Source organism: Ipomoea triloba, chromosome 2 (assembly GCF_003576645.1).
Source record: "Ipomoea triloba cultivar NCNSP0323 chromosome 2, ASM357664v1".
NCBI classification, from domain to species: Eukaryota; Viridiplantae; Streptophyta; class Magnoliopsida; order Solanales; family Convolvulaceae; genus Ipomoea; species Ipomoea triloba.
In genome coordinates this window covers 4732702-4802101 of record NC_044917.1, presented here as the reverse complement: position 1 = coordinate 4802101, position 69400 = coordinate 4732702, and the positions used below count along the sequence as shown (strand labels likewise).

Genomic DNA, 69400 nt, shown 5'->3' with positions numbered 1-69400 from the left:
ATTTACTAAAATGTGGTTTCTTTCAAGACTTTTTCAGATTTGGTTTTCATATTCTCAATGCCCAGGTTGCCTTTGCATCTCAAGAATGTGGTGTCATGTGATAATAATGCAACTTTATGTCTCATTTAAGTACAACATTCATGTGCTGAAAGCGGGTGGTGGCAGGGTGAGTTAAATCATTGTGGAGTTGTTAACGGGAGCCTCTCTGTTTTCCCTGTGTTGCATCCCATGCCGCATTGCTTAAATGCAGCATGATACTGTATTTTGGTAACTTCAGGTTGCACTCTGGGCATGCGGTTGCACGTCACATTTTGGGTACCCGAAAAGCATATTTTGGTAAAATATTGAATGAAGCCACATTTTATCAAAGTTTTTTAATTTGACATATTTTGGGAAAGTGCTCATCAGATGGTTTGTTGAGTACATTAGTTCTATTCTTCAAATTTCATTACCAAAAGTCCAAAACACACTCTTTGTGGACCCCTGCATTGTTGAGAGAAGTGTTGAGATTCCATTGTTTTCCTTAATTGGTATAGTACGTGTTTTTCATCTACATCTTTCACCTGCTGGAAACTTACCTGCTGGCAAATGTATTCTTAAACATAAATTGGGAAGAGGTATTTGTAGCTGAACTCTGCACTTTACGTTTGAAATAATACCACTATGGATAGCTTAACAAGTGTTGATTTGACTGAACCAGGACTTACCTAAGGACACAACTGGGAACATTGATAAGATCAAAGATTTTATTGAAGATAACTACGAGATATGCAAATGGATTGGCCTGTTAGCAGTGACTGTCCCGGTATCTCTCTCCCTGAAACACACAGACACATCACCACGAGTCACACCCATGTTTTAGCTTCTGTTAGTGTCTGTTGATTGATAATTAATACTGTGTATCAATTCTCATATATTATCAGGAAGTAGAAAGGTTATAACAATATTAATATCTGTACTGCCTTGATTGTTTAAGAAAGAAAGAATGAAACTGGTACTAAATATAGTATATTGAAAACACAAAAAGAAATAAAGTTATCCCTACTTTCATATCAACTTCTTTATCTTGTCACTTACATATTCACATGGAGTACACACAGAGCTTCCCCTTTGAGAATTCATTTATAGAAGCCTGTTTCTTGTCATGTCTGTCAATTTCCTCAATGCCTAAAAAATAATGTCTATTGAATTACAACTTCATTATTTTCCACATGCAGGCAGTGTGCGCATCGCTGGCACTGATTTTGAAAGCCCTTGAACCCGGATACCTTGAGGGCCGTCAAGATTATGCTCTGGATGTAGCCCCACTCTTGGAAAATTATGTTGCTCAACCTTCTCATGTTATTGATATCGACCCTGCCTCTGGATCCAAGCAAGCATGACTCTTTAATATCTGGATTAACAGCAAGGTAAATTTAGTAAGAATATATTTGATTTATCACGTTTATGGACTTATATACATACTATGCGACTTACACACTTATCACTAGTATTTTAAAAACTCGCTCCAGGCATGCTCAACGCATCTCTTGCTAATTTTTCACCCTTTTCATGCCCTTCTATATCTGCATCTAAATATCCATTTAATAACGTCTGCTCTCGAGCTGGCAGCTTATCGTCTTCTTACTGTCATTTCTTCAACACAAAACTGAAGAATCTTACCACAAACTTTTGCATTGCATGAATTTGCATCTAGGTAGTCAGTTTGATGATTCAATTGTTTAATACAATGCCTTTTGTGGGATGATCATCAGGAACTGCAGAGACGTGAAAACAAAAAAAGGATGTCCAGTTTCTATGGCGTACTATGTATTAGCTTAAGTTGGTAATGTTCAATTAATGCAAATACATTGGCGTAATATATATCTGTTTTTCATCTTGTATTTGTAAACCTTTGCTTGTGCTTCCATTATAGAGGAAGTCGCATTTGTATGTACTTTTCACCACGTTGTAATCTATTATGAAATTCTAATTTCTTATGTCCATTGACCATTATTAACCTTAATTGTGTAACATGCATCATTTAACTGATATATATCATCATTTTGTTTTAACTGTTATATAATACTCCTTATCATCATATTGCTTGAGTTAAAACTCGCCCCGAATCATTATGATGCAGTTGAAGATTGGTGCTGCCCTTTATGAAACGACAAGCTTTTCACCATTGTCTTGATATAGCTTTAAATCTGAAATTGGAACCCATAATGACCACTTTACATTATTGTAGTGTATGTTACCTGGAAAGCTTACTGGGAAGTATTATAATGATTGTTTCTGCTCAAAGGTGAATGGAAGTGAAAGGTTTTGTCCAGAGCCCTGAGGTGTGGTTGGTTGATTAAACTACCAGAGAATAACGAGACGTGATTATGGGAAAAGGGCTTTAAAATCAGTGTTTGTCTGCACAAAATACTGAGATTTGATTCCGCTGCTTTTTTGACTAAGTTTCTTACGTGTCTAAGTGTGGTGGGCTGAGTTTAATTATGTTTGCTAATCTAATCTGCTTTTGTGAACACTTCATATCAATTAATATGATAGTAGGAAGTTAAACGTAATTAGGGAACCTTAATCAACGGTGCAGTGCTGCCACTCTACCTTTATGATTTTGTCATTATATTAATCTCCCCTCCGACATTAATTAAGCATATTATTATTCTACCAGCATCGAGGTTGCTCTTACACTGCCGCCGGTGAAACTCGGTCCTTTGTCTTTCTTCTCAAACTTCATCCCTTTGACCAACTTAGCTGCGCAGTTCAGAGAAATATTTTCTTGATAACGAATAGAATTGCCATGTTGAGAGATGCTAAAAGAGTCAGATGTTGGGGAAAAAAAAAACTAATGGCAATGCAAAGAAATTAGAATTTAGAAATTCAAATTGTTGTTAAGATAAAAATGATGGTACAATTAAGGAGATGATTATTGATGACTACAATGGTAGATATGTTGCAAGTGGTCACATGGCATGCTACACTTGCTGACAGAGAAGACTTCCCATTCGTGATACTTTTTTTTTTTTTTGAGAACATCCCATTCGTGATACTAAAATACAAAGTATCAGATTATATATCTGTTTTATTGTAGCCTTTTACTATTTTTTCTTATTATCAATTCTTTATTTTATTTTTATTTTTTTTGGAAAGTTTTCCAATAGTAAATTTCCGTACAATTATTTATGATTTGTCATCAAATGAAAATATAGATTGAATTCAGACGGCTTATATTTAGCCTCAAATCTGTCACAAATGACAAAACTGCAAAGTAATTGATGCATTTCTCATAAAGTTTATTTCGAATCTTATAAATTATTTTAAATTACAAATTAACCATAAATTTTGTTTGGTAAAAATTATTAATTTATTTTATTCTCGAATGTTATTTTTTATATTTATATCTTTTATATTTATAATGTATGATTAAATGTGACTATTGAAATAATGCAAAATAATTTCAACATATAATCGAATTGAGGTCGACCATAACCCTAATCCAATCCCAAATGAGTTGGATTGAGGCCACCATTATGCACAATTCATGTTCAATCACATGCATTTTCATGAAGATTTTTTTAAGGAAAAAAAACCTTTAGTTTTAATTATTTTGAAAGGAATTTATGAGGATTTATAGGATATGGTGCGAATGTGAGACATGTCTTTGCCTCAACGTCCAACGCACCAAACATATCCGGCCATCAATTATTTAAGCATTCCAAATAATTCCAATTCTCAATTATTTTTTTTAAAGTAAATAATTATTTTGTGTCTACATCTATGTTCTATTCCAAAGATTATTTGCTTTTGGATCTTTTCACGTTGTATATTTACTCCTTTTTTTTCTTCTTTTTGACAAAATGTTGACATCTCTGATTTGAAATGCGCCATTCATGCAATCATGCCTTAATTTTTGCGGGAAAAAATGCCTCATTTTACTGTTGCCTTTTTTAAATTGGCACACATGGTGCGTTTCTGCATTAATTCTATTTTGGTGAAAGATGCAGAGTAGCAGGACAGCCTCCCTCCCCAAACAATTAAAGAAGAAGAAAAGAACTCCGAAATGAATAGTTATATGGGTAAAATATAACTCTTTTATTCGAAGATCATAACTTCTGTCAACTAGGAATAACAATGTGCAACGGGGACGGGGACGGGAAAAATTTTCGGGGATCGGGGACAGGGATGTGAAATTTTTTCAATTCCCCGCCGGGGACGGGGACGGGATACCCCGCCCCGCCCCATCCCCGAATAATATATATAATTAAGAATTATATATATATATATATATTAACTTTGTAAAATTAAAATTATACTAATTTAAAATGTTGACTAAGAATTGACCGGGGACGAGGATTCCCCGCGGGGATGGAGATGGGGATGGGGACTATTTTCCATTCCCAGCCGGGGACGGGGAGTATACTCCCCGCCCCGTTGCCGTCCCTACTGTCAACACATTCAATGTCAAATATGTCGCATAAAGTCTTTATACTACAATTAATCTCTCAAGAGCGGAATTTATCCAATACACGTTCTCATGTTCTGGTGGGTTTCCCTCGCCACCCATGAAAGAAGAAAAGTGTGCTCAAATAAGTCTTGTTTGGTAGCAAAACATTAGAAGAATGTTTTATTATACTGCGGAATCACCTAACAAAGATGAATGTAGTGTTGGTTGGGAAAATTAGAGCACATGGTCCTAGGTCAACAATCATTTCTCAACTAAAATCTCAAAAGAGAAAGAAAAAAAAAGGAGCATTTTAAGTGATTTTTTTTTCTTTCTACTCTTTATTACAATTGTTGAGCATGAAAGTGCAATTTTAATCATTCAAAGGTTGAATGTTATCAAATCAACTGTTCAATCAACTCGATTCGAATTCTCTTTATTTTTGATGGCATCTATTCATTTATTACAATTAGGAATTAAAACAACTAAGCATTAACCATTAAAGAATCAAAATTACATTTTTATAGAAAGATTTAGAATCACTACAAATACCATCTTCCCAATTAATTTTTGGTGATCTCAAAACTTGCAAAAAACATGGAAGTATACAAATAAGTCAACAAAAACAGGCCTGGCCATTCACACCAATCTACAATTATACAAACACAACCAAATAAAAATGCACAGCCAAACAAGCATAACGGTATAGAATTATTGATTGCCTTTAAATGACCCGGATGCCCTCGGGCATCGACAGTTGAGCATTGAGATTGAGCCCAAGACCAAGGGGTCGCGGATTTAACGCCTTAACTGTAGGTGGGGTCCAACGAAAAAATAAAAAATAAAAAAAGTAGTGGCACTATCGTGAATAAAATAAGTCCCAAAGGGCCACATGGTCACAAAAGTAGTATCAAGCTTTTCTCTGTTTTCTATTATATAATGGTATCGGAAGCCTCGGTCTTCGTAGGCTCTGTTCCGACTCATTAACACTTACTGTCGGCACAAACAGAGCTTTTCCCCCTCTCTCTCCTCTTTCGCCTATACATACACTGCATATATACGTATATACCGGTTCTCTATAACCTACATTTCCCACCAAACATCATGGGAGGTCGGCATTTCCGTTTTGCCGCCACCTGCTTTTTCGCGGCGGTTTTGGTGGCCTCCTCCGCTTTCTTGGCCGCCGCCGGCCCTCTCCGACGCGTGGAGGACCCACATTGGTATCCCGCCGCCGCCACTTGGTACGGCAGCCCCGAAGGTGACGGAAGTGATGGTAAATTCCTCAACCTTAGTTCTCTTTTGAATAGTATTGACTCTATTACAGAGTGCAGTATCTGTAGTAAATATTGTTTTCACTGAGACTGGAATCAATAAATCAAGAGAGTCATTGTGTGCCACTATCCTACAAAGTTATAATTAATACATTGGAGTGTATTTTTTTACTGTGTGGGGTAAAATTGTGATGTGGAATGTGGTTAATTTGGAGCAGGAGGCGCGTGCGGGTATGGGACAATGGTGGATGTGAAGCCGTTCAGGGCGAGGGTGGGGGCGGTGAGCCCGGTGCTGTTCAAGGGCGGCGAAGGCTGCGGCGCGTGCTACAAGGTCAAGTGTCTGGACAGGTCCATATGCTCGAGAAGGGCAGTGACGGTAATTATCACTGACGAGTGTCCTGGGTGCGCCAATGACAGAGTGCATTTCGACCTCAGCGGCGCCGCTTTCGGCCGCATGGCCGTCACCGGCTACGGCGGCAGCCTCCGTAACCGCGGTGAACTCCCCGTCATTTACCGCCGGTGGGTACTCTCTTAGTCAATGGTCCTTCTTATTCCTGTTCACTCTGTACACTTACTTTTTTATCTGTCCTCTCTTTTTCCTGTCTTGTCCGGGTCTTGTGTGTACATATAGTAACTTAGTTAATTAACCTAGTGGTAAAAATAAAATTCTGTTTTTTTAAGGTTTTCTGAAGCTTCGGAACACTCTTTTTCACTGAAAACGACATATTTAACAGTTCAACACTACTGTGCTAGTAATTTTTAGCTCAATTACTTTTTACTTAACCCACAATTATGCCCGCATTGAATTTTTACTTTTTGGCTTTTACCCATTTTAGTTCAGCAACTTCGTTGGTCAAAATAATTTTTTTTTTTTTTTTTTTTTGCTGTTTCTTGGTTTGCTTAAAAGTAGCTGTGTTGTGACCGTTGACCACCTTTTTAACTCAGTATTTCATGGGAACTTGGGAATTGGGAGTGGTATTATATTTCTCTAGTAATAAATGTTACGAATTTTTATATTAATTGTCTACTTATAATAAATTGGGGTATGTAGGACACCGTGCAAGTATCCTGGAAAGGATATTGCCTTCCGTGTGAACGAGGGCTCGACAGATTTCTGGCTTTCACTCTTGGTGGAATTTGAGGATGGAGATGGCGATGTTGGATCCATGCACATCAGACAGGTAAAAAAAAAAATGTTGACTTTTTGTTTGGGGGTGTTTGTAGGGGAAATCAAGAAATGGTCGGAGTTAATACGTGCAGAAATCCGAAAATTTGGGGAGGTTAATGAAAGTTTAGAAGGAATATAACCCGACAAGTGGCAACATAAAAAGATTCAATTGCCCTACTTTGATACTTAAAGAATATTGCAATTTTTCTTTTAATAGAAGATGCAAAGAACCGTTCAAAAGCACGCACTTTTCTCCGCTCCTTTTTATCTCACTTTATCTTTCCAACCAATTGATTACTGTGTCGTGTGTTACTGTACAATGTTGTGATTCAATTCAACGTAGTGTTGATTGGTTTTTTGTTGTGGGGAACTTTTGGCAGGCGATGTCTAATGAGTGGCTGGAGATGAACCATATATGGGGAGCCAACTGGGTGATTAATGGACAAGGAGGAGGGGCTTTACAGGGACCATTCTCAGTAAAGCTAACCACACTCTCAACCGGAAGGCTCTTGTCTGCAAGAGATGTGATTCCCAGGAACTGGTCTCCAAAGGCCACTTACACTTCTCGCCTTAACTTCCACATATGATCCAAAGTGTTTTGTTTGATTTGATTTGTGTTGTTTTTGAAGGAAGGGTGGCCATTGGAGAGCATTAAAGAAGAATCCAATGCCCTCCCTTTTTTTTAGTGGTTAATGTATGTTTTAATTTATAGTAGCCCTCTCCAAAGGAGAGTGAGCGCTCTGATCATCATCATGTGTTATTACCAGCTATAGTACGTACAGTTACAGTTGTTTGTTGGGTGAGAGTTAAGTTTGTGGGTCCTCTTGTTTTTGGACTAATTAATGAATGTTATCCACTGTTTCCCTTGTTCTTTGTTATATATACCAACGGAAACAAGCAGTGTATTGTTGTGGGTCCTTGTCTTGTTTTTACCTTTCTTTACTACACTCGTGTATCACGTAATCATGGGTAATTTTTTAGAGTGCCAAAAGAAATTTGCAATCACTATTCTGATTAGTTCAAACTAAGAAAGTCAATAGACCGTTTATGCTAAAAGTGTACTTATAACATTGAAATTATCAAGTTAGTCTGACTAACTTGTTTGGAATTTGACTGTATGAACTTGATTTAATCTTGAATAGCAGGGAGTAATAAGAAAGAGGGGAGGGGACAGAGATGACAGAAGCTATGAATGGTGGTAGTGGTGAGTGAGTTCATCTGGTCACATGCACAAGTGTTTGTAGTTTATTAAACTTTTGAGTAGTGCTGCTAAAAAGAAAATGGTTTGCCCCACCGCACGTTGTAGCGGTCCCAACGGCGGCACATAATATAATATCGTATCTTTTGGCTTTGGCAACGTAACTACACACTGTTCTCTCCATGTGAGTTGCCATGTGTGCAAATCTTCCACGAATAATGGGGAGGATATAATTCAATTCCCTCTCGTGAACCCTCTCTAGCACTATAGTGATCGAGGAGCTGAGGTGCCTTTAATTTTCTGGGATAAGACATAAACAACTGGAGATCGCGATTGGATCAAATCTTTTGTCGTCATTACACTAAACAAGAACTTAGCTTGTTGCAGGACAGCAGATCAGAAACAAATTAAAACTCTTCTTATCTTATTTCTCCACCTGGTTGTAATGTAATGCTAGGAGCTAATTAACATGAATGAAGTGAAAATCATCTAGAAAGATCAGAAAAAACTCAACGCTCTGATCTGCATCCCTAAGATGCATGCGAGGTTGAATCAGTGTCAACTTTCTTTTCTTTTTCACCTTCACTTGAAACAGAAGCAGGTATTTCCGTTTTAGGTGGTTCAACGGGCTTGTCATCAGTTGGTGTGACAACCTTGTTGTCGTCCTTCTTATTCGCCTCATTTGTAGCTTTTCCATTATCCTTGGCTGCTTCATTATCTAATTTTGAATCCTTTGTTGTTTCCTGCTTATTGGTGTCGTCTTTTTTCCCATCCTTTTGGTCCTTGGCAGGAGGGGGAGGAGGAGGTATCATATGGGGTGGGGGCTTTACCTTGAGCTTCTGAAAAATTTGACGCATTGTTGAAAGATCAGCTGGCTTCCCAGGCTTTGGACCTTGAACCACAGTGATTCCAGGTTTCTTTTCTTCTTCCTTCTTTCGTCCCCTTTTCTCTATGTTAGCTACCTCGCGAGGTACTAGCTCTGCGATCGCCTTCCAGTATTGTTTATCAGCTTCTTTATGGAATTTCTCTTGGTTCGCCAGATACAGCTGCACTACGTACAAATTCAAATGTAACTTAAATCAATAACTTAAAAGTAAGAATAGGACTTTATATCCCCGAATGATTTACGTACCTTTTCACTTTCTCGATTGTGTGCTTTGGTGGTCTCATAATTTTGCTTCCTTTTCTCGTAAAATGTTCGGATGTATTCATTAGCTTCATGGATGATCTGATTCCGCATTTCCTTTTCCTTCTTTTCCTTCTCCTCAAGAAATATTGCATTTTGACTGCAAATTATAACCACATTCACTTCTTATTCATCCATGAATGCCAGCTTTCTCAATGCCCAAAAAAACTCACCCTAGTGGCAACTTGTTTACTTAGTAACCACAAAATTATAAGTTTGAGTTGAGCATGTGCTACTTATTGGCATTTTTAGATTGAATGCATCAGCTAACTGATTTATCTCATTGTCTTTTACTGATTAGAATCAGGTAGATTAAATCTTTTTAAAAAAATGTAAACAATTTTCAGAAAACTAAGCTCACCGGCGCCACTCACGAAATGCGGCTCCTTCCTCCTTCATCTGGCTAGGGTCAGGAAGCAGGGGACCATTTCCGCCGCCGTCGCCGGCGGAGCTGAAGAGGCCCTCAGAATCAGCTCCGATATCGTAAGGCTTGGAATGGATATTGGACGCATGAGAATCCTGCGGCGGCGAGGCTTCGAATGGCGACGGCGAGTACTCCTGATTCACAGAACCTACGAAGCCGTAACTCTCAGGCGACTGCAGGCTATCGCCGCCGAAGTAATCGTTGGGCGGCGGCGGCGGATTAGGCATACCGCCGTCGTCTTCCTCCGCCGCTGGCGGAACGCCGAAGTCGTAGCGCTGCGATGGATCATAGCCAATGTAAGCGTCGTCGTCGAAGGGGCCGCGTGAAGTTGGGTGGACCCCGTCGCCTTCCACCGTCCCGTAGCTCTCATCGAACGACTCCATTCCGTCTCCCTCTACCACTCATGCCTCGTCTGAATGGATTTGAATGATGAATACATGAAACATTATTGCCGAGATCCTAAAAAACGTATGATGAATCGAAGAAAACTCGATCCGTTTTCGCAGTTCAATTTTGTTGAACAAGAAAGATGTCAGCACGCACTCTCAGATTACTTCTTATCCACGTGTTAATCTTTCAATGAATTGCCATATGGTTGACCAAAACTTGTCTTTACGTGAGGAAAATGCTAGGTGTCAATTTACACAAGGTATAAATAAAATAATTTTTTGGATTATAATACGTAGCTATAATATCTGGTATAATCAAACATGTAATTTAAATTGTATCCATTTTAAATTGCATGTATCTTGTGTTATTTGATTAATTCGTGAATTACCAAATTACAAATAATAGTGAATTTAATGAAAGGTCGTCATTATATATTAGACATATTATATTATAAAATAAGGAAAATAGTCAATTGAATAGATTATTAAATTAAGAGAATCCAATTAAACCACTAAACTAAAAATAATAATAATAATAATAATTGAATCATATCATTGAGCGTTGTAAAATCATGTAATGCATACCAAATAACTAGTTGTTTCATATAAATTATAATAAACGTACCATCTAATATGGGATATTATATGAAAAAAAATAAAACCAATTGAAGTTGAAAAACAAAATAAAGGTCTATGTTGGCTTATAACTTCATAAATCAAAGGTTAGCCAACATAAGCCGTTAAAGATAAACCTATAAATTGTTAGACAAAAGGTAAATCAACAATAAGGTGAATTCTCTATCATATTCAAAATTGCAAACTCTTTCCCACTCCCTTTCTTGAGGGTATTTATATGGGTCAAAAATATTTATGGCCCTCAACTACAATAAGAAAAAGGTCGATATAAATATGTTAATTAGTTGCTACTTAGAGCATCCTTATCAGTATTGGTTTTTTGGTAGTTTTTATCAGGTCATATAGGAAAGAGAGTGGGGGAGGAATGAACATAAATGATTCACGCGCCAACTAGGCGCGCAGCAAGTGCGCGAAACGCGCACTTGCGAATTAATTTCTTATTTCTCTGTCTTCTAAGCATCGAGGGCCCACAAATAACCTTTATTTGCATAAGTTAAAAACTTGAAAAGAACCCCTTCCCACATCAGTTAAAAACACATTCATAATTCTTTGATCTGTAAAAACCAAATAATATCCACAGATGTGGATGCTCTTAAATAGGTCAACAAATATGGTTGTCTTGCAGCACAAGTGGGCTGGCACAATTGTGCATTGGAATTCATAGGTCTCATTTACTTGTTCCAAAAACCACACTTTGCAAGCCAATCAATTTTTTCTCTCTCCTCATTTCTCTTTCTTCTGAGTGTACATTTATGATTCCAAAAATTTTTAATAAGCCACTGCTAAAGAAGGGAAAAGAAAAATTTAAAGATACATGTAAAAACATATGTTAATTATGGACTAGTTTAGAGTTGGCTCAATCTTAAAGTAGCCCATGAGTGTTTCTATAAATATGTATAAATTATATTTTTACATGTTAAAATTGAAACTTTTTAAAGTACAAAGAATTAATTGCATTCCCATTGAGCATTTTTGCCCTTTATCCCCTCACCTCCTCCCAAAAAAAAAATAAAAAAAATAATAATAACAATAATAATATAAGACTATACAAGCGGAAGGCGGTGTGAAGCCGTGAAGGCGGTATGAAATCTACGAAAGGAGGAGCAGCGTTGTGAAGCTGTGAAGGCAGTGCTTCTTCCCTTGGATTTGAACTTGAAGGACTGATTCTGAGGTTAACTCTCTTTCATTTCGTTCTCTTTTTCTTTGAATTCCTATTTCAATTTCTCAGAAATGGTTTTCATAAAAACTCCCGATAATGGAACCCTAGCTCTAGACATAAACCCCTCCACAACCACCCTTCAATCACTCACCCTCAAAATCCACGAAACTCACCACATACCCCTCCCCACTCAACGCCTCTTCCTCGGCTGCCGCCGCCTCATCGACGGCGCCGTCCCCATCCCCATCTCCCATCTCGGCGTTTCCCCCAATTCCACGCTAACCCTACATATCCCTCTGCTTGGCGGGATGCAGGCACCTGTGCCGCCCAAGACCAGGCTCGATTTTCTTAATACCAAACCGCCTGCCAATTATGTTGCCGGGCTTGGCCGTGGTGCCACTGGTTTCACCACCAGGTCTGATATTGGGCCGGCTAGAGCTGCCCCAGATCTTCCCGATAGATCGGCCATTGGTGGTGCTGCAGCCACCGGGGTTGGTCGTGGCCGGGGGAAAGGAGGCGGTGAAGAAGATGAAGAGGATGAGAATGATGACAAGGGATATGATGAGAATCAGAAGTTTGATGAGTTTGAAGGAAATGATGTTGGGTTGTTTGCATCAGCAGAATATGATGAGGATGACAAGGAAGCCGATGCGATTTGGGAGGCTATTGATAAGAGAATGGATTCGAGGAGGAAAGATAGGAGAGAAGCTAGGCTTAAGCAGGAAATTGAAAAGTATCGTGCTTCGAATCCTAAGATTACTGAACAGTTTGCAGATTTAAAGAGAAAGCTGCACACATTGTCGAATCAGGAATGGGAGAGTATACCTGAAATTGGAGATTATTCGTTGAGGAATAAGAAGAAAAGATTTGAGAGTTTTGTGCCGGTTCCTGATACCCTTTTGGAGAAGGCAAAGCAAGAGAAAGAGCATGTCTCGGCTTTGGATCCAAAGAGTAGGGCAGTGGGTGGGACTGAAACGCCATGGTCTCAAACCCCAGTTGCAGACTTGACTGCTATGGGGGAAGGGAGGGGTACTGTGTTGTCGGTGAGGTTGGATCGAATTTTGGACTCAGTTACTGGGCAGACAGTGGTGGATCCGAAGGGTTACTTGACTGACTTAAAGAGTATGAAAATCACTAGTGATGCTGAGATTTCAGATATAAAGAAGGCTCGATTGTTGCTTAAATCTGTTACTCAGACAAATCCTAAGCACCCACCAGGTTGGATTGCAGCTGCGAGATTGGAGGAGGTTGCTGGTAAGCTGCAGGCTGCGAGGCAATTAATTAAAAAAGGATGTGAAGAGTGCCCTAAGAGTGAGGACGTATGGTTGGAAGCATGCCGGCTGGCAAGTCCTAGTGAGGCAAAGGCAGTTATTGCAAGTGGTGTCAAGGTGAATCCAACCTCAGTGAAGTTGTGGCTGCAGGCTGCAAAGTTAGAGGAAGATGACGTGAATAAAAGTCGTGTTTTGAGGAAAGGGTTAGAGCATATCCCTGATTCAGTGAGGCTTTGGAAAGCTGTTGTGGAGTTGGCCAACGAGGAGGATGCTAGGCTTTTACTTCAGAGGGCCGTTGAATGCTGTCCATTGCATGTGGAGTTATGGCTTGCTCTTGCTAAGTTGGAGACTTATGAAAATGCTAAGAAGGTACTTAATAAGGCAAGAGAGAAACTTTCTAAGGAACCTGCTATTTGGATCACTGCAGCAAGGTTGGAAGAAGCTAATGGGAATACCGCTACTGTTGCAAAAATTATAGAAAGAGGTATTAGGGCCTTGCAGAGAGAAGGTTTGGAAATTGATCGTGAAGCTTGGATGAAGGAAGCTGAGGCTTGTGAAAGAGCTGGTTCTGTTCTGACCTGCCAGGCTATAATTAGTAATACTGTTGGCCTTGGAGTGGAAGAAGAAGATAGGAAAAGGACCTGGGTTGCTGATGCTGAAGAGTGCAAAAAGAGGGGTTCCATTGAGACAGCAAGGCAAATATACTCTCATGCCCTTACCGTTTTCAGAACAAAGAAGAGCATCTGGCTTAAAGCAGCACAACTGGAGAAAAGCCATGGCACCAGGGAAAGTCTCGACGCTCTGCTTCGTAAAGCAGTTACTTATATTCCAAATGCTGAGGTTCTATGGTTAATGGGTGCCAAAGAGAAGTGGCTTGCTGGTGATGTACCTGCAGCTAGGGCAATTCTTGAGGAAGCATTTGCTGCAATACCTGATTCTGAAGAGATTTGGCTTGCTGCATTTAAGCTTGAGTTTGAGAACAAGGAGACAGAGAGAGCTAGAAAACTGCTTGCTAAGGCTCGGGATAGGATACCTCATGCCCAGCGTGTTTGGATGAAATCTGCCATAGTTGAGAGAGAACTAGGAAATGTTGAGGAAGAGAAAATGCTGCTTGATGAAGGGCTGAAAAGATTCCCTGCTTTCTTCAAACTCTGGTTGATGCTTGGCCAACTTGAAGAACGACTTGGCAATTTGGAGCAGGCAAAGAGTACATACGAGTCAGGTTTGAAGCACTGCCCTGACTGCATTCCATTGTGGCTATCCCTTGCAAAATTGGAGGAGAGGATGAATGGGCTGAGTAAAGCTCGAGCAGTTCTTACGATGGCCAGGAAAAAGAACCCAAAGAATCCTGAACTCTGGCTTGCTGCAGTGCGGGCTGAGGCTCGGCATGGCTACAAGAAGGAAGCTGATGTTTTGATGGCAAAGGCATTACAAGAGTGCCCAACCAGTGGTATACTATTGGCTGCTTCAATTGAGATGGCACCTCGTCCACAGCGAAGATCCACAAGTGCAGATGCTTATAAAAAGTGCAACCAGGATCCCTATGTCCTTGCTGCCATTGCAAAGTTATTCTGGAATGACAGGAAGGTTGACAAAGCTAGGAGTTGGTTCAACAGAGCTGTCACTCTTGCACCAGATATTGGTGATTTCTGGGCTTTGTTTTACAGATTCGAGGAGCAGTTTGGTTCCGAAGATGAACGGAACGATGTATTAAGGAAATGTGTTGCAGCGGAGCCAAAACATGGTGAAAGATGGCAAGCAATAGCTAAGTCTGTGGAGAACTCTCACAAGCCAACAGATGAAATCCTGCGCCAAGTGGTAGCTGCTCTAAAGAAGGAAGAGAATGCTGCTGAGATGAATGAACCATAGTCTACTGTAACTTTGATAGTTTTTCTGTGATCTATTATCTAGTTGACATTTAAATAGCAAGGACAAGTGGTTTACGAGTTTTTCTTCAGGTATTAAATTTTGCTCATCAATCTATATCTTCATGTGCGAAAGATTGGACCTTTGCCTTTGCTTTATATTCTATGAGCAGTGTGGCAGTGTGGATGAATTGCATTGGACTACTTTCAATTTCTTGTACTTCTTTTATCTTGATGTTTCATTGAAATTTTGTGGTTACTAAACCAACAGACCCGACCAAGTTGACTAGGATTGCCCAAGTGTAATTAATTTTGTTGATAGGATATTATTTTGATTTGTATCTGCTGATGCTACACAAAATATACCAGGCATGCAACTATCTGAAGTAGACAAACTCATAGCCTTCCACACAAACTAGGAAAGCTAGAAACTCTCTTAAAACTCCTGAAAAATTGCATACAAGGGACCTTACAGTATTAGGCTAGACTTATAACTCAGCTATTTCTCAGTTTTCCTTGCTAATTTTTCACAGATATTGGTTGTTGAGCTTCTAGATTTCTGAAGAGTTGTGCATAATTACAATGATACAAGAGTGCAATGTGATCTGTAGTTTCTGAAATATGGGTGTCTTGGCTAGCTCATATCCTGCTCTGGGTAGCATTTAAGCCAATCCAACAAGTTTCTCGCTCACCTCCCATAGTTTTCTTGCTTTCTCTGCATCGCTAGCTTCTTTAGAGAGCCTGTTCTCGAACGAGGAAGAGTTAGAGTTCCAGCTCCAGTAGACGCCCGATTTTGATAAACTTGGATCACTTACTACCTGAAATCAATATAGGTGAATTAGTTTCTCATAAGAAGCAGAAGACGAAAAATACATTGTGATTTGACTGATTTTTTTACTAACCTGTGCTAGTCTTTTTCCAGCCTCTTCTTCTGATACATATCCTTTTGTGATGTATTTCTGGAAGGGAGGGAAGAGGAGCCTGAACAAGGGAATGTGTTCCCTAAACAGGCCGGTTTCAGCAATGCACCCGGGGTAGAGGGAAGCAAAGGCGACGCCCGTCTCCTCGTGGTAACGCCTGTGGAATTCTTGCATGGTAAGCATGTTGCAGACTTTGCTATCTTTGTAGGCCTTTGCGCCATCAAATTCTCCCCCGTCTATCATGGGTGAACTTTGGGTTCCATTCAACCCGCCTTTTAGTCCCCTTAGATCTCCGAGATTTGCTTTTGGTGGCACGTTTCCAGCCAACGTGTTTGTGTTTCCTGTTTGAAAATTGATGTCAAGTTCTGAATTTGAATCCCTTTCATTGCAGACTATGGCATTGAGACTTATATACATCAAGTCTGATAATCAGAAAAATGATGAGAGTAGATTAGTACCTGTGATGGAGCCAACAATAATGAGCCGCTTTTGTGGATAATCCGATTGCTTCAGATCATCCAGCAACAACCTCGAAAGCAGGAAATGCCCGAGGTGGTTAGTCCCAACGCTAAGCTCAAACCCTTCAGCAGTGAATGTCGGCTCTTTGGCAGTGGGAAAGTAGACCGCAGCATTACAGACCAGCACATCAAGCGGCCTCTCAGAACGCCTGAAGGTGTCTACAAATTGGCGAACACTGTCAAGCGAAGCAAGGTCGAGGTGCATAACCGTGTAGTTCTCTTTTGGCATCCCGGCTTTTTTAGCAGCCGTCTCAGCCTTTAGAAAATTCCTGCACGCCATGATCACATGCCACTTCCCCGTTTCAGCAAGCGCCTTCGCAGTCGCTAGTCCTAAACCCGAGGAGGCTCCCGTGATGATCACACAGCCTTTCCTCAACGTCTTCTTCTCTTCTGGCTTAGACTGGACTGGAGTAGTTACAGCAGTTTGTGCTCTTACAGGTCCAACTACTAACTTCCTTCCCCATTCCTACAATGTTATGATTTTCCACTTTAGTATGCAATCTCTATAATTTCTTAACACAAATTTTCCAACTCTTATCATCATATATATCATATGTTGACAGATGCCCCTATCATCTAAATGAAGCCAAAATCTGGTTTTTATTATATTATCAATGATTAACATTACCAACATAGATTCTTGGAACTAATTTATGACTTCAGCAGCTCTTTCTCCTTCTGAAATAGACTAATTCATTGGATTTACCCACACCCAGAATGTAATTTACACTAGTTTATGCAACAGAACAAGATAATTTTTTTTAAACCCCAAATTTATCAGTAAATGCCAATTGCAATGATCAAACTGTAAGTTTCTCTAGTAAGCAGTAATTATACTATGCAGATTGATATTGACAGAAGCCATGTCAAGAACTTTACCTTGTTGCAAGCAGAATGGCTGAATTGAGCTTTAGGGTTGCATGGCAATGCAACTCCATAAAAGGTTGTCTCCTTCAAAGATTTACCCTGTGTAAAAATTAGTCCAAAAATCTAAGCTTTATCAAGAATTCAAGAAATGGTTAGTGAGAATTAGAGCTTAGAAACTGCAGAATACCTCTTTGTGAATGGAGAGAGCAGAGGGGAGAAAAGAAGCAGATTGGAGTGCCATTATTAGAGCTTTACTACACCAAAGAAATCTTCTGTAAATGTCTGGAAATGGGGAAAAATCCTTTTAGGATGTCTGTGTGTCACCAGTTTTAGCCAGTTCTGAATAATTGTTGGGATAGGAACAGGGTGGAGGATGTGGGGTAGGGTAGGGATAAGATGGTCATCTACTAGTAATGGAATGTCATCTTTCTCATCCAATCAAATCTTGAGTTTTGGATTCTCTTTGATATTTTTAGGGGTTGGCTGAAATAGTGTATACAATTGTAGCTGTGATCTGGGCCCTGGGCCTGGAGGATCAGATTCAGGCCCATACTAGAGCCCATTCCCAGACCCACATGTTAAGCCCAGAAAGCAACTAATTTATCATTATTAACCAAGATTTTTATAATTAAAAAAAAATACAATATGCCCCAAATAAATTAATATTGCAATGTTATCAAGTAGTCATTATTTATTTATTATTTTTATATATTTAAAATTTGTTTCAATTGAATCTCTTTAACCAAGCTTGATAATGAACACTCAACTAATGAGATGTGGACATAACTGCTTTCTAGTTCTTGGATGGTTCTGCTATATGCACAACTCTCCTCATTTTCTGTGCATTAAATCAAAAGAAAGATAGTCTACAAATAAATAGATTTGCATTTAAATCTTGTTATTCTCATATATATATACCCTAAAGAAGAAGGAGATGAACATATATACTATCCTAATTAATATAATTTCCTAACATTCCGGATTACTTTTGAATTTGTTAACGTTAAAATTTAGTTCATGAAATTTATTATATCCGAGGTTTTTTAATTTTTTAAAAAATTAGTGTCATATTATAAACAAAGTCAACATTTATATATTTCTGCGTGATCATTGCAATTATTATAATTCATGATAAATTTGACTTTCTACTAATTTTTATTATTTGTTTTCAAAAATAAAAAATAAAAATTCAAAAGGCAGCCGCCGGCCCGCCACACCATGGCATCAATGTTGAGCATGCTTTAGGTCTAACGATAAGACCAGTTACCGTAATCCAGGGATTATGATTCAACCACAACATTAAGATATTTAGCATTTATTTATTTATTTTGGGGACAGAGAAAAATCACTGTCACTATTTAAAGATGTGCACGATATACTCTACTATTGAATATTAACTTGTAAACCATACAGGAGATGTGTAAATTGCACTAGAAAACGGTTGAGATATTTGAATAGGACAAGACAAACAATGTAATAGGTCTATTCCCGAAAATGGTATTTCATTCCCAATCTATTTCATAAACCAAACACGTTGTTAATTACTTGATTCTCGGTTATTATTGCGACATTAGGTTTAATTGTTATAACAATGATTTAAAAAATGAGGTTTTTACTTTAATTTAAGTGTTGATAATATAAGCACATAATGTCATTTTCAGTATCACAGACTGCACTGATCCATATTGTGACGTTCCAATTAAGAAATTAAGATGATCTAATAGGCCGGTGAGTGGCCCCACCTTTTGCCTAACCAAAATGTTATCTCCATTATTATACTTAATTTGAGAGGATTAAAATAATTAATAAACAAGAAAGGTGTGCTACTTATGGGATAACTACACCACTTGCTACTTTGTTTATGCTGCAGAATTTAGTACTGAAAGTCACTAAGCTTTGCTTTGGAGTGATGCTAAGAGATTTCCTAAACAACAACCATTTCCAAGAAGATAAGCGTTATAAGATTCCTCCCAAAATATAATGTTCATCATTTCCTGCTGAAATACTTTGGGAAATGCAACATTCTAGGGATGTAAAATAGTCTTTAAAGGTAAAATATTCTCACTTACGGTTGTTTTAAAGTTTCAGTGAAGAATAAATAATTAAACATATTTTAGTGATGTCAAGTTTCTTAAAAGACTTATACATTGGTGTTTACAACTAAACAAATAAATTCAAACTCGGATGAACCTTGTAGATATATTTCAATTGACCTTTAAAAGTATCAACTTATTGAATTAAACAACCACTTAATTTGTTCCTTAACCTTTTTATTTAGTCATTCTTGAACACCCTTTTGTAAGACAACATTTTCTACTTTATGGGCATGTTTATTTTGGGAAGTTCTAAATACGTTTCTTGCACATAATCTATAATACACAAACTTTTAAAGGTGAATGTCACTTCTATTTAATTCTTTATATATACACACACGCTCTTTTACATTTTCTTGTATTCTTTTTTTTTTTTTTAGTGATGAGAGAAATTTATAATTACTATCCGAAGATGTGTATGTGATAAAACCTTACATTGTAACTCTAATCGACAAATGATCTCAAAGAGAAAAACATCATATGTTATTTATACTTGATCAATTCAAATCAATAAGTCAATAGGTCAGTGTTATATTTTTTTATTTTACATTTCCATACCACCTAGCATTTAATCTAAGCATGCCAAAAAAACACACACACACAAAATTATTACTTAAAAACCATATAATTGCAGAAAACCAGAGAAACATTACAATACACTGTGATCCCAGAAACCATACCAGAATGTACAGGAAAAAAGAAAGAAAGAAAAAGAAAAAAGAAAAAAAGTAGTGGTGATGTAGGAATCGATTGAGAAGAAGATCATAAAAGCGTCTCCCTCTAAGCTGATCCTAAGCTTCTGATATAGTAGTGTGATCACAACTGCTAAGTCTTCATAAACACCTAATGAAATGAAGAACTGAACTGTGTAGTAATGATATGATGATGCGACAAAAGTGAAAAACATGAAGCATGAAATGAAATGAAATTAGCCATTGCGAAAAGCCTTTAATAGGCAGCTTTTTTGCAGATGGCATGAGGATTGAGGAATGAGGAATGCAAATAAAGGCTAAAAGTGTAACCCTAAATCTAAGACCCCTCACCTCATGCTCGGGAGATTGTGAGAGGAGATAAATTGTAGGATGTGTTTCAGTCAAACAAGATTTGAGTGTGTTTTTTGTTTCAAGACTGAGATCCTGGCTATTGAGGATTTTAAGTCTGGATATTTGATGGTCATTACACTCGCACTCGATCAGAGATTCAGAGCTATGCATGAGGACACTAAGTGTATATGTGATGATGATGTGAAGCTGAGAGATGAATCACAGGTTGTTCCATGAAAAACACACAACCAGTGAGATTTGAGAAGAAATATAGGGTGAACCTAATTTAGTCTTGATCATTGGGAAAGAAAGGTCTCATGGGGCATGAAGATGGGGAAGATGTGTGGTCTTGTTGATTGGGATCGGAAAATGGAAGATTAGAGGGCAACATGAGACTATTAGTAGCGTCTAAATCATCCCATACCGGACTGGTAGGACCCCAACCCGCCGGCATTGCATTCAACCAAGCTTCCGCCATTTCATTCCACACCAATTCCGACGAAGCGCTCTCCACGTTTTCCTGAACCTCATCGCTTCCGGTGACCTCGCTCGACTCCTCCTCTTGAGTCGCCGGCAATTTCTTCGCATCATCTTCTCCCTTCGAAGCTAATCTCTTGCTGGGCGTGGTGGGAGACGAAGAGGACGAGCTGGGCGCCGTGGAGGCTCCTCCACCTCCCCTGTCTTTGCCGAGGAAGAGCTGGGGGAAATTGAGGCGAGCATTCTCGCCTCGCAGCTTATAGGCCTCTCGGTCGTAGGCCATGGCGGCGTCCTCCGCCGTGTCGAAGGTGCCGAGCCAGAGACGTGTACGGTTTCTAGGGAGACGAATCTCCGCCACCCATTTCCCCCAATGTCTCTGCCGCACTCCCCTGTAGAGCTTTGTAGTATTCAGGGGCTGAACCGGCGGGCGGTGGCCGAACCGGCTCATAATCATCCTCCCTCTCGGGCTCAAATTCAAACTGTCGTTCCAATACTGCATCAGCTGCTGATTGTGCTGCGACGGCGCCAAATTCCCGGCGAAATATGGCGGGTAAGCGAAATTCTGTTGCGGCTGTTGAGGAGAGAATGAGATCATTTGTTGCTGATGAGTATGATGATGATACTGCGGGTGTAACAGAGGAACGGTTGATCCTAATTGTTGGGTTCCATCGAAGGCGAAAGGAAAAACAGGGCCCGAATTGGAATATGAAGATGACAGAGGAGGAGGAACCATGGATGATGATGACGAGGAGGATTGATGGTCTGGACTTCTGATCTTCTTGAGTGGCCTATCGGACATGGAAGCTTCTTCTAAAACTGGCCTCCATTGTTGCCTCTCAAACTCCCTGCCTTCATCCGCCTCTTCCTCCATAGCCTTCTTCGCCTTTCCCCTGTCCCTCGCTGCAGCCATTCGCCGCTCGCTCTCTTCAATTCCACCAACTCTCTTCACACAATTTTTCCCGGAAAACCAAAAATTGAAGGGAAAAAAGATCTTAATTTGGTTTTAAAAAATCTCAAGTCAAGATCTTGGCGTGTCAATCAGAAACAGAGAAAGAAAAGGTAATTGAAATCAAGAATCTAAGAGAGAGCTGAGAGATAATATTGAGGAGCTGAGAGCGAGCGGCGTGGAAGGTATCCAGTAGAGAACAAAATCCAATTTGGTGTTTGTTTGTAGATGGAGAGGGAAAGAAAGCTGCAGAAGAAGAAACAGGGGACTCTGTTGTTTAGTGTGATAAGAAATAGGGAGAGTAACAAGCTAAAGAGGCTATATAAGGGTGAAAAAGTTTTTCAACTATTCCATAGTCCATAGTTCATACCAATTAACAATATCTCACCTACTTTTTTTTTTTTTTTTTTTTTTTTAAAATATCTAATCTTGTCCTGATCTCATTATGAGAGGGGATAAGTTTATTCTCAAATGAATATAATTTCATTTCAGCTTAACCAAAAGTATTTCCAGTTTTAGAAATGCAACTATCTTAAAATTTATAGTGTAACGTTCTAATGTACAACAAATTAAGTTTAGATAAAAGAAATCATTTTGATTTTTACTTTTTAAATAGAAATACTTCTTCAAATTATATATTTTAATATAATTTGATCTATTAAAATTAAATATTTTAAGATACCATGCCACACCATTTTATTTTTGGATTACATACCTACACTCTAAAAAGTTAGATTAATCTAGTAGAGTCGATTTTGGGCAACTCTTCAAAGGGTGTTGGTGTGATGTTGTATACAATTAACAATACTATAAAGTGCATTAGTAAACACTATAGAGTTCATTATTCATAAATTCATAATACTAAGCTAAAATGTTAAACACAAAGTTAAACCATAAATATTAAATATTTAAAAATAAAAAGTGAATCCTTTCAAAATAAATAAAAAGTGAACCCCTAAACTAAACTTTAAAAAAATTACACTCTACTATTATTGCGTGTACCTTTTAGTATTATTAGATGTTTTATAAAGGTAAATCATAATTTCTAAATTATAAAATAAACTTCTAAATCAAATAAAAAAAATAAACTCTAAAGACTGAACAATACAATAAAAACTAAATCATAAACTCACAAGGATAAATCATTCCATTGTGCTTTTACTTGCATTCTATAATGTTACTAAGCGCACTTTATAGTGTTACTAATTGTATTTTAAAATTTAAATTATTTAAAAATTATCACTTCATTCATTTATTTTCTCGTTACTTTAAAACTATTAAATTGTTAAATTTTACTAAATAGATAACTCTAATTAATTTATATAGTTTTTTTTTTCGCACATTTTCCTATTTGATAAAAATCTTCGTATGGGAAGGCAGAAAAAGATTTAGAAGCATCTGAAATGTCCTTGCGGTTGGTGGGTTCTTCTGCTTTATTGGTCCCACACGGCTTCTTTCTATGTTTCCGTAGCTTAGCTTCCACTCTAACCTTCCATGTGTATTGCTCTCCATTCTTCTTTTTCCTTGTGATTTTTGTGCATTTTTTTTCTTTCTTTTTTAGGTTGAAATATTACTCTCTCTGTCTCATTTTAAATGTCCTATTTACTATTCATTAGTCAAATTAAGTTTTTTTTTTATTTTTTTAGTAATTTTTTTATTATTTTTAAATTTAATTTTTTGTGTTTAATAGTACTTTTAATATAGTTTCTAAATATATAAATTTTATATATTAATGCTAAACTTTATATTATGAAAAATTGAATTAAAAATAACTTTAGTCAATACTCGTTAAACGAACCAGACAACCAAAATGTGCCAGAGGTAGTATTGTATTTATAGTCAAACTATACATTGAAGATAAAATTTAATCTTGGTAGTTACGTTTAATTAATTAAATATATTGATGTCCCATTATTAATTTATTATACACATTTCTTTGTTCGGAATTATGGTAATATATTGACATCATTTTTTTTTATACATTTTGAATTATTTTTAAATTTTATTTGGAGAGTTACAAGAAACTTTTTATTTCATTTTTATTTATAAAATTTAAATTTAAAATTTTGCTAAGACAATATCTCTTTACTTTTTTACTGCACCTCACATGATAAAACAATTAATTTACGATGACTCAAAATGAATAATCAAAGTAAATATAGCTTTAATTTTTGGATATAAAGTTAAAGAAGTTGTTGCTATGTTTTGTTTCACTTTTATTTTTTTAAGAAGAAAAATTAAAATCACTATTTGATGCTATGCACTTGATAAATTCTGTTCTTGTAATAACATGCAAATCACACAGGAGTGACTAATCACACTAGAAAGACTCTATGTGACAATTTTAATTGAAAAGATATTGGTAATAATTAAACATGTGAACTTCTAATATAATAATGATGCTCCATTCGCTCAACTACCTTTTCTGAGCATGTGTTGTTTTATTTTTTTATTCTCCAAACGGATGCCTAGATTCTCTGAATTCCTTCTCCAATGTATGCTTACAAACGGTTGATGATAATATCTTTGGGCGAAAACAACGGGTACAAAAGCTTAGTATAAATTTATCAAGGATATCTCCCTTTTCATCTTACGACTAATTATTATGATACTGAAATTTCTACATTTGATTGTTTTTTTTTTTCTTTTGAATTGAATGATAATATCCTTACGATTGTTTATTATGATTTTCATTTAATTAATTTCATTTTTCTGAAACAATTTGGCAAATTTTCTTTATTAATCATTTATGTATATGTAATTATCATGTTATGTGTTTGTAATTACATACCTTCAATTTGTTTACAGTTACAAAAATAGTTAACTGCAGATACAAAATGTGTAGAATGCAAGTACAGAATCTGAAAATTATTTTTGGACCAGGGTCTATGATGCAAGGTACACCATTGTCTATGCCTGTAGCCATAGTGTAGGACTTTCACCCAATGTGGTGAGATCATTGTGGACACCATACATTGATTTTCTTAACTAATGGGTCATGAGTGTATTTCACATTTAATGGGTAAAAGAACAACTCCCTCCATTAATATAAAAATAGGCTCCAATTAAAATTAAAGTTTAATAATAACATTATGAGTGACTCTTTTGCGATATCGTCTCACGAATCTTTATCCGTGAGACGGGTCAAGTTAATATGCGATTGGAATATTTATATTCAAAATGTAATACTAATCTGAAATACAGTGTTTTGTTACTTATAAGAAAAAAATATAATACTTTTAAGCAAAAAAAAAAAGTAATAATTTTAAATTAAAATATAAAAATATTACATTTTCTTCAAAAGTATTACAATTTTCCTTTAAAGTAACAAACATTTTATTATCGATTAGTATTACATCTTTTAGTATAAGTATTACATTTTTATCTTGACCTGACATCTCACAAACAATGATTCATAAGACAGTTCTACGCAAGTTTTTAATTTACCTAACTTTATAACCTCAATTAATGTTGTCAAAATTTTTATGTCTATTGTTGACTTTCTAATGTTCATATAATATGGTACTATTATTATTACAAACAATTTAAATACATTATTAATATAATTGAATTTTGAAATAGTTAGGTATATCATAGTGTACCTAATAAATGTTGGTCATGGAGTATATTGAGGGTAAAAGAATACTCTGTAGCATGTTTGATTCATTGAAAAATATTTGTCTTTTTGAATTTTTTTTTCTTAAATTTGAAGAAAAACATATTTTACCTTTGATTGATACAATATTTATTATAATAAAAAAATAAATTCTTTAGATTTGAAGAAATGAAGTCATTACTCTTTTTTGGTCCTTTTGGTATATAAATTTCTATATTATCTTTGTATATTGTTATCATGTAAATACATTTAAATATTAATTATTTTTAACAGTTTATTTTCCACAAACTACAATTAATATTTCAAATAATTTCTTTTCAATTAAATTTAAATTCAAATCCTTTTCAATAAAATTTTCCACGAACCAAGTCGTAAATATAAAAAGCTGTTTCTTGGCTTCTTGCCTTGGTGAAATCCGAAGCAACGGCACTGTACGGACAAGGTTGTGCATATAGATTTTGCTTCTTATATAGCGATCGCTGATCCGTACAACGAACGTGGCGATTAATTATTCGGCGGTTGACCAAGTCTGGCAAATGTCAAAGTCAAACCCAACTTTGGGTGTGTTCATAAATAATATTTTGTATTAGATAAATTGTGAAATAAGTTATTAAACCATTTTTAAAATTATAATTACAATTGTAAAAAAATTTCAAATAATTCATCGAACTCAATATACAATGCAATTAGCACTTTTTATTATAAATTACTAATAATATATAATAGGCCACAATTATCATATGAAGTGTCATTTTTTAAATTATTGACATTGACTTAACATGAAAAATGTAATTTTAGTTCCTGAATTGTTCATTGCAAGCGATTTTAGTCCCTAACGTTTTACTATGACAATATAGACCCTAACTTTTCAAAAATGTTACATTTTAACCAATAGAACAACAAAACTATTAAATTTTATTAAAATTTTACTTAGTACATTAATATTAAATTTTATTAATTTTGTCCTTTATAACATTGTTAATTTTGGTATTTTATTTGAAAAATAAAGATTTGACAACCATCTTTGCTAATTTTCCTTTTCATTTGTGGCACATCGTCCATATTTTCCCAAAATAACCCTGTTAAAATCATGTTCTTTATTCTACAAATGAAATATCGAGACTAAACAAGATTATAATTAAAGAAAATACTTTAAAAATATTAAAATACTCATGAACTAAGTAAACTTTTAATAGAGTTTATTAGTTTTGTTGTTCTATAAGAGGTTAAATTTGCACATTCTCTAAATTTTAAAACTTTTTTTATAAATCAAATTAGAAAGTAATATAATTGTGTCGGTGTTTATTGACATACAATACCAACATAAACTCTATGCTAAATATATAATCAGAAGGTGTAAAGTGACAAAGTAAAAAAAAAAAAAGGTTCTTAGTCACTCGAGACAAGTCAAGAGCAATGCATATTCAATCTAGTAGCGTGCTAACCCTCTGTGCTATATTGTGTAGTTTTCAAGACATTTTTCTTAGCTGTCATGAATTCGAACATTCACCTTATTATCAAGTGGAGTAAAATTTTAGTAGTTTTTATATAAAATTGAATAATAATAATACTCCGTAATATATGAAGTATATCTACTATACTAATAAGAGCCAAAGAGAGTTAAGCCTAAAATGAGTAGAAAAAATGGCGGTCAAATTATTTAATCAAATGGATGGTTCAGATGAATTATTTAATCAAATAGATGGTTAACATAATTCAGATTAGTATTATTAATAGAGATTACCTAATTTAACCTTACTTTTATGATTATCCGTTAAGTTTTCCGTTAAATATTATCTTCTCCGTTAATATTCCGTTAACTTTTAACTTACCCATTAATTTCTATAAGAAAGGTCTTAGGTTCGAACCTCATCTCAATCAAATTTGACATAATTAAGTTTCTCACTCTATTTTACTCTTATTAAATTAAATAAATTAGTAGCTACAACAAAAAATGATACATATGTATTTATTTAATTTATAATTATGTGTTTACAATACCTTTATTTGAAAAAATTATTCATTATCAAAAAGTTAAATTAAATAAGAGAAATAATTTCATTAGTTATATTGTCTTTATTTTCTCTCATGCAAATATTCTTTACATTCAAATTTATCAATTGATATTCAATACATTGTCCATTATCTTATTTTTTACAATATCTTGTAATTAAATATCAAAGTTATAGTACAAAATAATGTTATATATTTATTTACCAAGTATTTTATTAATACTATGAAAAAAAAATTTAAAATAATTTGAAACTAATTATATTAACTACTTGGGGATTGGTTGACAAAGAGAGTACTCAAATAATAACCCAACAAATTGAAGCGGAATTACTCTATTTTACTCTTATTGAATTAAATAAATTAGTAGTTACACCAAAAAATGATACATATGTATTTCTTTAATACCATGAAAAAAAATAGAATAGTTTGAAACCAATCATATTAATTACTTGGGGGATTTTGACAATGAAAGTACTCAAATAACCCATTACCTAGCAAATTGAAGCGAGAAACTACCTTTTAATATCTTTGGAATACATAATATTTTAAATTTTCAAATTTTTATTAATTAATTTAATCTTTTTTCTTAAACTAGAGATTTCTTTATCCACAATAACTCATTCAACAATAATTGTTGAACCAAATGAAACCCAAGCAGAACACTAAAGGAAAGTCCATAGCTCCTATATCATAATCTCATTGCATGACGTTGTCATCTATGCTACCAACAATATCCAAATTGCAAATAACACACTACCAACAAAAAGGAAGAGAACAAATAGTAAAGATGAAGACTATGACAATGTTACTCAAAAAAGAATTAAGAACCACTTAGAAAAATTCAAATTAAAAATAGTATTTATTTAGACTACATTTTTAGATTAAATATTTAGACTATCGATTTTACAAGGTTGCAAACATTTATTTTAGTAATAATTATAATGAATTTTCTATATTATCTTGGATTCATATACTTTGAGTTAATTGGATATTTAAATAAAAAAAATTCGACATTCAATTATCCATGTATAAACTTCTTCTATATAATCTTGCATTGATATACTTTCAAATATTTATTTAAATATAAACATTGGGCATTAACCCATAAGCGCATTGCGCTTATAAAACTAGTTTAAACTAGAAATGGCGCAAGTAGTTGAGTGGGAGGGAATTAGAAAATATTATAATTTTTGGGATCGTATTAGAGAAAACGAAAGAAATGGAGAAAAATGAAATGCGAAAGTATGGAATTAGAATATGAATATACACGTAGGCCACTACTTTCGGCGAAGGAATTGAAAACAGTTAACGACTTGCCGCGAAAAGTCAAACCATTGTCTGTGAGGGTCGGTGGGAATCGGCACGTGTCGGTGGTCCACCGGTCGCTTCATCATTTTTCTTCCCTACAATTTTTGCTTCCTCTATCAACAATAATACAATACTTTGACCCCACCCGGCACCCCAATACAAAACCCACTTCTCTTTCTCCATAAATATCTTCACGTATCTATCGTCCATTATAATGTTCTAATCTGTTTCAAACTTCCCATCTTTTGTTCGTATCAAATCGTTATGAATTTAGTTGGTGCATCCTCGTATTGCCACACATTTGGCATCCTAGCTATATATTCCTCCCTAGGTTGTTGCTTTCTCTATATCTTTGCTAGCTTCTTTGAAATTTTGGTCCAATTGAAACCGTCAACGCATTTGCAAGCAAGCCTCCACCCACCAAGGTTACAGTCTTTTACTCGATCGAGACAGTAATTGAGTCTCGATTGACTGGAATTGAAGCCAGCCCTTTTACTCGACCCACCAACTTTACAGTTCTTTTATTTGAGTCACCACCACCTAAGTACTTAAGGGTAATACCCTGCAAATCATACAATATAGATAAATCGCACCGACAAGAATCGAACATTATTATAGCCCAAGGTATGAAAGTGATGCTACACATTTTGGATATGGTGTTTGATTAAAGTGTGCATGATGGTGATTGAGAAATGGGTGTGGTGTCTCAAGGAGATCCAACTAAATAGAGGTATGCATGGGGAAGAAGAAAGAGGGGGTTCTTTTTTTCTTGATGACCAAAGACAAAAGTTTACCAACCTATGAAATCTCTTCAAAATGGAATAATGATTCAAAGCAAATTAAGCATGCATGAAAGTGTCAGGCCGGCGGATGCGAGCCTGTTTGTCAACAACAAACGCTTGATTACATTGAATGGCACAAACAACAATATAATAGCCGCTCCCCAGATATTTGAAGTGGTCCAACTATTAAAAACATCATTTGACCATCCAGAAACATATATGCATTGCATGTTCCTCTAATCTTTCCATTTCTCCGGGTTGGCTACTATGCCTAGCTACCTTTCTCTCTGATTCATACTCCAATACCTTCCATTTCACATTCGAAATTATTTAAAGAAAATTTGAGATTAATTTAAATTTAATGGGTGAGTTCACCTACTCCAGTAATACGGGTTAGGGCCAAGATCGAAACGGGTCAGGGTCAAGATCGAAATGTAATACTTATGCTGAAAATCAGCTGAATACAGATGCGTTGCTCTCACACTGTCACTGGTAAGACTCAATCCTTGATTTTTCTTCATAAATTACATCTATGTAACCAACTGAGGTGCCTATGCCAGCAATATAGGGTGCGTTTGGTTCGCATTGGAATCGGAATCGGAATGGATATCAAATATTTGATAATGGTAATGGATTTTGGTGAAAGTATTTTGCATGTTTGGTAGTAGGGCGGAATGAGAATGATTATAATAGTTGGGGAAGAAATGAGGAAGGAAGATGAAACCCTTATTTAATAAGGGTATGAGATTTTCAATTAATGGGGTATTCCAAACCCTTAATAGCATTCTAAAAACATATCAACCAAACACTAAGAATCACTATTATACCCATTCCTTATGCCTAAACCCCCCACCAAACATACCCATAGTGTTGATTTCTTTATATTAGTTTGAGTTCTAATCTTAGTATATATTATAATTATAAATGTTAATTTGTTTTTCAATCAACCCTACCTTTACGGCATTAAACTGCAGAACCACATCATATTTCCAAAAACGCATGCAAGGAAAAGCAAATCTATAAGTATTAATTAGTGGATATTGTCCTTCCAAAAAAAAATAAAAAATTAGTGGATATTTATTTCCCTTGTGATGAATATAATGTACTATTATATTGAGTTCAATGCAGCTATATATATTTAATTTTAAAAAAAATATATCAAACAGCACTGACAGACAACGTAACTAAAACAACTAAAAATAAAATTCCGAAGAAAAACAACCTCAGTTGATCGAAGAGCAGCTGTACGTTGACCTCCAAGTATATTTAATTAAACCATAATTTATCCCAGATGAATAATCGATATAAAATATAGCTTGTCAGGCTAGATATTTCCAGTGAAAGCAACAGATAATAATACATTAGTTAATTAATTAACTTAAATTTTAATTAAATATGAAGCATTACCATCCTTAGTCTTCTACCACGAACTTGGAACATGTTTAATTAACAATTACGGAACCATTATTCAATTCTAATTAAGTAAGTATACTGCAGATAAGAACAATAAGCTAGGTTTCAATTATTGCCTCCATTTGATGTGACTTTCTCATATATACGTATATATATAAATAGTCGAATTCAAACCTTTCACTTCAACTAATGATGTTTGATTATGCCATGTATGTCGTTCCAACACTAACGTGACATTTTATTGTACTTTAATTAATCCCACATTAACCAGCACGCACTATGGGCAAATTTGATTTGCGTGATGAGGTTTATTATTATTATTTTTAAATATAACGGTTAGCGATTAAAGTTAATTGTGACCTTGTAGGATATGTAGAGTCACATATTTACGCTGTTTGATTATGAGATTTTTTTATTAATTAATTTAATTTACGAAAAAAACTAGCAGCAACTATTATAAAGGGCGTTCTGAGTGAAGCTCCGCCTTGTAATCCTAGATATTAAAGGACCATTAGAAAGTTGCAGATAACTAATCGGCTCAAATCAAGAAGGCCAACGTCGGGGCCGTTCCATTAAAAATAGAGACATGTATAATAGTTTAATTTGGACATTCATCATTTTTGTTCCAAAATTCAATCTAAATATAATAGAGTAAAATGAGAAAGACATGCATACAATAATAGAGAGACGAACATAAGGGAGAGAGATTTTTTTAACATTTAGATTTCAATATAATGATACATATAAATTTCTATTTATAAAAGTAAGAAACATAATTCAAAAAAAAAAATGAAAGATAAGGATATAAGTCTAGATCTAGAAATTAAAATCTATGTAATAATTGAGGTAATTGAGTCCAATAAATCGATTTGGACTTAAGTTATTGAATTATATGACAACAAATAAAAATGTAATAAAAAGATGTGTCCAAATATATGCATAAAAATCCAACAAAGAAAAAATAAAATTTAAAATTTAATTTAAAAGTGACATTTTCATACATATTTAAATACAAAATTCAATTCTTTCTAAAATTTTATTTCAATTACAATTGAGATTAATCTATGGACCCTAAAGATAATAATTATCAAGTGTAGAAAGAATGAATTATACATCAAATATATATATTTTTAAAGAAAATGGGTCCTCAAAAATTGGACGCTAGGTTGTCTTAAAATTTTAATTTGTGTGATGACGGATAAAGTTTGATGTGTTCATCTGTCATAGGTTGACGTGCTTATACGTAGTTTTCGTAAAAAAATCCTGTGGATTGAATGAATGGAAGTGATAAATTATAAAAGAGGTAATAGCGTACGCAATCCGATTGGTCGGTTTGATTTGCATGAATAAATAAGTGAATCGTTAATGACTTAATGACCATATAAGAGGTTTTACTGAAATTAATTATTGCTATTAGATAGGATTGCAGTCCGTCATAGAATCAATGTTAGTTTATACTTGCGGTGCAAGATTCAAATCTATAAAAGGAAAAAAAAAAAGCGTAAATTTGGTCTAATTATGATTTATCTTTTTCATTAGTTTTTAAGATAAGAGCAGTGATAAATCCAATTGGAGATTTGGAGTACATATTTTTTTAACAAATTGGAAAGCCCAGTTTACACGTCTCTATCTACCACAAATTAAAATACCTTTTTACATGTATGCTATATGTCAAAATAGCCTTGCCCAAGACATGCATCAAACTATCAACCAATCGTTAAGTCAAGTAGTACTCTCTCCCTCGATCTTTCTACCTAAACAACACTAATATGTCAATTATATAGCCATACAATTCAATTTCTCATCTTCCTATACCTTAGCTTTCAATACTTCTAACTGATGATTAACTAATTCTCTAATCAAGTAAGTGCTTGACTCTAAGCAGCCTAGCTCTAATACCCTAAACTTTCAATTTTTGAACTATTGTTTAGAGAGCCTCAATGTAGATTAACAGGCTAAAATGTTTGACATATAATGATAATATATAGTTAATCCATTTTAACTTCATATTATTGTTGGCTGCAATTGGCTGCCTGCAGCTGTAGCCTGTAGGGTCAATCATATATTCAATTCAGAAAGGCAATGAGCATGCTACTTGGTGGAAATACGGAGTAGTTTATATTTGTCTGTCACATATATATGGAGCAGAATTTAAAAGTAATATAGTAGAAATTTCCTGAATCATTAGTTGGTAAGACCAAACATGCAACATGCATGCATGGAAGCTAGATAGGTTCATGCATGAAAATTTTACGTACAAAAAAGTCGAAATTTATATATTACTCCGATTCGTAATTAATGTTATGTACTAAATCTGCATAATGGACATGTATATATAGTATGGGGGTATTCGTATTAATTAATTAGGAAATAACGTATGTAGCTTGAGAATCCTTAGTTTCTTCAATAAAGTTCAACCAATTAACGAGAAACTAACTAACAGGCAGGGATGTGATTAATTAGAATTGAACATCAAAGCTGTAGCCGGTTTTAACGATGCCGACCTTCTTCCCCGGCTGGAGATTGTCAACGACGAGAGAACAGTTGACATAAACGATGAATTCCCTGGATTCCACCTTCCCCATCACGACGTTGACCGGCGCCTTGACCTTCACGAGCAGCGGTATTCTCCCCGTTTTTTTGTTCTCTTCAAACGCGTCCTGGAGACCCGACCCGAACTCGCTCACCCCCCGCATCTCGATCTTCATCACCGTCGTATTCAACGGCTCCTGGTGGAAATTGGGCAGCTCGCCGGAGGAGAGAACGGAGTCGGTGTACGTCACGACGACGGAGCTGTGCTTGCCGTAAATGAATCCGAGATGGGCGTTAGGGTTTTCGGCCTTCACGCTGACGAGGAACACCGTCTTGAGGCTAAAATCGTCCTGGACGTCGAAGTTCTTCACGTCCAGACCCTCCACTGTGTAGGTCGGCATCTTGGGCTTGTAAACGGAGTAGACGTAGAAAGCCAGGCCGCCCAGGACGAGGACGAAGATGAGGAGGAAGCAGCAGCAGCAGCATAAGCATTTGCAGCAGCAACTCGTCGAGGATTTCTTGGGCTGGTATGATCTGGGGACGTTGCGGCGGTGAGGAGGCGGCATGGCTCCGTTCCGTTTTAAGTTCCGGCAGCGGTGTGGCGCGAAGGCAGGGAAGAGATTAATGAAGGTTGCTAATTAAGGGGACATGCATGGCGGTTTGAGTGATTTTGTGTGGTGATGAATTTAATGGCCTAATCCACCCCCACCAAATATGAAGCAGATCAAAGGGTGATTATTATTGTTGCATGAGGTATATATATCACCGGTGGAAAGAAAGATTGAAAAAGAATGGGTTACATTGCTCAACCATATCTTTACATATGTTTGGTTAAAGAGTACGTGTATACGATATTTACTTGAATCAATAATTCTAGAATATAATGTTGGATTAAGGTTCCAAAAAATAGATTTACATATTAAATTTGTGTTTTTTTTTTTCCTTTGAGTAAAACACATAAGACTATATTAAAACTTGAAATCAAGTGTTTAATGCACAATGACAGCAATAGTTATACCATGGAATTGAGTTCACCTTGCAAGTAGACTCATAATAATAAGTTCACAATTTATATACCGAAGGTTCACAATTCAAATTGTGAGAATTTAGTATGTAATTGTGAATATTTAATTTAGTATATATAAATTGTGAACATTCAATATGTAAATTGTTTATTTAAGACGTGGGTCTACAAAATAATTTGGCCAATGACAGTGCTACTGATCCATCGATTTGGACCATTCTTAAATTGGCCAAGAACCCATTAACCCAATTCCAGCCCAGACCCAATCATCATTCACCACCGCACATAAATCCTCTGGGCTCATTCTTAAATTGGCCCAGATCCATCCCATCCATTTGGTTACCATATCCCCAAGACCCCAACAATGAATAAAAAGAACAAACAATGCATACATCCCAGTGGATTTGAATAATTGAATGAACATTCCATTCCAGTAATGAGATGAAATCAAATACATGGATATTGAAATAATGTACAGTATTAAGAAGATGGATCTAACAGCACCTAAAAACACGAGCAGGCGAACCAATAACCCTAATACCTGCAGACCTGGTATTACAACTCCTCATGAAAGACACAACCTTAACCAGAGCGGTTCTGATCACTCTAACCACCACTTTCCTCAACCTCCCCGTCCTCGACCTCACCGACGACGACTGCAACTTGTAACCTCGAAGGAATATCAGCCGCTTCCTCGCCCGTTCACGCCGATAACTCAACGAAGTCCACGCGATGATGGGGCTTTGCCGCCGACTCTTCATCTTTCCCGAAACCGATCTCCGGCTACCATCATCATCACCACCACTCCCTTTCCCTCTTCCAGATCCATCTTCATCTCTCCTTACAATCTGATCCAACGGCTCGTAGGAATCAACTCTCCGGCTGAAACGTAACGGCGTGCTGCTTTTCACTAGAGTTTCCATTGCTCAATATATGTGGCCGGGAATTATGAAATCGTTATATATGCATGTAGTTGTGTTTCTCGAATGTTGTCTAAAGTCTAAACAATTAAGGTTTGACTGTGGTTAGGATTTTCTTGCAAATTGTTTCTTTAACATTAATTTCCTTCCACTTATGGCGACTGGAGAAAAGTTTGCCGTCTACGCTTATATGCAATGAACCCTGCCAGCGTAAATCACTTTTGACACCATTTCAGATCCGTGAGGTAATACCCTGACCATAGCCTCTGGTCTCACCAAAAATCAAACCTGCCAGATATATACACGGTTAGAACCAAACGGTGGACTAAAAATACATATTTCCTTTAATTTGTTATTAATGTCAATGGTTATGTGGTCAAAGTTGAAGTGAAGCTTCTAATTAGGCAGAGAATTGTTCGTTAAATATGGCTAATTTCCCACATCTTTTCAAAATGATCTCATCACCATGGTGGATTTTTTTAATACGGATATGAAAATCGAGCAAATTAATTAATTAATTAAGGTTTGGTATCAAAATGTTTTTCACTTGATATGAATTAATAAGATGCACAATCTCATTGGATTGGAATAACGCAACTTTGTATGCTGAATTGATAGATTAGTCATCATGAAAACTAAAAAGAATTATTGATAAAATTTCAAACTATTCTACCCTACCGATTATATATATCCTACTCAATTACATCCAAATATCCAACAATAACTAGAAAATCATCTATAAAAGGAGAAAAACGTACTCTTGAGATCAGAAGGGGGAATTGTCTCTCTAAACATCTCCACTAATTCCTTATCTTATTCAATCATAATTCCTTATGTGACATAATAAGTAATTCATTTTTTAATATGGGCTGGATTATATTGGACAATTCAGGTTAACCAATGAAGTTTTATTAGCACATTAATTTTTTTTTTTTTTTAAAAATATTTTTGTAACTTTAGTGGTCGAGCGGCGAGCCCGGATGGAGTACGTACAATTTGTTGATCTAAAATGAAGAGTTACATTGACATTATTTAATTTGCTGGCCTGGTAAATGCTAATTAATAATCATGTACTTGGACTAAAAACTCGTCCATGAACACAGCATCCCTGGCAATGAACATTTGCTTTCATGCATGAACTTCAACAGAAGAACTACTATACATGTATAGCAATGGACAATGGTAAATTCAACAGCGCAGCTACCTTGTCTGGGGACCCATCCAGCTTTGTTACGTTCTGGGTTCCGCAACAGCCGCTGCGCTGATCCTACGTGCAGATGTACAGCGGCGCGGCCGGGCGGGAACCCTCTGTTGACGTCTCTACAGTGACCTCTATTCATTTCATTTTCACATTTCAACCATTTATTCATTTCTTCACTGTTAATTTTACGTAGCTTATGTTCACCAAACAACTGACTTGTGTTTGCTTCATAAATTTACATACTAGGAATGAGAAAAAAAATTATAGATAATATTTAATTGACTATTTTTTACAACACAATTATGAGATTTGATTACCATTCAATTAAAAAACTCATTCCCTATTTAAAAATGAATATCATTTCGATCTTATTGGTAATCTAATTTTTAAGTTTGGATTGATATTTTTGATTTTTGTTTTGATTTTTTGGATTCATATTGATGCTGTGGAAGTCATTATATTATGATCAATTGTTTTGATTTTTAGTTTTTTTTTTTATAAATATTTTAAAAACATTTATTTACATTATAGGGTCATACACAACCAAACATAAGTAATCATTCCAAATCCACCCTACTACTAAACATGCAAAAATTATTTATAATAGCTGTCACAATTATTCATATATACTATTCATTTGTGAACTGCGTCAAACACTATTCCATTTTTTTTATAAAGAAAACCCATCATTGAGTTAACTCATCGATTACTTGTGTAATAGCTCACAAATCAGTGAAATCACACACATATATTTTGATTTACAAGAAAGTCTGTCATTATTATTACCCAAAGAGAAGATGAAACTTGCCTTGTGATGACAGTTGACAAAAGATCACAAGAAAATAAATTAATCTAAATTATTTATAATTAATCTCTGTTAAATTTAAAATCTTATAGTAGTTAATTATATTGTTAATGATTTCTCCAAACCACACTTATATATGACTAGTGGGAGTTGTAGACAAGGCCCAAGGGGCAGATAGATGCATGCGTAAATACATCACGTGCCATGGAAGGCAAGCTAAGGTGGTAAACATTTATTGGACTCACACAAACTAAAGGTAGTAGCATATATTATATGTTATATTGGATGGCAATGGCAATGGCATTTAAAGCTATCTTACCTAGGCTGCTTGATCTCCCAACTCACGGAAAGAAGCTCTACATCTTTATCGCCCGCAGTAAATTCTTCCGTTTTCTGCATTTTATTCTCCCCTCACAAAATTTTACTGTGTAAAAGCGTGTGAAGATACTAATACATGGCATGATCACCATAGCTTCGAGCTCACTCCCCCTGTGATGCCTGCACCTTCTCACCCTCTTTCATGTGACCTTCTTCCTCCCTGTCATCTCGCCTGTGATCTGCGTCAATTCATCTCCTTCTACTTTTCTCTTTAATATAACACACATATTCCGTATATATATCCGTGCATTTCTTCCATTGTTGTGCTGCTACCTAGCTTCATCCGCCATATATAGCTTCCGTTTACGATCAACAACTTAACAGCATACAAGATCAGATCATATCAAGAACATATATATAATTAACTCAAGTTGCCATGATGAAGGGCTGCGCTGCTACTCTTCTGATCATCATTCTTCTCCTCTTTTCCCCGTTTGCCATGCCTGCTAGGCGTATCGGAAAGTTCAACCCAAGTACGTTGCAATAGACTTCTTTAATTTTTTTTTTTTTTTTTGTTGAGTGACGGAAAAAACTTAGTGCCACTATCTGAGGTCTGCATTAGATAAACTTAGTTGGGTAACCCTAATCAGCAAAGGATCAATTTAGATAGTCACAACAGTCAATAGGCCGTTCTAGCTGGGGAAGTATTTAATTTTCTGCATGCTCATGCAGCAGTTCTTGAACATGTGTGGTTTAATTTATGCAGATGAGAGGCACGGCGGCGAGGAGTCATCGGCGGCGGCACAGCTTGGCCGGAAAACGACGATGATGATGCAGAAAAGAGGAGATACGCTAGAGATAGCGGGATCAAGATTGCCAGATTGCTCTCACGCGTGTGGATCGTGCCACCCGTGTAGACTAGTGATGGTTAGCTTCGTGTGCTCCACTCTTGAAGAAGCTGAGACTTGTCCCATGGCGTACAAATGCATGTGCCACAACAAGTCCTATCCTATTCCTTAATCGCGCTTTCTACTTTCACTTTTTTTGTAACATAATATAGGTAGCTACCTAGGTCTTCGATCGTTTTAGAAAAAAATATTTACTTGATGAGCTAATTAATTACGTAGGCGTAGCTGCAGCTAGGTTGGGTACGGTGTACGTAGTTTCAATAAATTAATTAAACTACTGCATGCATGTGTATTTCCATGTTTGTGTACCAAGTTTATTATATGTTCTTATAAACGCCAAAGGATGATGCATGCATGTCTTATTGCAACTTGTTTTATTTGTTTATTTATTTATCAACCCAATTCATATAAAGATTGGCGAATAATTTAAGTAATATGTTCATGTGGTAACCCGGCATGCTAACCTTAAGAGCTAAATATATAATTTATATATAGATTTGGAACATTGTGGTTATCAAACCAACCATCTGAATAGGAATAACTATATTTCAATTGGAACCGTGTATTGTAAAAATTAAACCATAGCCCAAAAGGTTCCGGATCCGATTTGATAAAATAGGAAACTTGGGAGTCCAGAATCACCAGTTTCGGTTCCAAACAGAAAATAATTAGTTTAACTTTTTTTTTTTTAATTTTTAAAAGTTTAACTTTAATGTTTAATATTTGATATAATATTTTTTAAAATCTTTACAATGAAAAATATATTTAAAAAATATTGAATTATTTGGACTATTTTAAAAATAAAAAATAGAATTAAAAAAAAATTAATTCAAACAGAGGATTTAAATTAAAATTATCGGTACCGACTTGTCATTTTTGGAACTGAGAAGTGAGAACCAACGGTTCGGAATTGGAACAAAACCGCAATCTTGGAAACAACTGGGTTTGCTGGTTCTGGTCCTTCTGGATTGTGCATTTAGGTCCGGAATGATAGGAATACCGCGTGTTTTGTGCGACATGGATGGTGTTCAAAGGCAGGGCAGTGTGTGCCCACTATACTCCCTTTTCTCTTTCGTTGTATTTTCTCTGCTCGGGCTCGGATGTCACCACCGCCATCCGTTTTCTGCACCTCTTCTCCCTCCGCCGGTTTTGGCCCCACCATTTCCTTATTGTGGGCCCTGCCCATCCCTTTCCTCCACCACCGTCAGCATTTCCTGTCAGAGATGAATGGAGAGCTAGGTTTTGTCTCCTATGCCATAAGAGGTACTGCTCTGGGTTTCTTTCTTGAATCTTGATGGATGCATTACTTTGTGATTTCATTTTTTTTGGGTGTTTTGTTAAGATGATGATAGAAAACATATGTTCTTTGTCTTACCTTTTAGAAGAAAAGGAAGAAGCTTTTTCATGTTTTATGCAAGAATTGGAATTCCAAAAAGTCTCCTTTTTTCCTCTTTGTGAATGAAGTGGATGCAGCAAAAAGTGGCCTTGGATTACGCTATCAATCTCCCATTCCATATGGATTTTAGTAAAAATTGTTCCTTTTTTGTTGGGCGTGTGGAGAGAGAAATACATGTATGGAATGATGGGAGGTTGAATTGTAGGTAATTGAGATGAGAGAGAGGATTCCTTGAATGATGAGAGGTTGAATATGTATGAAACAAAGCATGGGGTGGGGCAATCATTTGGGTGACTTTTCATCAAACATGTTGGCTTTACCTTTTACCCCTGCGTTTGGAACGGTGGGGAAAATCCTATCCCTCACATTTTCCTGTTCTAATGAGGCTAAGGCTTAGGCAATGCATGCTTTCTTGTGCTTTTCTCCACAGAGTAAGCTGTTCCTACTTGTGTTCTTATGTTTCTCAACTTGTCCCTTTGCTTAACCACGTTTACATCAGTTTACGATAATACTCATTGCTGAAGCTGATAATGCTTTGGCTTTACACACTATTCGTTCTTCGTAAGACAGATTGAGTCATATCCTGCCTGCCTGCCTTTGTCTGCTCTAGAAATAGATAAATGGTGATGTGTGTTAACATGTAAGTCGTTCTCAAGATATTATTCGTGTTGCACATTGCGTAAGAAATAAGAATAAAGAATTTGAATTCCTTCTGAAGTTTTAGGATTTTGTGTATAAACATATAATTTCCTTTCCTTCATATCTTCTTGCAAGGGAAAGTGATTAACCGTGATCATTCTTGTATCTTTCTCACTTCTGGCTAAAAATGATTACAACTTTTCTATCATTGCTGAATATTTCATTAATCTTGTTTTGCACTCATTCTTCTATTCATATATTTATTCATTAACTCGTGCAGAGGTTCTTGCTGGATGCTTATATATCAATATGTGTTTTTTTTTTCTTCATTTTCCACTTCAGATTTCTAACTTTAAAATTATGAAATTTACTAAAAGTACTGAAGTTCTAGCAGCTCATATCTAAACTACTTATAACAATAGTTTCAAATCATATTCAAACCTAAACAGATTACATGCCTACTTTGCTAACAGAGTATAATGAATTCAGGTTGATGAGGATGAACTTTATTGGGGCAGAAGGAAGCAGGATGCAGAATCAGCGTGGTCGGATAATTCTGCTCACGTAATATCACAGTTAGCCCAGTGTTTTAGTGAGTGCATATTGTTGATACTCTTTTAGGATAGTTTTCTTACCCATATATCTATATTATCATTACTTCAAAGTATATTACGTAATATATTACTGTTTTTATTTGATGTCACACTATCTTGCGTTAAGATTTTCAAGTAGTTCTTGGGTCTTGGTATTGCACTATTTCCATAAGATTCTTGGAAAAATGTTGGATTGCAAATTTGTAATGCCTGGTTCTTTATGAGTGGCTTGTAATAACTGGAGCGTGTTTGATCTTTAATCACTCTTTAAACAGAAATAGTTTATAGAAATTTGGGACTTTCTACTTATCTATCAATGAGTTTCAGCTCAAAATAGTTGGAGTATATTTGATAAATCACTCTTGAAACAGAAATGGCCTACTTGAACTTGGAATCTGCTGTTTATTTTTCTATGGAGCTCCTACTTTAATCTTTATGACTTAATGTTACAGTTTCACCCTCATTTTCAACTTTTTTTTTTTTTGGCTGTAGCTAATGCTATGGTTGGACCACGAGCATGGATAGGAGGAATTCTCAGCCGCTCAGGCATTAAACGGTTTGGAAGTGACAAATTTATTGACTATATTCTAACTCCTGAGGAGGTAGTTTTGACCTGCTAGAATATTATTGCCTTCCTGAATAGTTGAATGGGATTATATATGCGAAATTGCCCTCTATCTCTCCCTCTTTCTTTTGTATGTTCTTTCGTCTATTTTATGCCTAACCTAACAAATCCCCTAAATATGCAATTTACATTAGAGTGAATCGTTGTGTCTACCTTGCCTTTCTTTTTCATATCTTATGTTATATGCCTGCTTCTTTCTTTGCCTTGAGAGAAAGCTTTTGTATTCATCACAGGAGGAAAGTCTTCACAAGCTACAAGAAAGATTAGGAGTAGCTTTTGATGAATCTCGGCCTGATCATCAAGTATTACCACAAAACTCATTCCAATTTATTTCCCATATTTTCTTACTTGGGGGCTGCTCATTAAATTCCCATTTCAGGAAGCGCTTCAAGCCTTGTGGAATTTGACATTTCCAGATGTTGAGCTTAAAGGCCTAGTCTCTGAGCAATGGAAGGATATGGGTTGGCAAGGATGTAACCCAGCAACCGATTTCAGGTATGTCTAATCCTTTGAGTCCTAACCCCCCCTCCCCCCTCCCCTTAATTTTCGTCCAGGTGATTATTACTTCAAGATTGTGCATAAGAAGAAATTTAATGATCATTGCATAATTTTCATTCTGCAATTTGATTTTTGACCAATTAAATCCTATCGGTGTAAGCACTGTATATTACACTTGTTATTTCTGTGTTCTTGCAACGTTTTTCATTCAAAATACGGTTAAAGAAGTGACTAGATATGCATTCATATTCAACGATTTGGCTTATTGTCAAATGTTCCTCTAGTAAAACAAACATCTGTATCCCCCCCTCTTTGCCATAATAAATGCAAGAATACAATGTAGTTTGTATTTCTAAAGCTATGATTAACTGCAGTCCTCGGATGAATTGCGTTATTTATTAAATTTTCTGGATATCAGGGGTTGTGGTTTTCTTTCACTCGAGAATTTACTGTTCTTTGCAAGAAATTATCCGGTAAGGTTTTTACAGCTGTTGCCAGGAGCAAAGAGTGTTCCATAAGATAACTATCGTCTTATATGATAGTTTAAGTTGCAGAGTGTTTAACTTTAAACTGATAGTATGAAGTTCAAAATGAAGGATTGTTTCCATAGGCTACTTTTCAAGAAAATTGGAACCAGGGCAACATGGGAGTACCCATTTGCAGTTGCTGGGATTAATGTTTCATTTATGTTGATTCAGATGCTGGAATTAAGCTCAGGTATCTACATGATCTTATGACAATGCTCATTCCAGCTGTCATATATTTTTGGATTTTTACCCTTACGTACTAGTAAGTGAAAAGAAGAGCTACGTGCATCCACTTTTATGCTGTTTATATTAGATGGAAATATGTACGTTTTGAACTATTTGAATCCGCCATTAACTTAGTTTTTTTTCCCCATATTTTTCTTGCAGAAAAACCGAAATGTCGTCCAGGCATTAATTTTGTTAAATTATTAGCAGGTAAGTCTTTACTCCCGAGGGACTAGTTTGATTTTGTAGTAATTTAAAGGTTGGAGTTTACAGTAGGAATTGATCTGTTTTTGAAATAACTGCATTACAAGCACCTGCAGAAGATGAAGAGGCATTTGATGTCCTTTACTGTATAGCGTTTTCGTTGTTGGATGCACAATGGCTGGCTATGCACGCTTCATATATGGAATTCAACGTAACTCTCTCTCTCTCTCACACACACACATTAATATATACAAATAGAGTGTAGCCCTGAAAGCAGTGGCTGAGTAGGTGAAACATGATTCTCATACTACACTGGAGTCGGGTTTACCCTCAGGTAGTGGCTACGGGTTTCCCTGGTCACCCCAAAAAGAAAAAGTGGAAACTTTCTGTTCTTGCTACTGTTGTAGGATAGGGTGTGCATTTTGTCACAATTTGTTCAACTCTGCAGAAACAAGGGACCCGTTAAAACAAATGGGCATTATACATGCAATACAGGCACACACAGACAACTAGCAATGAACAGCACATTCAGTTCTTTATTGCGTAGCATTATAGCTTCCTGTCTTAACTAGTTCCGGAACAGTTATTTTTATCGATCGGTTATGCATTATTATGAAAGTATGAAACTGGGAAAATCCTACTTCGTTTGATAACCTCAGCTATAGAACTACCGTGCACCATTAGCTAATCTACCTGTCTTTGGTTAAGATTTCTATATTCTTTGCTGTATTCCCACAGGAAGTTTTGCAAGTAACGAGGACTCAATTAGAGAGAGAATTGTCTCTAGAGGACATACGCAAGATAACCGATTTACCAGCCTTCAACCTGATGTAAGTGAGTAAGTCTCTGTTTCTGCTTGAAGGGGAAAGTGAAAATGAAACAAAATCCAAGTCGATCTGCTCTCTGGAGATGGTGTAATTATGATCGAGCAACTAAACAGCAGGAAAGATAGTTGTTATTTGAGGATTGTGAATGTGAAATTTGGGGGGTTTTATGCTGCAATGCAATGTATGAAAAAATGAACTTGAGTCTGCAGATTTTGAGCTTTGAATGTTAATCTTAGTAATATTTGTTATGTTCAATTCTTTTTGTGCTACCCAAGTTGATCTCATCTCTTGGCATGTCTGGTTTTCTCTCTATACTACTGCACACCACACCACCATTAGTCCACAACCATCAGTAAAATTGTTCAATTGTATTGTGCGTTTCGTCTTTAATTGTTTTTACGTCTTGTATCAATCGAAAAAGATTTCATGAAAATTTCTATTTGTTTTCAAAAAATGAAAACTTTCTATTCTTTCACTTGATCGAATAGCCTTTCCAAAGTCCACTTGATATTTGGTATTGTATGACTAAATAATACTTATTTGAATTATCACTTTCTTTTTTAAGTTAGTTTCCGGATAAAAAGCGGAATTCTCTCTCTAGGGTTTGTATGTAGAAAGTGTGTCTCTCTAGTTTTCTAAGGTTTTGATCTTCGTGTTTTTGTTTTCATCCTTTGTTTGTGCTCTTTTTCGCCCTTGTTTGATTGTGTTCTGGCTGTTTTGGTAATGGATATGGATAGTGTTGCTGATCAGTGTGCGGATCTCACCATCGAGGACGAGGAAACAGGAGGGTTGGAAGCCCCCTATACTGATGTAGTTCATGTTGAGAGCTGGGATCTGGTTGGCCGTTTCATCACTGATAGAAACATTAAGTTCGATCATATGCAGCAGGTGATGGCCTCGACATGGCGCCCGTTAATGGGGGTACGAATCTTGTCTCTGGATGAAAACTTATTTCTGTTTCAGTTCCCCCATGTCAAGGACATGCAACGTGTGATTGACGATGGTCCGTGGTCATTCGAAAATAATATTCTTGTGTGCAAACAAGTTCAACTAGGGATAAGGCCGGAAGACGTTGGCCTGGACAAGGTTGCGTTTTGGGTCCAAGTTCATGATCTGCCTGCCATATATGCATCCCCGGAGTTTATCGCTTGTATTGGTGGGTATGTGGGAACCTTTATTTCTGAAGATCCCAATAACTTTGGGCATTCTAGGAGAAGCTTCTATCGTATACGGGTAGAGATGGATGTCAATGTTCCATTGAAAAGGAGAATGAAGCTTTTTCGCAAGGATGGATCATTTCAATGGCTCATCTTCAAATATGAACGTCTGACTACTTTCTGTTTCTGTTGTGGATTGCTTGGTCACTCAGATAAATTTTGCCACAAGGCTTATGAGGAGGGTCTCTCACCACGTGAATATCTTTACGATGCCACGATGAGAGTTGGGGCGAGACGTCAAGTTCAACCAGTTGGACAAAAATGGCTACTACCCGATCTCCCTATTAAAGTATCTGCTGATAAATCGTCGGGCAGTGGTACTAAGGATTTAGTTGTTCTGGAGGAGGAGTCTAGTGTGCATGGTGATCTTAAACGAAGAAGTGAAGATGGATCTAAAATTGATGTTGTGGTGATTAAGGATACGGTTATGTCCGAGAGTTCAAAAAACTTGCATTTGGCGTGCCCTTCCCAATGAGTATTATTAGTTAACTGTCGGGGTTTGGGGAGTCCTCGCACAGTTCGAGAATTGTTGGGCTTAAACAACGCCCCATGTTTGTGTTCTTAATAGAGACGAAAGCTAGATCAAAGCAGGTGGAATTCCTTCGCATTCGATTAGGTTTTGATGGTTTGCTATGTGTTGAGAGGTTTGGATTGGGTGGTGGACTTGCGCTGTTTTGGCGTGATAAAGATGTAGCATCGCTATTGAGTTACTCACAAAACTACATTGATATGGTAGTTACTTTACCTGATAAGCCAACTTATAGACTTACTTGCTTTTATGATTTCCTGGAGCGAACAAGACGTTAACAATCTTGGGATTACGAAATCTCCAGGGACAATCCTCATTACCTTGGGTTGTTCTTGGTGACTTCAACGACTTGTTCTGCCAATTTGAAAAATAGAGGTCCACATGTTCATCTGAATTCCCTCATTCAAGGTTTTAATGACGTTTTGCAGGATTGTAATATATTGGATTTGGGCATGTTAGGCAATCGATTCACGTGGGAACGTGGTCGTGGTACAGACGCTTGGGTGGAAGAACGATTCGATAGGGCAATTGCTTCAATGGAGTGGTCTAAGTTGGTTGATGATGTAGCAGTGCATAATATTCCGACATTAATCTCAGATCATAGTGCAATTTTTCTGAATTTGGAAGCCACCTCGAGGCGGCTGGTGCGCCATAAGTTCCGTTTTGAATCTCCATGGCCGGAGACGAAGAGCCATTTTTTTGCCATGGAGACGAACAAATTTGTTTTTTTTTTTTAATAATTATTTTTTAAATTTCATTTTTAATAAATATTTTAAAATTGTGGTAACATGTAAATTGGACTAATTGAATGAAATAGGTTAGTTTAAGGACCCAACTGTAGCTTTTTAAAGTTCAGTGGCCTAATTGCATTATTGTGTGCAGTTCGATGGCGTATTTAACCATTATTCCTATATAAATTTATATTTCACTAATAAATAAATTTATTTTTTAATGTGCTATGGATTGACCAATTCATGAAATCATGAGACTATTTCACTCAAGTGTGTCCCATAAAAATATGATTGGTTGTTTTTGTAGTCGGTATTATATATGTTGCATGATGCAGAGCTAAGCATGGACCGGGCCCCTTGTTATTATTCCAATGCAAACCCCTCCATCCGCTATGTATCGCCAGGTGGCATCACTTGTCCAGGGCAGCTAAGAGCATCCTTATCAATGAGATTATTTCACGGCTTTTGAGATGTTTTTGTAAGTGCGATTAGGAAAGAAACAGTGGGAGGAGAGAAAAAAATAAATAAATAAGACTAAAAAAGATTAAAAAAACTGATCAGTCAAGCGCGTGCAGTGCACGCGCCCGAGTAGACTCTGGTGTGCGCAAAGCGCGCACAACAACCATTCGTGCCCCATGTTTTACCCAACCCACTTGTCAGCCATGAACCCATATTTGCAAAGCTTCCCAACATTCTCTCTCCATCTCTCTCTCCTCTGTGTGAGCTTTGAATCTGAAATAAAATCCAAAATATCCATTGATGGTCATGTGTAAGCCCATTCCGGTCCTGCCCAATCATTATTGCATGGACCATGGTCCACACATCTGTGTGGACCATAAATAAAAAATATATTTTTAAAATATACTAAAAGTACATTATTTTTGTACATAAAATACATTATTTTATGGTACATTATTTTTGTACTGAATGTACATTATTTTATAGTATTATAAAATAATGTACCTTCAGTACAAAAATAATGTACCTTATGTTCATGGTTCACACAACTATGTGGACCATGGTTCACACAACTATGTGGACCATGGTTCACACAATAATTTGCCGATCCTACCACTGATGCATTAAGTCCCCTTCCCCCCCCCCCCCGATTTACGTAACTAACTACGTTCAGGTCCAACTTAATTAACTAACCTTATGCATTTTGTATGGAGTATTATATTATGGACTAAACTTTGTCAACAAAAATGAAAATAGTTGAGAGATTAAAGTGATACTAATTCTTGAAAAAATTATTTTTTTGTTCCCTAGTGTAATAGTGAACTCAATTCCTATTTTACATCATCACTTTTATTATCTAAGTTGAAGTTCCTTTTTAAAATTTACTATTACTCTTCAAAAATCTTATTTGATTAGTATATATTACTAATGAAACTTTATATCCTCTCTTTTTTTTTCTTTTTTTTTTTTTGCCCTAAACCAAGCTCGAACGTAACTCCATGAATTAGTGACAGAAAACCTAAATCACTTACCATCATTATTGAATTAATTTTATCTTTCCATCCGTGGACGTTATAGCAGCCCACACTTTTACATTTCTAGCCACTAAGGCATAGAATTGGACCATGCTTTAGTCATGCATGGGAATTGAAATTACATTATTACATCTAGTCAATAGTTTTTGAAAAATAGCAACAAATTTTAATATTTCTTTTTTACAAGCTAGGGACAAAAAATATGACTTCAATAACAACTTAACAATTAAAAGTGATGGTTTTTAATGGACTGGGCTCACCATAAAACTGGATTGATATCGGGTAATGCGTACGAAAAGTATATAGGATTAATAGGCCATAGGGCCCTTGAAATAATACAAACGGGCTGCAAATGTATTAAATAAACAAAGAGAATGAATTTGGTCCAAGGGGCCGAACTACCAAATAAAATACTCCTTACAATGGACTGAAACGCGCCAAGGCCGCGGACCCGAGAGTGGTCCGCTGGCCACCCTCCGGCAGTTTACTTCGGTCTGCTTTACCCCTACGAGTCCGTCACTCACCAGTGAACCGAGATCTAGCGTCTAGGTCACCGACCGATGCTCCCTTGGCCTAAGAAACCGCTCCGGCCTCCCCACCACTTAGCTTGTTTTTACGGATTGTGCTACATACCATGATGCAAACGCACCCTTAGCCATCTTTCTAGAAAAAAAGGCCAACCTTTCTTTCTTAGCTAATTGGATCGCTTTAGTAAAGCCTATCTCTTACTTTAATATTCTTTGAGTCATACCCCTGGAACTATGCCCACAATACACAATCGTTATACCCTGCACCACGGTGCACATAGCAATGTGCACCACGTACGTAAAACGACGTCGTTTCGGTGTTAGTAGACGCGGACATGAATGACTCAGGGAATTCATTATCTATAATACACATAATCATTATCTATAATACACAGAACGTTTGCCTAGAATACACAGAATGTTTGCCCAGAATACACAGAATATTGACACAAAATACACAGATGTTAGTGGACGTGAATGACTCCAGGGAATTCATTATCTATAATACACATAATCATTATATAGAATACACATAACGTTTGCCTAGAATACACAGAATGTTTGCCCATAATATACAGAATATTGACGCAAAATACATAGAACCCATCCTCCTAACATTCGAATGCACAAACACATCACAACTTGTGTTAATAACATGAATACACATAATATTTACATAAAATACACAAAACTCATCCTCCTAAACATTCGAATGCACAAACACATCACAACATGTGTTACTAACATGAAATCACAACATGTGTTACTAACATGAATACACATAACGGTTACCTATAATACACAGAACGGTTGCCTAGAATACACAGAATGATTGCCTGGAATACACAGAATATTAACATAAATACAGAGACCGACCGAAACGGGAAACGTAATTTCCAAAAAAAACGGACGATTAGTTTACAATGCTCAAAACGACGTCGTTTAGGTACGTGGTGCACATTGCTATGTGCACCGTGGTGCACAGTATAATTTGCCCACAATACAAGAATAGGTTTATTATTACTCCGTATTATTCTACAATTCAGTTACTAATAGTATTTTTCTTTTGTTGCCTCCCTTTTCTCTCTAAAACCAAACGCCTTTCTCTGCGGCTCAACTTAGGCTTCCATCACCGGCCTTCGGCCGGAGCTCTAATGGAGCTTTGAGCCGGCGGTTTTGGTCACCTTCTACGTTTGCTTTCGCTCTTCTTCCACCCCGACCACCGTCGCAGCTCCGTCCGCCTCCGACCACCACCACAGATCTTCTTCTTCCGTTTTCTTTCCATTTGAATAAAATAATAGTAGGTAGGTATTGGGGTTTGTGTTGGTAGTCTTGAACTTCCAACCCTACTTTGACTTTACCCACTTTTTATTTTCTCTATTATTGTGTTTTCCTCTCGTTACTTTCACGAGCATTTTTCCTCTTGTTACTTTCACGAGCTTTTCATTTTCATTAGCATAAATCGTTTAGTTTGGTTTCGGTAAGTGTTGAACTTATCTTGGGCGAACAAAAAAGAATGATGACGAAGACCCAGATCTTTGATGAAGCATAGTTAGAAAAATTGTTTCTATGTCTGACTATAAGGAATGGTTTACCATTTCATTGATCGTTGATGTAAACATTTTATGTTATAAATTAATGGAATAGCTACGTTTACCTTAAAAAAAATAGTATTTTTCTTTTATTATTGTGTTGTAAAATAAACAAATGAATAAACACCTCAACCTAATACTCCCATGTGCCACAGTGTTCACTAAAGGTCAGTGCTAAACTCCATTGGCCAATAGGCATTTAGTGGTGCCGCAATCGCCAAACTAAAATCCATGCGTTCACATTCAACCTCGATGCCTATGCCGTTTCAATTTGTTACACCCTACGTATTTTCTTTAAAAAAATTAAAAATAGATATATGATCAAGATGATGACGGTCTCATGACCAAATAAATATTATACTTTTTCTTTGAAGTGAATTTTAATATTTAACTCTCACATCATATAATGAGAACGAGTATTCGGAAACTAATTACACCTGGTAATAGTATTAAATGTTTAAAGTGATAAATAAGTTTATAGTTAAAGTGTCAAATATAATACGCGTGTACTTAACCCAATACACGAGTTTTTCATATGGAAATTTTTTCATGTTTTAGGTAAGGATTTAATAGTATTATTGGATGGTATGGTGGTTGTGTTCCCAGAAGCGAATTTTTTATTTTTTAGTTTTTAAAAAAAGGTTGTATTCAGTCAATTGTCAACCTAATCTGATATCCAAGTGGGTTACAAAATCCATATGGTTGTTTGTAGCTGGATTAGATAAGCAAATTAAATGAAGTGGAATACAACCAATCTTCACGAGCCACGGTTGACTGAAATGACTGAAACATGAGACAACCCACCCCAATGAAGTTCGCCAGTTCATTTAGTAATTACAAATGTCTAAGTTTAATTTTGACTCTCATGAAAATTGTTTATTGACTTTATTGATTTGAATAAGTCAGCTATGACTTATAGGTAACCTAGTTTAATTTATCTGATATTTTTCTAATTAAGATTATAATGTAAATTTTATAAACAATGTACATTCAGATAATGACTACTGAATTTTTCCGTAAATAAAAAAAATTTGACTAAAACATAAAAGAAAGAAATGGCATGCCCATGTGGGTGTAGTGTGGCGGTGTTAGGGTTTGTTTGCAGCTGAAAGTCTTCCTACCCTGGTCCAATATGGTTAGTGGTTGCACTTTTGAGATCACTTGTGTCATGTTACATGTCCCAATTCAAACATCATCACTTCCGCTTTCATTCAATGCATTTTATATCTTTTAAATAATTAATACACGTATGCGCACATAAACACACAAATATCAAATAGGACAATTAGACATAAGTCTCGAGATTTTTATTACATCAATCAACACTAATTTATATATATATATAATATAATATATAGAGTACGATCATATATACTATTTCAGTTGTATTGAATATTGTCAACATTTGCTCTCATAATATTTGGTATAAATAATTCGTGATTGATTATACATGATTTTTTTTTGAAAGCAAACAAAATCATAATATTATTAACTCAATGCAGATAAACAGTTTGGTGGTTTGTCAGTCCACCGTACCTCGAGTAAGATAACCAAGCCCCATTAGCTTTATCAAGGGGATGGACATCTTGATTTCTTTCTCTAGGAATGTACTGGACCTTACAATCAGAAATAGAAGATACAAGACACCAACAGTCGTGAGCTATACTATCAACACTTGCTCTCATAATATTTGGTACAAACTATTCATGATTGATTATACACGATATAAGTCACAAATGTCAATATGCGCCTTTTAAAAGTTCAATAACTATAAAGTACATAATAAATATATTTGTTGTTGCATTCAAAGTACTAAAAAAAAAGGTAAAGATGGGAATTAGACAAGTCATTAATTAATACCAAAATGATGTAAGGTTAGGTTAATGGTGTTTGTTTCTGACCGAGTATGTTACGCCAAAGTTAAGAAACTACCAATCGTTCACGAATTAAGGATGATTAGCATATTAGACGCTAATCTCAATTAAGTAATAACTAAAAGAGCCATGAAAATATGGGAATTCTTGTAATTGCATTAATTTAATTGAATAAAACAAGCCAAAGACCTTGTGGTCTAGGGGAAGAGAGTAAGTTTGAGCCCTAGTGGAAGTGACTGTTGATTCTTTGTGCTTTAGTAGGACACACAAAAAAAAAAAACATACTAACAAATTATATACTATCATTTTATATGGTGAATGATTTTGATTTTAAAAATGATAGGTAAGTTTTCCAAACAAATTAATTACACCTAACTCTTTTAACAACTCCGGACACGACTGTGTATTTGTAGTTGAGTTGTATAGTATGTACTTTTTATTTTTACCGACTCACTTTTACTCCCTCATTTGGTAATTAATGATTAATTATCTTTTATCTAGTGGTCTCAATAAAATGTGAATATCAAAATTTTGTGAGAACGAGTAAAAGTTACACACAATTTGAGAATAGGGTCACACTTGTGTGAGACCGTCTCACGGATCCTTATTCGTGAGACAGGTCGGGTCGAGTCAAAGCACCATGTAAATGTCATACTTATATGTGCAAATGTCATACTTATATGCTCAAATATAACACTAATCAAGAATACAATTTTTGTTACTTATAAGAGCAAAAGTAATACATTTTTCATAATAAGTAATGTTGACAAGTGCCCCTTACTTATAAGGGCAAATATAATACTTACGAGGAAAAATGTAATACTTTTAAATTGAAATGTAAATGTATTGTATTTTCCTTTAAAAGTATTACATTTACCCTTATAAGTAACAAAAATTTTATTCCTGATTAGTATTACATTTGAGCATAAAAGTATAACATTTGTGTATATAAGTGTTCATTTACATACAAACCCGACCCGACCCGTCTCATGGTAAGACGGTCTCACACAAGTTTTGCCTTGAGAATATGACTAGTATTACCTTGTTAGTTTTGTACGCCGTACCATGAAACAAAACGCGTCATTTTAACGAAGAAGACTACGTACGTTTAAACATTCGTCAAACGAAGGGGCCCCACCCTTCATCTATGTATGATGTATCGCATCACAATAAATATTACATTCAACTTTTTCAATTGTAGTTAAAGGTCGAGATTCTCCAACTTAAAACGGGTAATGTTATAATTTTAACAAATAAAATATACAGTGTAAATATCATTGCACAAGGTCATGCACTGTATTACGAGATACAGATTCACATAGAAGTCAACATCTATGCTAATTGGATAATAATTCATGATTTACCTTCTAACTTGTGCAGGGATTATGCATTGTATTATAAGATACGGAGTATATATTTACACAAAAGTCAACATATAAGCTGACCAAATCACAATTCATCATGATTTACATTTTGACTTGAGGAATCAAGGCTTGACAGAGTGAAAGTTAAAGTTATCGTAATTTACTCGTTCATAATCCTGTTCTGTCAAGGTGTGAAGGCATTGAAGGCAAGAGTCCGCGAGAAAGTGCCGAAAACCAGCACTTTCCAAGGGGCCACATGCACCAAGCATAGTGGTAACCAACATATATAACATGCAAACGATACACGGCGTGTTGGACGGCAGGGTTTTGGCGCTCATGCTAAAATTGCACACTTGAAACCAATTTACCTAAAACAAGAGATGGAGATGGGAAAAAGGGAAAGGTAGAGAAACAGAGATTGTAGAAAAGAAGATGGTTGCAAAAGCGTGCATTACAAGTTGTCATTGTCACAATCTCAGTGCACCACTACTACATCAAAGTCATGGCCAAATTGCCTCTCTCTGTCCATCTCAAACATATTACATAAATCTTCATCCCTATATACACATTCCCAGACCTCAAACCCTAAGTTTCATAAACAGTCATCAGCTTGCGAATACAGTACACCGAATAACCAAAAAAACAAGAAAGAAAAAAGATGCCGGCCTGCAGTAAAAACCTAATCCGACGATGGCCATATATGTACTACTTTCAAGCAAAAACAAAACCGAAAGGGGAAAAGATCAAGTGAGAGCCCGCCCAAACGAGGCTTCTAAAAAGTCAGTTCGTCTTTGCCCTCAGCCATGGCGCATGCCCATGAAGTAGTTAAAATCATGGTGTTGGACCCCCAATTGCTTTAGCCACGAATCCGCTACGCTCAATAGTGACACCATCCTCTCTTGGTCCCTACCACTCTTGTCGGAGACCCAAACATCACCTTGCATCTTATAAGATGCTAGGCCAAACGGTGGGAGAGGGATGGCACCTTGTGCCTTCGACTTTTTAATCGCATTCCCCAAGTCATCTTCGATGTCCATATCTGGATTTTTCAACAGTTTACACAAGGAATAATAATTTTGAAAATGAAGGCCCAAGGAATATAAGCAAAGGTGAATAGCCAATTGACAAAAATGAATAATACCTTGAAAAGAAGAGGAAAGGGTGTGGAACGTAAGAAAGCAGGTGGACAAGTCCTTAATGGTTCTTCCCATGGGAATGTGATATATAGGGTACCTGAATATTTTTCACATCAATAAAGTTAAGTGACACAATCTTGCCTTTATTCCCTTTAACCATTTTGTTTTAATTAACACCACTTTTCGTTAGACAAATCATCTCAATCTAACAGATATAAACAGACGCATTATTAATATCATGAAATCAAAGAGATTTTCGATCTCTGTTTTATGCCCTCAGAGAAAGAACGAAAGAAAGAAACATACCAAGCAACTGCCATCCAACTCGCAGGAGAAAGATCTACACTTCTTAGTGACATTAATCCAGGGTACCGTTGGGCTAAGCTATTAATCTGAAAGCAAAAAAAAAAAAGAAATTTTGTCAGATTGACCTAAAATCAACAAAACAACACGGTATGGATAAGAAGAATATCATGCCTCATAGTGCCGTCCCTTAGCTAAAAAACATACAAAACATCAAATATGCCTATGAGCATTAAAAGAAATCCCATCAAGCACAAGAATGATGACTTTTTTATCACTTATGGAATTCCTCACACCGCCCCAACCTCCCCACCCCCTCCAAAAAAGATACAAAAAACAAAAGCAGGATTCAAAGCTAGAAGAGAGCATACCAGACAAGTTAATTATAGAGTTTGAACCAAATATAGTAGAATAAGTATTTTATAATTCATTCTAATTCATCTTGCAAATCTTTATCATTAGCTAATGATATTAGATTACTATGAAATTGCACAAGTACTACATTATTCTGGAATTCCCATTCTTGCTTCGCGAGTCTTAAGAAAACTACACATAACCGCATAAATCACATAATAATAATTGAATAAAAGGGGAAAGCAGATACAATACGAAAGCCAAAAAAGAAATCAGCTTTAAAATGTAATACAACCAATACAAAACCGGGAAAGGCATACCTTATCCATGAGAGGAACTCTTCCATAGGGACCAGATTGCTCGAAATACTGGAAGTAAAGGTAGCCCAATCTATCATTCAGTTGCCAGAGGCCATCCTGCTCATACAAACCATCTTCCGAGGAACAGCCATCCCATCTAGAGAGCTTTTCACTCTCGCTTTCATCACTGAACGAATCACTAAACGAATCCCTCGTCTCACAGGCAGAATCACTCTCGTCCCTATGATAAAATACATACAGAATCAGCCAAAATCCACAATCCCTCTTTGGAAAAACTGAACTGATCACAATTCTCTCACTAAGAAATGGACCATTTCTAGGCTTCAACATCTAGCAGAAAGCTGAATAATCTGTTTTTAACAATACCCTTTGAGCATCAAAGCCACAAGGAAAAAACATGACCCACAGGCCACAACTAGTAACTTTGACCTACTCAAATGGGGGTGGTTCTGGTGATATACGTTTATACTCAGCCCTTTCATCAAACAACAAGAAAACGTACAAACTAGACAGAAATGGAAATTATAAGGAAGGGAATTGAAGTATTTACCTTATACAATTTACAGAGGAAGTGCTGGTAAATATTTGAATTGCAGAGAGGTAAGGCACAAAATACTGAACTAAAGTTTCATGATTGTTCAATCTGATAGGAACCCCAGCACCATATACACTCCATTCATCATAACAACTCCAAAGATCAGCCAATGTAAAGTATTCAACCCTCTCTCTGTCCCATGGAAGCCAAAGCCTATTAAAGTTCCTAACCTCACCCTGCAAACCAATCATATTCAAACTTAAGACATATCACAATTGAAACACATGTTCAAACATGAAATTCCAGAATTTTTTTTAAATTAAAAAAAATTAAAATTGGGCATTTTGGATTTCCATTTCATGGTGGGGTAGATTGAGATGGAAATTGGAAACCAAACCTTGGCTAAAAACTGAGAAGAAACTCCGGGGGTGGTGCAATACAGAAAGCTGTCGAGGTTCGATTCCATTGAGCCCCTGTCCACTGCTGCCATGAATCTTGAGCGACAAACCACACGCGAAAATTACAAAGGAGAAAGCGCAGAATATGAGAGAGAAAGAGCGAGAGAGAGAGAGAGAGAAAGAGAGACGCAATTTCTCTCTCTTCAAGCTCTGCAAAACAGAGGAAACCAAAAGAAAGAACAGAGGACACGAAGAAGAGGACCCCAAAAACAGCGAGGAAAAATTAGGAAAAAAAAAATTATTGGTGAAGGAAGAGAAAGTGAACGAGAAATTTACGGGATTCTATCAGTCTATATACATGGACGACGAGAGAAAAGGAGAAGAAGCTAGTTTTTTTTTTTTTTTTTTTTTTTAAATATTGGAAAACTATTTACCAAAAATCGCAACTCTTGGCTTTATGTTTTAAAAAAGAACAAATAAAAAAAAATCAGTAATTTGTAGCGTCGCTCTCTAGTGAGTGAGTTGAAACGACATTCCGGCGATCGGAAATCCAAGATTCCGGCAAGATTATCTGAACTGAACCCACAAGTCAAGTGAGAAGCCCAAATTTTCCCTTGAAGATAACTCAAGCTGGAGAAAAACGAAAGACTTGTCTTCGAATACAATGGTAACTGAACCGTGTCGTCTGAGTTTTTCCGGGAAAATGACACCGCGAATTTTGCGCAATCTATGAGAGAGTAGAGAGAAGAAAGAGAAAGCGAGAGAGATAGAGATTAGAGAGAGAGTATTTAAACTTCTCAAGTACGTTTACTCCACGCGAAAACACTCTCTTCAATTCTTTAGCTGTGTGCGTGTATGTGTGATATCAGGGCCGATGATCGCTTTTCTCTACGGAATTTCCTGATTTCTTTTTTTTTTTATTTTTATTTTTTTTTTATTTTTTTACATAACACAGAATGTTGCGATAAATATGTTTCAAGCTTATTTTCTGCGAAAAGTGTCAAAATATTCGATAAAATTCAAACTTTTTTTTAATACTATTCACTATATTACATAGTAGTATATGTTCTATACTTTTTTTTATCAGTTGAACTGTTGAAGTCACACCACCAAGTTTGTCAATCTTAATATCACTGAACTCAAAACCTCCATATGATAGAGTCACTACTCTGTCATCTGAGCATAAGGTGCTTGGCACAAATTCAACCATTTAAAGTCATTAAAACTTTATAAAAGTTTTGATTGAATACGGCTCTAAACTAGTCTACGTCTTTAAAAATGAATATTAATATAATTTCTAATAGTAAAAATTTTGGATTGAAGACCAATGAAGTTTGATTTTGTGTCAAACTATAAGCTACTATATATCTATTATTTTATTTAATAATAACAATAACAGGATGAATATGAAATTTTAAGAAAATGTATAAAAAATCTCACACTCGATGTAAACATAAAGCAATATACTCATATTAGACAGTTACATGAATAAAGTACATAATTTTGAGGAATACATAATTTAAATTTCACTAAAAATATTAATTCTATTATTTAGTTTATTGAAACATTGATTCAATGAATAATGTGTATAAAGATTAATGTAACTCTACACAATAATAATTAACAAATATGCACATAATAATTTTGTCTCATTATATAACATTTCTTCCCACTAACATTGGACAACAAAATACCAAAGCAAAGGTGTGAATTTATTTTCCTCCAATTTGAGGAATTTAAATCCCATGAAAACCATTTTTCCATGAACCAAATAACATTAAAAAATTTCCTCAAATTCTAGGAATTTCATTTCCAAAACAATTATTTTCTTTCCAATCAAACACTCCATAAAAGTATAACAATTAAATTAACTAATTACAATTAGTACAGTGTAAAATCACCTCAAGAGTGATTCAAATGCTTGTTTCACAACGGAAACCCTTTAATTTTCGACCATTTTTTGATAGTTGGAAATCAAAAAAATTTCAGTAGTGCCTCTCCTTCATCCGCTCACTAAAATGTCTAACACGACGTTTGGTTGGAAAGAAGGAATTAATGGAAAAAAAAGAATTGTAATTCCATCATTTTTATGGAAAAAGAATAATATGATAATAAAATATAAAGTATGAATTCAAATTACATTGTTTGATAGGCATGAATAGTATTACTATGAATTTAAAGGGAATAAATGATATAAAAACTAAAATGCCCGTGTGTAATAATAATAATAATAATAATAAAGGGTAATGTTGTAGTTTTCTTCTTCTTTTCTTTTTCTTTCTTTTTTTTTTTTCCTTTCCATTCACCGCCGAAATTGAATTTCATGTGAGGAGCTATATGAATTTCAATTCCACAAAAGGAGAAAATTGCAACTCCCTCCAATCAAGTAATGTAGTTGTGTTCCGCAAAGGATTAGATTGTAGTTGAATTACAACTACAAGCTACCAAAACATGTCATAAATGAATGTGTGTGTATATATATATTTGAGCGACGAGTGAAACATGTAATTACTATCTAAAAATGTACTTTGATCAAACTATATTCACAAATCAGATATTAGAGATAAACTGTATTAGGAATATTAAGTACGACAGACTCAACGAAGAAAACACTTAAATGGGTATTAATATATATTAACATATGAATGAATATTAATGTACAATATCTTAATGCAATATTCAGTTGTGACTTCTGACTCCAATCTAGATTTTTCTTTTTATCGTATTAAGGATAAGTTTCTTGGATGTTGCTGTTGTTAAGACAATTGACAAAGAAATCCAGGGTTTAATATTTGGGACAACTCTGTGAACGGAATGTTAATGTGCAATGTACACACAATTTTGTGCTCTTTCTGGACCGATGGAGGGAGGACCCAGCTTTGTTCATCATGTCTCTTTCAAACTTGCAGCGTCGAAAGCTATGTTTTGTTTTTATATCCAAATACAATTTATTTTTAACTTTTATCTTGTGATTTTACTTTGGATAATACTTAAAAAGAAAAAAAAAAAGTGAAACAATAGAGCAACCATTGTTCTGATTTTTTTTCCCAAGAAAATCCAAAATTTAATTTTAAGAATAAAGATCAAATAAGTCATTCAATCATACACAAAAATGTAATCAGATCATCTAATTCAAAAAATGCAATTGACTTAACCGCTCAATTTGTGCAATTAGATCAAAAGTTACCGGTCCTCCCAGTTGATGACTAGTTTGTATATTTTGGTCCAATTGCAAAATCTTCCAAGGGAGTATTGCTTCTACAGAGGTTCGAATCCACCCCTTTCATGTGAAAAGTGTTCTTTAATTATATAATTTGTCCAAAAAGTTTTAAAGAAAATTTTAGCCATTTGTATTAAATTGGTATGATATGACTTTGAGTGAACATGCATTTTTTAGCTCCGCGTAGAGTACTAGATTTTTTTTTTAAAGCAAAAAGTATTTAAAATATTTTGTACATTATCTGCAAATTTTAAAAGATTATATATATATATATATATATATTTTTTTTTGAAAACAAAAGATTAGATTAGATGAGCAACCGAATTTCCGCATTGCAGACTTGCATCGGATTTATTTTGTGGGAATTAATCACTTGATTTCTTATCGACTATTTGGTACGTATATTACTTGACCACCAAAAAAATAAAAGATTTGATCACTTTAATACACTTGGCTAAAACGCTAATACAATTGTTTTGATAAATAATGTTTTCAATTGGCATTTTGAGTAAAAAAAACACTACTATATAGTTTACATATCAAAAATAATATTTTACTCTTTTTTTTTGTAAAATAATAATATTTTATATACAAGTCTGAATGAGTGGGGTTGCAAGATTTTGACTTTGGGAGTATTTTGGACTGGGTAGAAGCACGTGGGCAAAGGCGATATTGGTAATTTGATTGAATTTGATGTATTTGGTGAGTGTTATTTTATGTGAAGGAAAATGATATATGTGTTTTTTGTTTTTTATTTTTGCAGAAAAATGATATATGGAGTTATAAAACTTAAAAGAGTGTAAAATTTTGGTCAGGTGTCGTAATTTCATTAACCCTAGATTTCTAGGTGTTTCCTCTTGTTTAGATAGGATCATTCACCTTATTTAAATACGGTTCGTCATAACAACTTAGTGTGTTCTCGCATGTTCTTTGTAAGTAAAAGAGAGAGATTTTTTCTTTGAAGCACATTGTTTCCCTAGGGCGCATAAGCGCATTCCATACTTTCTATTGATGTTTTTTCAATGCGTGAGTTGCTGAGTTAGCCAAGCTATTTTTACAATCTGCAACTCTGCAAGCCCCCGAAAAAGGTAGATGTATATTATGTTTCTCTCAGGTTGTGATGGAATAATATTCCATTATTAATAATAATATTAGTCAGAGCAAGAAAAAGCCCAATCAAGAAAGTAGGGAGAGCTACGAGAAGTTGCAGTTGCCAAGGAAATTACTTTATTTAAAAGTTCAGGAATTAAACAAACGATCTCAAGTTCATTTGTGAATTTAATTTGCTAAACTTGATAGCTAAGGACTTATTTGTAAATTATGTTATAGTCTAGAAACTATTTTAAGTATTTACTCTTTTTTTTTTTTACTAATATGACAAATAATAATAAAATATTTTACTCTCTATCATGTAAGTAAAGTTTGAATGTGAGAATAGAAGTTTGAAGTAAAATTTGAGAATTGATATATATTTTCTTAATTTAATAAAGTGAAACCAAACCATTTCAATGTAAATCATGAGTTTTCTGTCTCCTTCCACTGCTCCACGAAATGATTCCCTCGGGAACACTCCTTTTACTCCTGCCTGACACTTGTCAATTTCATCAGAATCAAGAGATAAATATTACCTTAAAAAAAATATATTTTTCTCTTAGAGCATATGTAATTGTTGTAATATTTTAGAAATTTTTGTAGGTGTGAATAACAAAGTAAGAAATAAAAGATGGGGGAAGAGAGAAAAATATAAATAAATAAGTCTGCCAACAAAAAAAGAATACAAAAAAATTTATGCGCCCAACGCAAGTTGCACTCAACGCGTGGCATCATCAAATTCAAGAACGAATTATGTTGAAGAATTTTTTTTTTTTTTTGAAAACATGTTGAAGAATTATTATCTTATTTTGTTAGTAATTAGTTGCATTAGTATTAAAAATGCTTATTGTACATGAAAATCACATCTTTTTTTCAATATTAACTCTTTATTTTGTCTTCCTAATATCGATCTCTCAAACTCTATGTCTCGATTGGTAGGAGGGGAGATCCAAAAGAAAAAAAAAATGTGACCTCCATTGACTAGTAGATATCCTACAAGGACAAGTCACGCTAATCAAATCCTTGACTACCATTGTTTGGATGGCTTGTTGAGGACACACAACTATCAATACTCACTCGAAATAATACTATCTTAATACGATATATATTATATGGCATTATGGCGTACAATCTTAAACTAAATATTAAAAGATTTTGTTTTGTTTCTAAATCAAACCAAAAAAACCATATTCATATTCTATTTCATTCGTATCTCAACCCGTTAAAAATATCATTTACTTTGCAAATGAAACACCATGCAATAGAAATTATCTAGCTTTATTAATTTCCTCCCAAGATAAGGAAAAAGAAATGTTGGTGGTGATATCCTAATCACCCTACACTATATATTAAATTGCTGCAATTTATATCTTAAATAAATGGCTGCGATTTATTAGTAATCTTCAACCTCATTGGCCACTCAGATTTCCAAGTACAATTCGACACATATATTGCCAAATTCATATATACATAACTTACTCGTTTTCTATTGGACCAGCACACAATACCATATCCTATCCTATTTTTTTTTTTTTAATTTCATTTCTTTTAAGGATTACACTTGTGTGAGAGACCGTCTCGGTCTCACGGATCCTTATTCGTGAGACGTGTCGAGTCGGGTCAAAACACCATGCAAATGTCATACTTATATGTGCAAGTCTCACACTTTTTTTTTTTTTTTGGTAAAAGGATAATATATTAATAACGAAAAGAACGGGAGGCAGCAAAGCCCCGAAAGTCATACAGCAAAGCCAATTTAACTTTATCAGGGAGGGAGTTAAAAGATGAAAATAAAGTGGCAGATGTGCGATGCAACCCCTCTAAAGCTAAAGCATCCGCAACCCTGTTTCCCTCACGATAGACATGAATAATGGATGACGACCAAGAAGTGATCCTTGAGTGAATGTGTTTGACTGCACTACGAATATATGTGAATGTGTTTGAGTGAATGTGCAAGTCTCACACTTATATGCTCAAATATAACACTAATCAAAAATACAATTTTTGTTACTTATAAGAGAAAAAGTAATACATTTTTCATAATAAGTAATGTTGACAAGTGCCTCTCACTTATAAGGGCAAATATAATACTTTTGAGAAAAAATGTAATACTTTTAAATCGAAATGTAAAAGTATTGTACTTTCCCTAAAAGTATTACATTTACCATAATAAGTAACAAAAATTTTATTCCTGATTAGTATTACATTTGAGCATATAAGTATGGCATTTGTGCATATAAGTGTTACATTTGCATCTTAACCCGACCCGACCCGTATCATGGTGAGACGGTCTCACACAAGTTTTTGCCTTCTTTTAATAATCCAAGTTTCCAATTTCGCCAAGCTATATCTTGAACACAATGAACTTACCTCAGATCCATGAAAAAATAAATCAAGTTTGCCGTTTCGAGCCAACACCAAACTTTATCAGTTGTTATACTGTGGACCATGGTCATGACTGATACTGCAGTTATGTTGAAAGAGAACTGCAGTTGCGCGGAACGGAGACCGTTCCATCATTCGTTTGGAATTGCAGTTATGTTGAACTGATACTGTAGTTGTGTTGAAAAGAAACTGCAATTGCGCAGAATAGAGACCGTTTCATCCGTCTGTTTTCATTAATCAAAACGATATCGTTTTGATACGCGGTTCACAATCCATTGTGGACCGTGGTCCACAGTAAAAATTGCGAAACTTTATCATTCAGCATACAAAGATTTTAACCACCAATACAATATCAAATTTTATATATATATATATGACTGATGTAGCCAAGTTCATATTATTGGACCAACCTTAATTGAAAGATATTTAATTTCGTCCAACATCAGACACTGTCAAACTCAAGTCAGGTCAATATTATTAATTAGTCACATCCATTAATGTATGGTGTTTACATATACTGATATACTCATATTATAATTTATTTTTATTTTATTTTTGTGAAAGAAGAAAGAAGGAAAAAGAGGAGGGAGGGGAGTCAATTTTCCACGACTACGTTGCTAAAAAGTCTAACCATAAATGCTTCGAAAATGAACATATAGGTAACAGTTGAAAACTCAATAAAAGTATATATATTTTTATGAATATTTTACAATGTCGACATCGTATTTTTAAATGAAAAATATATATCACTTACAATAAAAGATCACTATAGTGCAATTTTTATTTTGAACCACTAATTCTTAATTTTATATTTCAAGAAACTTAAAGATTTTTTTAGCTTTTCAATTAAACAGTTTCAAAATTATCTAATGACAACTTTTACAGAATTTTTTAAAGCAAGTTTAAAACAACTTTAATATCAAATTTTAGAATTTTATTTTAAACACAATAACAATAAAAATAACATTATTATTATTATCAACATACACTTAATTTAAAATTTTAAATCATTTAGTATTATTATTATTTTTTGCTGGTTTTGATTCTTATATTTTAGAAACTGAAAAGAGAACCTTATGGATTAGGTTCTAAATCAAAACTAAAACCGTATGTAAGGTTTGATTTAGTTTGAATCAAACCATTGTCATTTCAACTAATAAGTCATTTGTTCTTATTTGATGTCAAAAATAGGTACATTTGCTCTAATTTTAGAGTTTTAGTCAAATATTCAAATTTATAGTTACAGTTAATTTGTTTATTTACTTTTTTAAACAATTGTGTTAATTCTTTGTGTTTCAATAGGTTGAGAAAGTAGCTATGAACCGATATTATATTATAACAAAGTCAGTAGTACTAAAAAAGAAAAAAACTATTGAGTTAACTTTCAACTATTAATTAGTTTTTGGGCCTATATTGCGCAAGAGATATCAATAAGAGTTTTTTTCACTTTTGATCCTATGAATTTAGTGTTTCCGTCAATTTAGGTACACGATTTTCATTTTGCCACTTTTAGTCCTTGACTTTAATTTTGTTGTCACTTTTAGTCCTTGACTTTGATTTTTTTTTCCACTTTTAGTCCTTTCGGCCATCCGAGCGACAACTTTTAATCGAAATCAACAAATTGTTGTGCCATTAAGGGTAAATAACGTTTAATGTATTTAGAGATTTATCAATAGACAATTTTACACTTAATGACACAACATTTTATTGATTCCGATTAAAAGTTGTTGCTTAAAAAGCGAAGCAGAACAAGCAAATAACGTTTCTTTTTCCTATTTTTTATCTGATTTTATTTATAAATATATTTAGAACTTTATCAAAATACACTTTTACCCTTAATGGCATAACAATTTGTTGATTTCGATTAAAAGTTGTCGCTCGGATGGCCGAAAGGACTAAAAGTGGAAAAAAAATCAAAGTCAAGGACTAAAAGTGGCAAAAAAATTAAAGTCAAGGACTAAAAGTGGCAAAATGAAAGTCGTGTACCTAAATTGACGGAAACACTAAAGTCATAGTACCAAAAGTGGAAAAAACTCATATCAATAATTAATGTCATTTTCCATTTCTTCATTTATTACCACGTATGCCAGCTTCACCTTCCTTCGGTTCCTTGTGTCAATAGTCTGCTTATTTACGTTCAAGTCACGTGAAAACTTCATTTTCTTTGACTAAATCCATCCATAGGAAAAAAAAAAAAACGTTAAAAAACAAGTAAGTGGGATTATGAAAGTAACTACAACATTAGTTTTTGTAGTTGGTGAGACAAATGTGGCATTTTCCGCATCAAAAATCGATGATTATTTCAATCTTCAAAATGGGTTGTTAGAGTAGATGAAACATGATTCTTTAATTATGTAAAAGTTTGTAGTCACTATTCGAATGTGCACTTTAAGTAGATACCACTTTAGAATTATAGTCGACAAAATATACAAGAAGGTAAATCATCGTAGGTATAGTAGTATATAATCGTTGATCAGTCCGAACTAAGAATATCAAAAGATAACTCCTACATGGAGTGGAATTTGATTGGTTACCAAACCAATTGCCCAACCAACTTGATTGGTGGTCTTAGGTGAAACATAATTTTTGTATTTGGATGGTCACAATTTTGATTATGGTTAATATTCTTTTGGTTGAACTAATTTACTTATATATAAAACAAAATTAAAAACTTAGGTGATCACAACTTCGCCTTTACTAGTCTTAAGCCTACATGCCCCTCCCAAAAGTTACTGCGGAATGCGGATCGGAGGTAAAATCCTAGTTTTTATGGGCGCACAATGGATCCAATTCATATCTTTCAGCATCTTTGGACCTTTTTCTATATATGTATGTTTCCAGTTGGATTCGTACTCCACACTGTCGCCTTTAGTCATAATCTTCAAGTCAAGCAACGAACCAACTACACTAAGTCTCGAGGACAATCGATTTACATTTTATTGTATGATTTGTGAGTTATTATATTAAACAAAATCTATGTAATATAAACTCTCAAATAATAACGGTTTGTATTCCTCGTGTTTTAAAAAAGAAAAAAGAAAAAAGAAAAAAAAAATGATTTGATGGGTTTTGCGGATAACTCGTGGCGCGGTATGAATCAAACAGAAGCGGTCGGTTAAGCAACATCATTTCTTTAATCCTATTGGGTTTCGGAAATTGGTAGATTTTGACCTGATACATTAAATTATGGAGTCCTGCCTTTTGGACAATGCATAAATATGTGCATTTTTCACGTCGTACCATGTTGATAGTAACGTCAACAACGATACTGTAAAATCCTACAATACCATCGTACTCTATTTTATTTATTTATTTTATATTAATAGGGTGTATCAAATAAATGGCACGTGGAAGTTGGGGTGTCAGCAGGGATTTGATCATTATCCAGACTTCCAGAGACAAGAGTTAGGTTGTCAGAAGCACTTGCCGACCTGCATGTGCCGGTGAAACTGTCAAAATATCACCTTTCAATTCGTCACACCATTAGACCGGGACTCCCTCAAACCAACCATTTCCCTCAGATAAATATTATTTTTATATAATAATTCATAAATTATATAAAAAGAAGTAAACAATACTAAAAAAGAAACTCTATGTAATTTGTTCAATCCAAAAAATATTAACAAAAATTAAATTTATGACCAATACTCATACCGATTTCTCATTTTAGGGCTATATGCCACGTATTTTATGCCACGTATTTTATGCCCAATAAATAAAGAAGATTTTTAGCTAAGTAGCTTGTTGCTCGCAAATTATACCATGCACCGTGGTGGACGTAGCATTATGCGCCAGGAATTAAAACGTCGTCGTATTGTCCATTAGGCAGTAAGTGGACGTTATTTTGGGAATCACGTCCGTTTCCTCCGTTAACTTCCTAATATATATATATATATATATATATATATATATATATATATATATATATATATATATATATATATATATATATATATAAAGAAACAGTGAATTTGAATTGTTTGTGTTGTGGCGGTTATGACGATCTTCTTCTCCGATTTGTGAACTCACGAATAACAAATATACAGTCGTAGCTCTTGGATTCTCAGGCATTAGGATATGCAAGGCGTCAATTCGCAGCAGGAGGTGGTTGCGACTGAAGAACTCGATGATCCGGTTGGATTGGCTATTTCAGGCGATCGTAATCCAGGTTTTTTATGTTTGATTTTGTGATTTCGTTTGTGTTTATGAAAATCATTGAATTCGTATGCTTTGATTCGTGTGTTTTGATTATATGATACTGGTTTTAGGATTGTTTTATGATACAACTATTGCGATTGGAAGGGTAGAAGATGAGTTTTTTGTATTTGTGTGGATATTATGTGTATTCCTTTAATGAACTGTGAGTATTTCAGGCAATGTTTCTGTGTATTCATTGTAGTTGTATGTAAAACAGAGGGTGATGTGTGTTTTGTATTTTGGGGTTCCAATATTCTGTGTATTTTAGTTATACACTATGTGTATTGTAGGCATGTATTCTGTGTATTGACTGTAGGGGTACTTAAACACTGTGTTTTTGCAGCTGATCAGGACTTGTTAGGGGTGTCAGTGAGTTCTATTGATGAAGCATATGAGGTTTATAATGATTATGCTTTCAGGCTAGGTTTTAGTGTGAGGAGGGGTAAGCAAAGATATAGTGCTGGTACAAAACAATTGAAGATGAAGGAGTTTAATTGTTCAAAGTCTGGGTTTAAAAGGGTTTTAAGAGATGGAAGTTATTTAAAAGTTGATGTACGGACAGGTTGTCGTGCATCTGTTCAATTTGATTTAGATGGGAATGGGATGTGGACTGTGACAAAGCACCAGAAGCTTCATAGTCATGAGTTTGTTCCAACGACCAAGAGTTATCTTCTACGGTCACATAGATCAGTGTCTAGAAATCATCTTTCCTACCTAAAGGATTTGAAGAAGAGCGGTGTTTGTGTGGCTGATGGTTTACGGTTTCTTAAAACACAATCAGGGGGGGTCACCACTCATTGGTTTTACAAGCAGGGATGCATATAACTCGTTGTGCACTGATGTATTGAACAATTTGGATGGAACCGACTCAAACACATTAATTGAAATATTTAGACAAAGGCAGTCAAGTGAAAATGATTTTTTCTTTGATTTCGAAGTGGATGATGAGTCAAGGTTGTGCAGCTTTTTTTGGAGAGATGGGAAAATGATGCGAGACTATGAATTGTTTGGAGATTTGTTAGTTCACGATACGACGTATCGTACTAACAAATATGATATGATTTGTGGTCCATTCGTTGGTATGAACCATCACTGCATGAACGTCATGTTTGGATGTGGTTTTTTGTTGAACGAGAGGATTGAGTCGTTCGTATGGTTGTTTAGGTCATTTTTAAGATCAATGAATGGGAAAAGTCCCCAAAGTATAATGACCGATCAATGCGCTGCCATGGCTGCTGCTATTTCCCAAGTTTTTCCAACCTCAAGACATCGCCTATGTATATGGCATATCGGTGAGAATTCAAAGAAGTACATCAAGGGACTAAGAAATCAAAAAGATTTTCTAGACATATTCAATTGTCTGTTGAAACATACAGATACGGAGGCAGAGTTTGAGCTTTATTGGACAAGGTATGCTTTTATTAAAAATTCTGTGTATTAGTGATGGTATTTATGTTTATTTAGTTATAGTATTCTGTGTATTATATTTTTCCTAATTGCTTGCATTAGTATACAGAGTTGGCAATTCTCACCCAGATTATGTGTATTCTCTTGATATATTCTGAGTATTGTAGTGTTAGAGTATGTTTATTCTATTGATTCTGTGCTTTCATTCTCATGCCTTCATATCTGATAATACTCCCCTTATATTCTGTGTATTCAATTGAATGATCCTGTGTATTTGTATATGAGAGTCTGTGTATGCATTATAGTATATGAATAGGTGTAGTTAATATATATGTTATGGTATTCCAGGATGGTCACAACATACAAATGCCATAATAATTCTTGGATTGAAAAGCTGTATCAATGTAGAGAAAAATGGTGCCCTGCATTTAACAAAGATTATTTTTCTGGTGGTATTTTATCTTCACAAAGGAGTGAAACCACAAATCA

General features: G+C 35.2%; 11 protein-coding genes across 16 annotated transcripts in view; 6 read left to right on the top strand and 5 right to left on the bottom strand.

Moving 5' to 3' along the window:
- Nucleotides 1–1985, top strand: part of LOC116011449 (tetraspanin-19-like) — a 3096-nt gene extending 1111 nt beyond the window's left edge. Inside the window, exons 3-6 of the mRNA XM_031251015.1 lie at nt 537–617; nt 701–805; nt 1218–1409; nt 1755–1985. Of these exons, the coding sequence (XP_031106875.1) occupies nt 537–617; nt 701–805; nt 1218–1382 (351 nt within the window). The 3' untranslated portion in view covers nt 1383–1409; nt 1755–1985. The remainder of the gene's footprint in view (nt 1–536; nt 618–700; nt 806–1217; nt 1410–1754) is intronic.
- A 3403-nt stretch (nt 1986–5388) lies between these two features.
- Nucleotides 5389–7753, top strand: LOC116008214 (expansin-B3). The gene is made up of 4 exons (XM_031248668.1): nt 5389–5705; nt 5922–6222; nt 6755–6884; nt 7252–7753. The coding sequence occupies exons 1-4, from the start codon at nt 5537–5539 to the stop codon at nt 7456–7458; spliced, it is 807 nt and encodes a 268-aa protein (XP_031104528.1). The 5' UTR covers nt 5389–5536; the 3' UTR covers nt 7459–7753.
- Nucleotides 7754–8402: 649 nt separating this feature from the next.
- Nucleotides 8403–10232, bottom strand: LOC116011262 (clathrin light chain 2-like). The gene is made up of 3 exons (XM_031250813.1): nt 9617–10232; nt 9202–9355; nt 8403–9115 (listed from the first exon to the last, which is right to left on the bottom strand). The coding sequence occupies exons 1-3, from the start codon at nt 10060–10062 to the stop codon at nt 8600–8602; spliced, it is 1116 nt and encodes a 371-aa protein (XP_031106673.1). The 5' UTR covers nt 10063–10232; the 3' UTR covers nt 8403–8599.
- A 1540-nt stretch (nt 10233–11772) lies between these two features.
- On the top strand, nt 11773–15210 carry LOC116010385 (protein STABILIZED1). Its single transcript, XM_031249772.1, has one exon. It carries the CDS (start codon nt 11935–11937, stop codon nt 15001–15003), a length of 3069 nt encoding a protein of 1022 aa, XP_031105632.1. The 5' UTR covers nt 11773–11934; the 3' UTR covers nt 15004–15210.
- A 171-nt stretch (nt 15211–15381) lies between these two features.
- Nucleotides 15382–17651, bottom strand: LOC116010386 (protochlorophyllide reductase). The gene is made up of 5 exons (XM_031249773.1): nt 17492–17651; nt 17317–17403; nt 16378–16903; nt 15902–16260; nt 15382–15817 (listed from the first exon to the last, which is right to left on the bottom strand). The coding sequence occupies exons 1-5, from the start codon at nt 17543–17545 to the stop codon at nt 15662–15664; spliced, it is 1182 nt and encodes a 393-aa protein (XP_031105633.1). The 5' UTR covers nt 17546–17651; the 3' UTR covers nt 15382–15661.
- A 2355-nt stretch (nt 17652–20006) lies between these two features.
- On the bottom strand, nt 20007–22144 carry LOC116004219 (ethylene-responsive transcription factor ERF054). Its single transcript, XM_031244183.1, has one exon. The coding sequence runs from the start codon at nt 21825–21827 to the stop codon at nt 20727–20729; it is 1101 nt and encodes a 366-aa protein (XP_031100043.1). The 5' UTR covers nt 21828–22144; the 3' UTR covers nt 20007–20726.
- An 11122-nt stretch (nt 22145–33266) lies between these two features.
- On the bottom strand, nt 33267–34225 carry LOC116003832 (NDR1/HIN1-like protein 6). The gene has a single exon (XM_031243774.1). The coding sequence runs from the start codon at nt 34091–34093 to the stop codon at nt 33455–33457; it is 639 nt and encodes a 212-aa protein (XP_031099634.1). The 5' UTR covers nt 34094–34225; the 3' UTR covers nt 33267–33454.
- A 3702-nt stretch (nt 34226–37927) lies between these two features.
- Nucleotides 37928–39033, top strand: LOC116011347 (protein EPIDERMAL PATTERNING FACTOR 1). The gene is made up of 2 exons (XM_031250899.1): nt 37928–38328; nt 38562–39033. The coding sequence occupies exons 1-2, from the start codon at nt 38232–38234 to the stop codon at nt 38813–38815; spliced, it is 351 nt and encodes a 116-aa protein (XP_031106759.1). The 5' UTR covers nt 37928–38231; the 3' UTR covers nt 38816–39033.
- Nucleotides 39034–39592: 559 nt separating this feature from the next.
- Nucleotides 39593–46518, top strand: LOC116007477 (ELMO domain-containing protein A). 6 transcript variants are annotated; one of them, XM_031248190.1, is made up of 12 exons: nt 39593–39966; nt 41228–41302; nt 41824–41933; nt 42190–42258; nt 42336–42451; nt 42873–42927; nt 43051–43171; nt 43369–43416; nt 43518–43621; nt 44149–44240; nt 44975–46186; nt 46412–46518. In XM_031248190.1, exons 3-11 carry the CDS (start codon nt 41832–41834, stop codon nt 45927–45929), a joined length of 1662 nt encoding a protein of 553 aa, XP_031104050.1. In that variant the 5' UTR covers nt 39593–39966; nt 41228–41302; nt 41824–41831; the 3' UTR covers nt 45930–46186; nt 46412–46518. The 6 variants fall into 6 exon arrangements, with proteins under 6 accessions (XP_031104050.1, XP_031104042.1, XP_031104034.1 ...); XM_031248182.1 differs by having other exon boundaries at nt 41228–41330; XM_031248174.1 differs by lacking the exon at nt 39593–39966 and adding an exon at nt 39998–40530 and having other exon boundaries at nt 41228–41330; nt 43527–43621.
- Nucleotides 46519–53982: 7464 nt separating this feature from the next.
- On the bottom strand, nt 53983–57440 carry LOC116011163. The gene is made up of 6 exons (XM_031250686.1): nt 56610–57440; nt 56228–56448; nt 55678–55897; nt 55007–55092; nt 54706–54797; nt 53983–54603 (listed from the first exon to the last, which is right to left on the bottom strand). The coding sequence occupies exons 1-6, from the start codon at nt 56700–56702 to the stop codon at nt 54362–54364; spliced, it is 954 nt and encodes a 317-aa protein (XP_031106546.1). The 5' UTR covers nt 56703–57440; the 3' UTR covers nt 53983–54361.
- Nucleotides 57441–67384: 9944 nt separating this feature from the next.
- The window catches only part of LOC116010123 (protein FAR1-RELATED SEQUENCE 5-like), a 2983-nt gene continuing 967 nt past the window's right edge, over nt 67385–69400 (top strand). Inside the window, exons 1-4 of the mRNA XM_031249395.1 lie at nt 67385–67475; nt 67848–67900; nt 68286–68914; nt 69260–69400. The exon at nt 69260–69400 is cut by the window's right edge and continues 240 nt beyond it. Coding sequence (XP_031105255.1) covers nt 67385–67475; nt 67848–67900; nt 68286–68914; nt 69260–69400 — 914 coding nt within the window. The remainder of the gene's footprint in view (nt 67476–67847; nt 67901–68285; nt 68915–69259) is intronic.

Excerpts from the sequence above, each read along its gene's own strand:
- LOC116008214 (XM_031248668.1), top strand. The coding sequence starts at position 5,537 with ATGGGAGGTCGGCATTTCCGTTTTGCCGCCACCTGCTTTTTCGCGGCG. Across the intron at positions 5,706-5,921 it reads CGAAGGTGACGGAAGTGATG|GAGGCGCGTGCGGGTATGGG; the intron begins GTAAATTCCTCA and ends AATTTGGAGCAG. Across the intron at positions 6,885-7,251 it reads GATCCATGCACATCAGACAG|GCGATGTCTAATGAGTGGCT; the intron begins GTAAAAAAAAAA and ends AACTTTTGGCAG.
- LOC116011262 (XM_031250813.1), bottom strand. The coding sequence starts at position 10,062 with ATGGAGTCGTTCGATGAGAGCTACGGGACGGTGGAAGGCGACGGGGTC. Across the intron at positions 9,356-9,616 it reads GCATTTCGTGAGTGGCGCCG|TCAAAATGCAATATTTCTTG; the intron begins GTGAGCTTAGTT and ends TATAATTTGCAG. Across the intron at positions 9,116-9,201 it reads ACAATCGAGAAAGTGAAAAG|CTGTATCTGGCGAACCAAGA; the intron begins GTACGTAAATCA and ends TACGTAGTGCAG.
- LOC116010385 (XM_031249772.1), top strand. The coding sequence starts at position 11,935 with ATGGTTTTCATAAAAACTCCCGATAATGGAACCCTAGCTCTAGACATA.
- LOC116010386 (XM_031249773.1), bottom strand. The coding sequence starts at position 17,545 with ATGGCACTCCAATCTGCTTCTTTTCTCCCCTCTGCTCTCTCCATTCAC. Across the intron at positions 17,404-17,491 it reads CTCTCTCCATTCACAAAGAG|GGTAAATCTTTGAAGGAGAC; the intron begins GTATTCTGCAGT and ends ATTTTTACACAG. Across the intron at positions 16,261-16,377 it reads TATTGTTGGCTCCATCACAG|GAAACACAAACACGTTGGCT; the intron begins GTACTAATCTAC and ends ATTTTCAAACAG.
- LOC116004219 (XM_031244183.1), bottom strand. The coding sequence starts at position 21,827 with ATGGCTGCAGCGAGGGACAGGGGAAAGGCGAAGAAGGCTATGGAGGAA.
- LOC116003832 (XM_031243774.1), bottom strand. The coding sequence starts at position 34,093 with ATGCCGCCTCCTCACCGCCGCAACGTCCCCAGATCATACCAGCCCAAG.
- LOC116011347 (XM_031250899.1), top strand. The coding sequence starts at position 38,232 with ATGATGAAGGGCTGCGCTGCTACTCTTCTGATCATCATTCTTCTCCTC. Across the intron at positions 38,329-38,561 it reads TATCGGAAAGTTCAACCCAA|ATGAGAGGCACGGCGGCGAG; the intron begins GTACGTTGCAAT and ends TAATTTATGCAG.
- LOC116007477 (XM_031248155.1), top strand. The coding sequence starts at position 40,480 with ATGAGGCTAAGGCTTAGGCAATGCATGCTTTCTTGTGCTTTTCTCCAC. Across the intron at positions 40,531-41,227 it reads CTTGTGCTTTTCTCCACAGA|GTTGATGAGGATGAACTTTA; the intron begins GTAAGCTGTTCC and ends TAATGAATTCAG. Across the intron at positions 42,928-43,050 it reads TCTTTGCAAGAAATTATCCG|GATTGTTTCCATAGGCTACT; the intron begins GTAAGGTTTTTA and ends TTCAAAATGAAG.
- LOC116011163 (XM_031250686.1), bottom strand. The coding sequence starts at position 56,702 with ATGGCAGCAGTGGACAGGGGCTCAATGGAATCGAACCTCGACAGCTTT. Across the intron at positions 56,449-56,609 it reads CTTCTCAGTTTTTAGCCAAG|GGTGAGGTTAGGAACTTTAA; the intron begins GTTTGGTTTCCA and ends ATTGGTTTGCAG. Across the intron at positions 54,798-55,006 it reads AGTTGGATGGCAGTTGCTTG|GTACCCTATATATCACATTC; the intron begins GTATGTTTCTTT and ends AAAAATATTCAG.